Genomic DNA, 72,089 nt, shown 5'->3' with positions numbered 1-72,089 from the left:
AAAGAAAACCCGAGTACCCTTCAACTGGTCAAACAGGTCGTCAATACGAGGTAACGGGTATCTATTCTTCACTATCACCTTGTTAATCCCTCGGTAGTCGATGCACATCCTCATCGACCTATCTTTCTTCTTTACAAACAATACCGGTGCTCCCCAGGGTGATATGCTCAGTTTAATGAACCCCTTATTAAGAAGTTCCTGCAACTGCTTTTTCAATTCCTTTAGTTCTGCTGGAGCCATTTTGTACGGCACCTTGGAGATTGGTGTCGTCCCTGGTGCTAACTCAATAGCAAACTCCACTTCACGATCTGGAGGCAATCTTAATAAGTCCTCAGGAAACACATCTAGAAACTCTCGTATCACTGGAATATCCTCTAACTTTAGTCCCTCTTTTGGTACCACTTTCACACACGCCAGATACCCCTGGCAGTTGTCCAGGAGTAACCTTCTCGGTTGTATCGCTAATAGGATCTGTGGTGCAGATCGCACACACGACCCAACGAATTTAAACTCTTGCTCCCCTGGAGGTCTAAACACTACCTCCTTCTATTGGCAATCTATGCTCGCATAGCTGGATGATAACCAATTCATCCCTAAAATAATATCAAATCCCTGCATCTCTAGAACAATTAGACTAGCAGGCAACCTCTTCCCATCTCCACTGAGTGGTCTTTAACCACCTTATTGCATACAATAACCAACCCTATCGGCTTGACCACACCTAACTCGCCCCCTAACAACTGAGTTTCAACTCCACATACACAAGCAATTCCTCGAGATACAGACGAGTAGGTTGCACCTGAGTCAAATAACACAGTAGCATTATGTGACAAAACTAAAATCATATTTGTCACCACATTGCCGGCATTCTTTGCATTGCTCGACATCAATGAGTACACCTGCGCTTGCACGGTGCTCCCCTAGTGACCACCTCTGGGTGCCTGACTACTTCCACCATACTGCTGCTGTGAAGGCGCGAAGTTCAATACCATGTGATAATCCCGCACATGATGTCTCGCACCACCATACCGGTAGCAGCCTGTAAAACCAGTCCTACACCCACCCGCATGCTTTCTTTGGCATTTGGGACAGGTAAAGTGCTAATAATCCCCGTGAGGGGCTCGAGGTCCCGTCGTCTGTCACTGGCTCGATGAAGTACCAAGCCGCTTCCAGGAGCTCTGGCCGGTGTTGGACTGAAAACTCTGAGATAAAGATCTCTTCTTTTCATTTGCCTCTCTCTTTCCTTCTAGAATACTGGCCTCTGCCGCCATGACTCTATCCACCAGCTCAGTAAAGCTTTAGACCAATAATGTCGCCACCTATGCACGAATTGCCTACCTCAGCCATCTCTCAAACATTCGAGCCTTCTTCGGCTCATTCGAGACCATATATGGAGCGAATCGGGACAGTTCCACAAATCGGGCCGCATACTGCTGTACAGTCATAGACCCCTGAGTCAAACGCAAGAACTCCTCAGCCTTTACCTCTCGGGTGGCAATAGGGAAGTATCTGCTGAAGAAAATCTCACTAAAAGAGCTCCAGGTGATCGATACGTACCTTGGACGCTGCTTCTCCACTAACCTAGCCAATCTCCACCACCTCTTTGCCTACCCCCACCAGTTTGAAGGCGACAAACCAAACCTTCTACTCCTCAGTGCATTCCAGCACCCCCAGTAGTTTCTCCATCTCCTTAACTCAATCCTCTACTTCAATCGGGTTCGGGCCTCCAGAAAATGCTAGTGGATTCGTCCAGGTGAATTTCTAAAACGTGCAGCCCTTATCAGCCGCTGGCTGATCCCGCTCTCTAAAATCCCTCTGGGTTTCTTTCCTAACTTGTCGCACTATACTGTGCAACACCGCCGAAGCATCAGCATCGTCCTCGCTGGATGTGTCCATATGGTTATCTCCCCTAACATCCACATCCTTTCCCCTAGAGTCCATCCTGTAAATGGGATAGAAACCACATCAATATTCCATTCTTATCATGTGGAACAAAATCATTAAATAAAGAAATACCGTGACAACAAAATTCTCAATTTAACCGGGCAGGTCAAACAATCCTGACATAAACCGTCGACATATAGACCTCTATCCCTACTCTAGGACAATTACATACTCACTTTACTTAACGTTTTAACTTAGATTTCGAGTTTCAACCTCTCGACCCCAGAACGAAAACATCGATTAATTTACCATGGTTTTTTTGAAATCGTCATTTCAGGAAAAACACAGAAGACCGTTGACAGAGACCCGCCACCAAGTCTCCAGATTAAAACCTGCCTAACTTACTCTTATCCTCATCTCCTCTCAACCTATTCTTTGGTAATCCTTAACCGTCAAAGTCTGCAGAACCTAGCAAACCTAGGCTTTTATATTACTTGTAACGTATCGAACCCCTCACGGGCCCAGGTTGCTACTTTAGTGATGTTTATGTACCTGATACCATCTCATAATATAAAATATGCAACGGAATAATTGAAACATTCTCCACAGTCTATTACTAGAGTCTAAATATCAACATACATCAAGGTCTTTCCATTCTCATATTACATTTTAAACTAAAAAGTCAACTAACTCAATTCATACGACCATAATATAAGCCCTGAGGCATACAACAAAAACATCTCACATCTGAGTTCTTGCAAACACTCACAGAAAGAAACTATACTAGTCTCCACCCCCTAGTTCTGTTAAACTCGATCATGTGATTCTTTGAAAAGATATGTTGTATACAGGGTGAGACACCTCTCAGTAAGGAAGATTAAGTTAATGACAATGTGTGGTCAGCATATGTTTCAGTGCATATAAAATCATACATCTCTCATTTATTGAAAATAGTATGTATACTCCTCATTTCTCATAGCACAAAACAGTACTGAAAACAATTACATCATTTACATAAATATACTGATATGCATAAAAGACTCCCCCTAGAACTATACGCCATATATAAACCCCCGTGGTCAAGGTTGTGCTGCCCAAAGGCAGACTAAAACTTGGGGAATCAACCCAGACCAAGTCACTCCCTTCTAACTACGTCTGCAGGTTTCCGCAACTCGCTTGCTGGTCTGATTGCCCTACCACTTCCTGGTATGTACTTCCAGGGAAGGTAACACCTCTACTTGGGTCAATCGGCTAGGACCACCCAACACCACTCTCGCAGTACAATGTGGGCGTACACGGTCAAATGGTGAAACTCTCTCTAGCTATGGTATTGTGCTCATAACAACTGGGTTCTCAGGGTTCCTAGAGCATATCATGCAATTTAAGTAATTAAAACTGTACGTTGAAACTCATTTCACAGAAAATATGTCATTATATAAAACCCTAGCCTCGCGTCGTTTACTACAAACTTGGGCCTCGGCCCTCTTTTACAACTCGGCTCTCGGCCACTGAATAAAACTCCGGCCTTTTGGCTGTCTAGTAAAACTCAACCCTCACGACCATCATATAAATCCCTGCATTTCTCAAACAGTTCCAATATGTTTAGCAAATAGTTCAGTATTCACAAACAATCTCATTTTTGGTATTTCCATAACTCTCAAAATAATATTCACCTGTCACACAATTTTCCATATTTAAAACATAACCCGTAGGCAAACAATAAGAACACCGCATAAATGGTTTGTAGGATCAAACCGAACTTTTCACCGTTCATTTCTACTCAAAATATCATATCATATATCCCAAGTTTGAAAACGGGACTTTTGAACGCTTGGTTTTAGAAACCTCAACTGAAAACATAAATATAACTACTCTATAAATATTTTCATCGGTTCAAAATCATAAAAACGCTGCATTAACATAATCCCCTTATCTATATTTGAAAACAAATCCAAAACGGACAAAAAAATCGAAAGCCCTAGCTTTTCGAACCGGTGAAACTACAAGATCTTATGCGCTAAACGGTGAGGTAGTGATCCGGGAGCACTAGGGGGCCTGTAAAAACCTTTTGATGAAGAAATCCTGAAACCCTAGAAGAGCTCAAAAAGAAGGATTTTGAGATTTCCTAAAAAAATAAATTCACTTCTATTTATAGGTGAGCAAGCCTAGGAGAAAATTGGCGCCGATTTCCCCTGTTCCCACAAAATCGTTGCCGATTTTGTGGTTGACTCGTCCACTTGACCCAAAACCGGTGCCGATTTTCTTCCAACTTGCAAAACCGTTGCCGGTTTGGGCCTTGACTTGCCCAATTCCTTCTTTTTCTTTTATTTTCCTTTATCTCTCTCTTTTATATTCATTTTCCTTTATTTTTTGGATTCGGGTTCCTACATCATGCTTAAAATATATAGAGTTAATATCAATTCCCAGTATTTGAACTCAAAATCTTTATCTACATTTATACAAATTTAAATAAAAGGTCCAAATGACCAAACCAAGCCCCCTCAAGTAGACTTGGTAAAGCGGATCGAGCCAGATAATCTGTGGCAGATTTAGCAGATTATCAAGTGAAAAAATCATAATCCATATTCGACTCGAATAATTGGCGGATTGATGGTGGTTCAGGTCGGATAATTCATGGTAGATGACGTATAATTTATCATTCTCAAATATAATTTATTTTATTAATAATTTATTTTGTGTCATAATAATTGAAGTTGTATATGACAACTTGCAAGTAACTTGTATATTAACTTTTCTAGTAACTATATCAATCGTTTCTACTAATTAACAACTTCTGATTCATGTAAGTAAAATTGTAGGCATTGAAATATAAGAAATTAGTGAGAAACCTGATTATCTAAAGTTGAAAGAGTAAATTTGAAACCCTAACAGTTAACACTAACAGTGACTTTACTGATTTAGTTAACTGAATTTAAAATTATCAAATTGAAACTATAAGTAGGTTGGGCCAAGGGGGCTTGGGCTGACTGTTGAGCCACTGGCTAGGTGGGTTAGGGCCCGGGTTATTGAGTTTTAAGTTTTAACTTTTATCTTTTAAAAAATCTCGTACTTTTTTTAAGCGGGTTGACGAATATCTGCTAGATAAATTTGACTAGACCCATTTAAGGGGCAGATATAAAATTTAGTATCATATTTGACTCATTTAACAAGCAAGTCAATTAAAAAAAGTCAAATCCAGTTCAATTAACATATTTGTATCCATTTTATAAGGTCTACCCTCAAAGAACACCTCATGTCTTATGAACATATGTTGTCGTGTGTTCTTATCTTAATGTAGATATCACAACAGGGGCAATCTACTCTTGTCAATTGCATAGCTGATTTTCCCCGCTCTTTGGTTCATAGAAAGCCTACCAAGCTCACGATGGTGGGCAATCCATTTAGACCTGGCAAAGCGGATCGAGTCGGATAATCCATGACACATAAGACGGATTATCAAGTGAAAAAATCATAATCCATATTCAATTCATTTAAGTGGCGGATTAAACGGTTTCGAGACGGATAATTCATGGCGGATGGACGGATAATCCGCCATTCTCAAATATAATTTTATTAATAATTTACATTGTGTCATAATAATTTAAGTTGTATACAACAACTTGCAATTAGTTTGTATAATTAACTTTTCTAGTGACTATATCAATCATTCGTTTATACTAATTAACAACTCCTTATTTATATAAGTAAAACTATAAGCAATAAAACATAATAAATTAGTTTCAATCCAACTCAAAATAGAAACTCAAGGGTCAATTTTAATAGAAGAAAGGAGAGTTATGAGTGACTTAAAAGAGTTGTACCAATAGAAAATATTGTTATGTTCAATATATTAAACAATAATAATTGAAAAAGCTGATGGATACTATGAAAAGAAAATAAAATAATAAGAAAATAATTTTTTTCACTGTATTTTCTCTTTATATTAATACTATTAAAAATAAAGATTACTCAAATAAGATTAAAAACTAAGATAAAATTTAAAATGAGAAATTTGTTCAAAATTTTACTATATATTCCTCAAATTTCTCTTTGATTAAATACGAAAAAATAGTATCTTTCTTATTTTCTTTCATTTTTAAATTTTTTCCCTAGTTCAAAATAGAACCAAACTATACAGCTAATTACTCTTCTACACAGTATCATAACCAAACATAAAAAAGGTAAAATCTTTTGACTTTTCTTTTTTTGTCCAAATATTTTCCAATTTCAAAACATAATTTTACTATTTTTTTACAATAACGTAACAACACATGTTTGGAACCATAAAGTTCGGATGTCAAATTTATATTTTTAGTGTGAAATTATATTGAATACCATCTAACTACAAATCTCCAAATCAACTACCTCAAATACAGCTTGGTATTATTGTCAAAAATTACACAAACGAAACCAAAAATAAAAATTAAAAATCAAAAAATTAAAAATCAAAAAAACCAGAAACCAACAAACGACTCAAAAGTCAGAACTCAGAAGACAAATTTCCCCAAAAGAGAGAGAGTTGAACCTGGTTCTGTGGTTCGTGAAGCTGAAGCAGCGAGCAAGTGATGGGCGGTAGTCGGCGATGACAACGAAAGTGAATGAGAAGTGAGAGTGCAGAGAATGAGAGAAGATTCAGATTTCAGACTGTAGTGTTGTCTGTGCAGTGTAGCGTGTACACAGAGTAAGAGTGTCCACTGTAACGGCGAGTGACTCGAGTGAGAGAGCGATGGGTGAACAGCGAATTGACGAAGGTACGGCAACACCGCGAGGCGAGGCTTGTTACATACTCACAAGGCTCCGCGAGCAAGCGATGGGAGGCAATCGACAACGGCGACGAAAAATGAAAGTATGAAACCCTAAACGAAAGTGAATGGGAATGGGGAGTGAGAAAGTAGAGATTGAGAGAAGAGTCAAAAGATTCAAATGAGTGAGACGTAGTCACGTGAGTGTTGTGTGCTGTCTGTGGCCTGTGCTGAGAATTGGCCGTGGGTAAGCGGGTTTTTTTGAGGGGGGGGGGGTTATGAGTTAATCATTAATTGGCTTTTAAACGAGTTGGTGGATATCTGTGACATAAATCCGACCCGTTAGAAAAACGGATATAAAATGGAAAATCATATTCAACTCATTTAACAAACAATTCGATTATAATCGATTAAAGCGAATCGAATTTAATTCGGATTAACGGATTCATATCTATTTTTCCAGGTCTAAATCTATTCATGCCCTGGCCTAGCATATAATTAATTAATTAATTAAAAATTATTTAAAAAAATATAAACCAAGATAAAAATAAACAAAAGGAAGCAAAATTCAAAACTTAAACTCAAAATAAAACTTAAAAATAAATAAATAAATAAATAATAAAATAAAGCGTCTGCAGATGTTCCATCTATAGCAAGTAGCAGCAGCCAGTTCCAATTGAAGGTAAGCAACCAGAGTCTAAATTGCAATTTATTTAAACAAAGAATGGGAATATTTGCATAAATATGTTAAAATGGAGAATTGCAACATTAATATATTCATAAAGAATTACTTCAGCGAAGCTGACTTCAGAATTTGGTTCTTCTGTTATTACTGCTCTCCAGTGGACTGCGGTCCAGACGGACTGGTGCCCCCCCGGATCCGCTTCTGCAGATGCTCCAAGCTAGCCACCCGCTGCATGGAAGCAGTTCGGCTCATATTGCCCCCGGCAGCAGCCCCGGCTGAAGTATTTTGCTGCCCATTTTCAACCGAAGAAACATCTGATAGACCATTGTTAACCAGAGGGTCAAGACAGGGCATGGGATTATTAGAGGCAGGCTTATGATAATAATGCTGCTTGGGATCATCATGCACGGGAACAGTAGCATCAGCTGCTGAGTTGCAAGCGCTTCCATCGAACGAAGATGTGCTCACTGAAGAAATCTCAGACATTGCTTGGAACAGTGGATTCAATCCGGTAACTCCGGTAACTCTTTTCACAGTCTCTTCAGCCATTTTGACCTGAGAGCATAAAAACAACAACAACAACAAAATCAAGCCTTAGTCCTACTAAGCGGGGTCGGGTATATGAATCATTTTTCGCCAATGCATATACAAAATATAAATATAAATGAGTTAAGCATCAATTTACCAAATCATTGTGCACAATACTTCATGATTTTTTTTTTCACCCTCTCCAATCTCTCTTTCTTTTTTCAGATTTCGTTACATTTAAATTGGCACAGAAGATTTCAATGCTTCTTGCAACCAACATGAAAATCTTCCTCTAGTGCTGTGTCAGGGCTAGGTAGACACCCAATGCATCTTTGGGGAATGTCTAGCAGCCATGGCACGCCACCATAAATCAAGATGAGTCATTACCTTAGCTCTCAATGTTTCAACATCAGCTTTTAAAACTCTATTGTCAACAGCTGCTTCATTGTACTTTTGGGTCACATCAGTGAAGCGCTTTAATAAGGAAGAATTTTCGACTCTTAGTTGAGAAACCTATGCCGAACCATGAAGAAAGAAGAGTTATTTAGAAAATATAATTAAAGATTGAAAAAACAAAAAAAAAAAAAAGAAAGAAGAAAAGAAGCACTGGGCAATTCAAGGGACCAAACCTGTGTCTCAAGTTCAGTTAAATGAGCCTGTTTCCTCCTCCTTGATCGCCTGGCTGACTCTCTATTTGAAAGCATTCTGAGAAGCACTAGATAAAATCAATAATGTGGATTGGTTCTGATGCAGGAATCAATACGTAGTGGGCATAATGGCCTTTATATAGGCTTACAATGTTGGGAAGACGAGGAACTAATGTAACATATATTAACTATAGGCAATTTGGTACCACTTGTCAAAAATTACGGAAACAGAAAATGAAAACAAAAAAACCAGGGGCAAAAATGATAGACTAAAATCTAGCAACTTTTTGGTTAATATCCAAAACTAAAAGAATTTTAAATTTTGACTAAGCAACGCATTCAGTTTTGTTTTCTTTTAATGACGGGTGTATGAGTAGTTTATTTACTCTCTCTCTCCCCCCCTTCTTTCTTCCTCCTCCCCTGGGCCCACCTTCTTTTTCTTTCTTCTGCTTCTTCTCTTCTCCTTTCTCTTTCTCTCAATTAATTCTCACTGCCTCTGTTTCTGTACCTGTGCTAAAAAAACTAGGGAACATCAAGCGGCCAGCTGTGCAACTCTAGAAGTCTCAGGATGTCATAGTTCTATTTATTTTTTTTGGATTACGCACCGGGTATCCACGCGTCCGTTTTACGGTCCACGTGACTAATTCTGCGCCCCTTGAAGTTGATTCCACAACTCCAAAGGGAGGGTAAATTCAGGAGTCCAAGGGCGAAAACGAGCTTAAGAGGGTTTGAACACCTGACCTCGTGAAAGGCACTCCTACAACCCGAACTACCACCTGAACCACACCTTGGGAGTTCATAGTTCTGTTTATTGAATGCACCCAACTTGTACAAAAAAACCAAAGGATATGATAGGTAACTCAACCTCCTCAAGGCCGTGTCTGACAAGACCAATGCCAAGCAATGGACTCTATGGCCTTCCTTCCTTTTTATTCTCATTGGGAAAGCTGGTGACAAGTAAATTTCCCCCAAGTCAAGTTTCCTCATTCCTTCATATCAATATATATGGAGATATTTTGTCAACTGAAGGAACACAAATCCAGTCATTGTTAAACTTGTCAATTCCAGAGAGTTTATCTTGCGAGACTATGGTTTTTCCCACAAGCATATGCAACCTAAACAAAGATGGCTTCCTAGTTACTAAAACTATGTCACGTACACATTGTTGCAGGTTATAAATGGAACATGTTGTTCCCTAATTGAAAATCTATCAATTACTAAATGATATGGATATTTCCAGTGTATAAAATACAGCAAGCACACAAACACAGGAAAAAAAAAAAGCAACTTAAACAGCACAGACCATTGTTACCTCCTTACACGTTTGGCATCAGCAGGGTTCATGTTCCCAGTTGTTTCTGTTTCCCCTTCAAGTTCATCATCATCTGATTGTTCTCTCGATGACTCACTTGTGGTTTGCCTCACTTGAGCTCCAGACTTCTTCTGTGCGGCAGGTAAGGAAGGCGGTCCACCAATATCCTTATCTTGTGTCCTTGACAAATCGCACCCAGATCCTACATAGGTAATAGGAAAAAAGAAGATAATTTAGAACTGCAATACTCGCCATGCTTTATTTCAAAACTCAGCCTGCTCTGCAGAGAGAGTATGTCAAAGGGATGCACAGACGAGGCTCAACATATAATTATATTGGTTGATGGACGCAAACTTTTAACTTAAGATTCACAGAGCTTCTAATCAGATCACCATCATAATCATAATAATCATTGCAGTCCCTTATCAATTATAAATTTTGAGAGGCCAGGGGGGGAAAAAGTTCTTCACCCTTTTCAGTTCAGCACTATTGTACAGAGTCGATCTTTGAGGGCTAAATCTTCTAAGTCCAGACTGGCCCTCTTTAGCTTTCCAATCCACTCTTCAAAAAAACAGATGGAAATCTAAACAAATGTGCATATATATCATAACTGAAAAAGAAAAAAACAAAACAAAACAAAACAAAACAAAAACAAAGCAAAACAAACCATAGTTGTTAGAATCTTATGACTTGATTCAGTTCATATGATTCAAATCAGTTCACACCAAATTGATCGAATCTCACTAATGAATCTAAAAACAACTGAATCATTGCCAAATCTCCGATTCGCCTCGTGAATCTAACAAATCAATCTGAAACTATCGATTCACTCAATTCTATACGTATCATGTCTTAAAAAACTGCCGGTTTAAAACCCTATTTCTTTTTTTACTTTACACATTTATCTTCCATTCCTTGTCTACGTCTGTATTGCACTAAAAAATAGGGGAAAAATATAACTATAGTTCTTATGTTTCCTGGACAAAACCATTCTTCACTCTTAAGAGTATAGTGTCTTGCCATCAAGAAGGGGTAGAACACTTAACGGCTAAGGTGGTACTCATGTGTCATTATGTAGTTAAGATTCAAAAGTTAGTTTTTTTAGTAGTTTGTTCAATTATTATCATTTTTTCTTGGTTTTTTTTCTTCTTAACTGAAGTAAGAATATGCATAAAATATTATGTTTTTCAATTGTTGATAAACATCAAAAGTTCAATTCTTTATTGTTTTTTTCTTGATTCCTTCCTTAAACAGCATAAAGTTCATTGTTTTTATTAATATTTCTTGACTCCTCCCCCTACTTTTCATTTTTCTAGGGAAAGCTCACACATGAAATATGATTTTTTTTTTTGTCAAAAGAATATTGTACTATTTTACTTATTTTCCGTATATCAATATATGTATGTCATTCAGAATAAATTTTGGAAATTTGAACTGAATCTTATGATTTGATTAAATTTAAATCTTGATTCTCGATTCCCAAAATTGAAATTTCAATTCACAATTTGAATCTCAATTTGACAGCTACAAAACCAAAAAAAAAGCAAACAAACAAACAAACAGGATAAAAAGAATAAGCAGATCTAAACAAGTGGAGATGTGCACCTTTAGATGGGGCCTGGGGTCCTAAAGCTGAAGAGCTGGAAGCCTGCAATCCATTGTCAGCTAAAGCAGCAGAATTCTGATGTTTTCCAAGAGAACCCTATTGAAACAGAAGAACACATTTAACCGAAAATAACACAAATATATGAAGTCATGATCATAAATCATAAGATTTAAATAGTGATTCAACAAGTGTTATACCCCTGTAAAAAGGTTGGCTTCCCTGAGGTTTCAATAATTTCATAGGCCTCCCTTGAGATTTGTCAAAAGACACAAATATTCCCTTATATTTTACAAAAGAAAAGCCCTTTGAGCGATATAAATGTCCCAAGAATCAAATGTTAGAGAAAGTCTTTGGAATTTTTGAAATTTAATGGGAGGTTCATGAAATTTTTGAAAACTTAAGGGAGGTCAGTGTCTTTTTCTCAAACTTCAAGGGAAGTGAGCGTTTTTTGCCTTCTTATTTACATGTCTGTGTGTATGTGTGTGTGTGTGTGTGTGTGTGTGTGTGAGAGAGAGAGAGAGAGAGAGAGAGATGAAGCCATTAAATTCATGAAATTATTACAAACCGATAATATTATATTATGAAGCTATGATTGTTAGTTCCCTAAAATATTCATTAAAAATCTTAAAGGAATAGACTGGCCGGTCAGTATCTAAATGCAGTTCTCACAAACATTATATATATGAAGCTGACAAGAAATAGATGATCTTAATATAAAGAATAAATGGATATGAATCTTCTCTTTTCAATCAATAAAAGGATGTGTCGGAAATTCATTTTATATTACTTTCTATAACTTATTATCGCAAGAATTGTGGGATTTAGAAATAAAAAAATAAAAAAAAATTGTTCTGCATGTTTCATGATAAAATAATTCGTGAATTAAAAGTAGAACCCTTAAACTTGAAAAGTACCTACTCAAATCCGGCACTGATTGGGAAAAACAACTAAAATCGTTTAAATACAATAAAAAAAATTACTAAATCAATGAGCAAAATATAATAACAAGCTGAGAAAATGAATAATAGAAGACTTTTATATCTCATATTCTGCAACTTCATTTAACATTTCGGAAGTTAAAACAACAGTAAAAACAAAAAATAGGGACAGGCTATTCTTTCTTTCCGTTTCCCTTTTTTTTTCATTCGTTTTCCTCAGGTTTCTCAGTAACCAAACAGATTATTTAAAAAAAAATACCCTAGTAAAAGCCACAGCGGCGCATTCCAGATTGAGACGACTTTTGAGAAACGACTGGTATTCCTCCGAGTCTGCCGGAATGTTCGGCGGCGGGCAGCTAAGCAACGTCGTTGCTTGTCGATGGCCGTTGTTGATCTCGAAGACGTCATTTCCAGCCTTCGTCGAAGAACTAGCCGCAGCAGAAGGGGCGGCGGCGGCAGGTGGAGAACTCAGCTGTGAGGCCGAAGCCTCTTGAATGAACCGTTGGAAGGCCCATTCGGACTCGCTGCGGTTCATTTTGGATGATTCTTCCGTCGACGACGACGATAACTTCGAGGATGATGAGTGGATCCGCGGCGATGACCAGAACTGATCGGAAATTTCACCCATTGAGAACACCCTATCCATTCTCTCCCTCTCCCTCTCTCTCTCTCTCCCACTCTGCGTGTCATATAATTCCTTTAATGGGAAATGTTAAGGTGTTTCTAGCGGTATTATCCTCTTTGAATATAATATAGTTTTGTTTTCCCATTAAATAATCACGAATTTTATTTGTTGAAAAAGATTTTCATAAGTCAAATTTAATTCTACGATTATTATATGTTGAAGTTAATCTTATTTTTTATTTTTTGGCAAAAGATACTCCCCCCCCCCCCCTTTTCGGTTTGATAAAAAGACAGAAACATCCCTAAGGTTTTAAAAATCTTAAGAACCTTTCCGAAGATTTATCAAAAAAGACACAAATTTGTCCTAATGTTTCAAAAATATCACAAACTTTCTCTGAAATTCGCCAAAAAAACATACTTCCTTTTAAGAAATACATTTTTTCACAAAATATAAGAGGAAATTTGTGTATTTTTAACAAACTTTAGAATAAGTCCATGGGAGATCATTGTCTTTTTGTTGAACCTCAGGGGAGGTTAGTGTCTTTTGTCCTTTTATTTTTATATTTTTAGGTATGAAATCAAATTTTGTGAAATTTTTAGTTTCCATTTACACCGAATATTATATTTGATAAAGAGAAAAGCAAAATAAATGAAATTTTTTTTTAAGTATATTCGCTTTATATATCAAATACTATTCAAATAAAAACTTAGGACAAAAGACACAGATTTTTAATTTTTCATTGACCCATTAGATATTTACCTTTTTATAGTTGTTGATATTCAAGTATGAAAAATAATTTTTTTTTAAGAATAAAAGACACTGACCTCCCATAAGATTTTAAAAAAAAAAATAATGACATTTCCTAAGATTTCACAAATTCTAAAGACTTTTTTTAAGGTTTTAAGAATTTTAATGACCTCCCGATTTACCAAAAAGATACAAATTTCTCATAATATCTTGCAAAAAGATAAAAAAATTTTATGAAAGGTATGCATTTTTTTTGGCAAACCTTAATACTTTAATATCGTATTTAAACAAGGTATAAAAATGACACTATCATGACTTTGTGCTTAATACTTTTCCATATATGAAATGATTACATCTCTCATATAATTGTCATTTCATTTTGTTTCTTCCATTCAAATTACTTATAGAGATCCTTGTCACTTCAAAATTTATTGTAGATGATTTTTTATTCCTTAACAAAAAATACTTAAAAAAGAATGGCTCACGTAAAATTTAAAAATTTATTATTATTTTATATTAATATTTGGATCACTAAAATAACATGGAATCTACGCCCGCATCAAATTGTATAATGAAATTAGGATATTAGTTAATTTATTTAAAGATACCCCGTTTGTAAACACATTAAATTAATGCTCTACATATTCACCCGAAGCTTTTCAATAATGGCGTTATTAATAACAACCGGTGAATTCACAAAGAATGAGCTAATAATGAAAGACTTGTTAATGGGTTGACGGAAAATTAAAATATTGCTCATGGTTCGATTTAAAGTGATAAGAATACGGTGAGGATAAGTATTTCTCTTATCTTCTTCCCTTATAATCTTCATCTATTTTCATCATATTGATATTATTTATATCATTCTAGTAGCAAGCTTGCACACCTAATCTATTTTCTACAAGCTTGTTTTGAATCTACTCTGTAAAACTAATCATTCTTTTTTATTTTGTTCTGCTTCGTTAAGTAATTGAATACACTTGCTCGTATTGTTCAAGATTTTGTATGTGCACACAAACCCGAACCTGCTAAGTAATCCTGAAAATTATGTGCGCACGGTTACTATTTGTACCAATAATTGTTCTTTATAGGCACAAAATGTTTTAAAGACAATAGTCCTTCAACACCTCAATTTTGCTATAGTAATATTCTTACTATTTAAATATTTAATTATTTTCTTATTACATTGTATTTCTAAATAATCTTAAAACCGAATATGGTCGCCTTCGATCCTATACTAGAGAAACTATTAACTAACCTCACTCTTGTGGAATCCTTTGATAGGATAGATTAAAGGCATTGGAAAATAAAGAAATTTACTTTACCTTGAAAAACACTGTCAATGGTGTATGTTCTAGAGACTCTCTGACTATTACTGTAAGGAAACAATAATCATATTATACTAAAGTGGGAGAAAGATAACAAGCAGTGTAAAAATTACATTCTTAATATTTTATCGAATGAGTTCCACAATGCTTACTATAAGTATGACCCTGTCGAGAAAATATGAGAGCTTTTTTACAAGAACTAGATCACCCAAGATATTGGAACTAAGAAATGTGTTTTCAGCAAACTCTACACTATGAAATGAATAATGAAAAAATAGTAGATCTGCAAATTCAAGAACTTCAAAAATTACAGCAGAACATGTTGCATGAGGGAATAGAAGTGAATGATATGTTTCAAATAGCTTCCTTAGTCATAAATTGTCACCACCCTAGAATGGGACCAAGGGAATACTAATGCACAAGAGAAGGACATAGACTTAGAAGAAGTTATTATGCATTTAAGGATAAAAGAAGTTAATAAAGAAATAACAAAATGAAGAGAAAGTCAAACTTCATGGAAGATAAAAAGGCGAGATCCAACAAGAAGTTTAGAATTGAGAAATAAGCTAGTGGGATCTAAAACAATAGAAGGTTTAGCATTAGGAAAAACAACCAAACCAACAATCAACTAAACAATCAAAGTAAGAACCATTTTGACAACCAATTGAGGTACAATTGATCCAACATACACTACAAAAAAAAGGTTATTAGTGACTATTTCAAACTGTCACTAATAAGAGAAAATCGTCTCTAATACTTATTAGTGACGGTTTCGAATTGGCCACTAAAACAGCAGTGACAACTAATTATTAGTGATGGTTTTTAAATCGTCACTAATAATGGAATATTAGTGACGGTTTCATTCTATCACTAAAAGCTTAAGACTGTCACTATAACTTGCACATTTTCTCGGCTGAAAATCGTCCCTAAAAGTCCAACTATTAGTGACGATTTTCAAACTGTCACTAAAAGTTGTACTATGGTTTGTGAATTTGTCACTAATAGTCTAACTTTTAGTGACGGTTTCCAAACTATCACCAATAGTACCTCTTTTAGTGACTGTTTTCAAACCGTCACTAATACTCACTAGTGGTACTATTAGTGATAGTTGTAGAATCGTCACTAAAAGTTTAAAATAATTTTAAAAAAAATTAAAATCATTCATTAATTCCTGTAAAAACCTATAATTACATTTTTGCACACATAATATTGAACCAAAATGACTTAAAAATTCATAAATTGTTCAAAATTTATATACAAATTGTTTGGAAACATAAAAAATACAAGGAAAAAAAAAAAACTTGCATCCGACTGTAGTGGTCGATATCGTCCTTATTTTCTTGTGACAGCCCGCAGACCCTACAAAGTAATAATTATACAAAAAATTAGTCTACAATTTTTGAATATATAAGTGCATACTATAAGTAAAAATGATTTGATAGCAAAATGATTGGACATTGTTAAACAAAAAATGATACAATTTTAAATAGCTAAGTTTGATCAATCGAAATTTACTACACTCGGTGGCTACCTCGTATGCTCGAATTGGACACCTGAGTGCTTAAATCAATTAAATTTTCTAGGTTAGCTTATAAGTGCATAATTTTTAATCGGGGAGGAGTTTTTGGGTACCGTCAATTCCGACACGTCGAGATCAATGTCACGAACGTGTCGGGACTGATCCCACTAAGTTTGAAGCTCGTATGCCCGACTTGAATACTTGAGTGCTTAAATCCACTAAGTTTGCTAAGTTTATTTGTATTCTAACTTTACTTCTAGTGCGCAAAAAACTCCTAGGGAGGAGCTTTTGGGTATTATCAAGTCTGACACATGCAGCTCAATGTCACGAACATTTCAGGACGGACCCACTCGATTTAGAACTTTTATGCCTAACTTGGACACCTGAGTGCCAAAATCCACTAAGTTTGCTAAGTTTGTTTCTATTCTAACTTTGCTTCTAAGTGCGCAAAAAACTCTCAAGGAGGATCCTTTGGGTACCGTCAGCTCCGACACATCAAGCTCAATGTTAGGGACGTGTCAGGACTGATCTCACTTAGTTTGGACCTCATATGCCCAACTTGGACACCTAAGTGCCAAAATCCACTAATTTTACTAAGTTTGTTTGTATTTTAACTTTACTTCTAAGTACACAAAAAGCACCCGGGAGGAGTTTTTAGGCACCGTCAGCTCTAGCACATCGAGCTCAATGTCAAGGACATGTCAGGACTGGCCCCATTCAGTTTGTGCCCTGTATTCCCAACTTGGACACCTAAGTGCTAAAATCCACTAAGTTTGCTAAGTTTGTTTGTATTCTAACTTTACTTCTAAGTGCACAAAAAGCTCTCGGGGAAAAGTTTCTGGACACCATCAGCTCCAGCACATCGAGCTCAATATCAGGACATGTTGGGACTAACCCCACTCAATTTGGACCTTGTATGCCTGACTTGGATACCTGAGTGCTAAAATCCACTAAGTTTGCTAAGTTTTTTTGTATTCTAACTTTACTACTAAGTGCGTAAAAAACTCCTGGGAGCAAGTTTTTGGGCATCGTTAGTTCCGGCACGTCTGGCTCAATATGAAAAATGTATTGAGACTGACCCCACTCAGTTTGAAACTCGAATGCCTGAATTGGACACCTGAGTGCTTAAAATTAATTAAGTTTACTAAGTTAGCCTCTAAGCGCATAAATTTCAATCGGGGAGGATTTTTTAGGCACCGTCAGCTTTGGCATATCGAGCTCAATGTAAGGGACGTGTCAAGACTGACTCCACTTATTTTGGACCTCGTATGCCCAATTTAGACACCTAAGTGTTAAAATTCACTAAATTTGCTAAGTTTATTTATATTCTAATTTTACTTCTAAGTGTGCAAAAAACTCCCGAGGAGGATTTTTTGGGCACAATTAGCTCCGGCACGTTAGCTCAATGTCAAGGACATTTAGAGACTGATACCACTTAGTTTGGATTTCGTATGCCCGACTTAGACACCTGACTGCTAAAATACACTAAGTTTGCTAAGTTTGTTTGAATTCTAACTTTACTTCTTAGTGCGCAAAAAGCACCCGGGGAGGAGTTTTTTGGCACTATTAGCTTCGGCACACCTAGCTCAATGTGATGGATGTGTTGAGACTCAGCCCACTTTGTTTGGACTTCGTATGACTGAATTGGATACCTGAGTGTTTAAAATTAACTAAGTTTATTAAGTTCGCCTCTAAGTGCATAAATTTCAATTGAGGAGGATTTTTTGGGCACCGTCAACTCTGGCACATTGAGCTCAATGTTAGGGACATGTCAAGACTGCCCCACTTAGTTTGAACCTTATATACCTGACTTGGATACCTAAGTACTAAAATCCATTAAGTTTGTTAAGTTTCTTTGTATTCTAACTTTACTTCTAAGTGTGCAAAAAGCTCCTGAGAATGAGTTTTTGGGCATCATTAGCTCTGGCAAGTCTAGCTCAATGTGACAGACGTGTCGGGACTGACCCCACTCGATTTGGATCTCGTATGCCCGACTTGGACACCTGAGTGCTTAAATCAACTAATTTTGCAAAGTATGATTGTATTCTAACTTTGCTTCTAGTTGGTTTGTGAAAAAGAAAAATATGCATATTTCACGTTTTGGACACCTATAACCCCATTTTTGACTCCTAGCTATTTTCTTAGCTATCCACGTAGTCATTCCTACTCACTCTTGAACCTCCTTTTACATCTTAAGCTTTAATAAAAATTAAAGAAAAGGAACCTTCGAGAACTAACTATAGAAAACACTGCTACTATGGCTCTTAATAAGGCATCGTTCCCACTTTTATGATCACCTAAATTAACCACAGCTGCATCCAGTTTAAAAGCTTTTATTCTCCCTAACCTAGCCTTAATACCCCTCATATTTCCCTCCTCATCAACACCTCCTTTTTTCTTATCTATTTCTTCAAGAAGACGACTTCTCTTCCCAATATTACTGTCATTAACAACCTCAACTTCTTCTTCCTCCTCCTCTATCTTCCTCCTCCTCTCGTATAGTTCTTTGAAAATTAGGGCTTCTTTTAGCCTGGTTCTCTTCACTATTCGCAAGCTAGAATCCATCCCTACCTCCTTTCCATCTTTATCAATCTTTTTTTTATTTTTTCATTTTGTAAAAAGGGTTAGAAAGGAGAAGTTGCATGACCCAATCATGCGCTCATAAGATAAGACCATCTTATCATACATATAATATGGTCTTATCGTACATATAAAATGGTCTTATCTTACATATAAGATGGTCTTATCTTACATATAAGATGGTCCCATCTTACATATAAGATGGTCTTATCTTACATATAAGACAAACTTAACGTGCATATAAGACGATCTTATAGTACTTATAAGACGGTCTTATCTTACATAAAAGACGGTCTAGTCTTACATATAAGACGGTCTTAACATACATATAATATGGTCTTATCTTATATATAAGGTGATCTTATCTTACATATAAGACGGTCTCATCTTACATGTGATACGATCTTATGTTGCATATAAGATGGTCTTATCTTACATATTAGACAGTCTTATCTTACATCTAAGATGGTTTTATCCTATGAGCGCATGATTGGGTCATGCAATTTCTCCTTTCTAACCCTTTTTTACAAAATGAGAAAATACATAGAGATTGATAACGATGGAAAAGGAGGTAGGGATGGATTATACCTTGCCAATAAAGAATAGAACCAGGCTAAGAGAAGCCCTAATTTTCAAAGAACTGTATGGGAGGAGGAGGAGGAAGATAGAGGAGAAGGAGGAAGAAGAAGAAGCTAAGTTTGCTGATGACATAAATATTGGGAAGAGAATTTGTCTTCTTAAAGAAACTGATAAGAAAAGAGGAGGTGTTGATGAGGATGAAAATAGGAGGGGTACTAAGGCTAGGTTAAGGAGAATAAAAGTTTCTAAACTGAATGCAACTTTGTTTGATTTAGGTGACCATGAAAGTGGGAATGATGGCTCTATTGAGAGCAATCGTAGTAGCATTTTCTACAGTTGGTTCTCAAAGGTCCCTTGTCCTTAGCTTTTTCTAAAGCTTTAGATGTAAAAGGAGGTTCAGTAATGAGTAGGAATGACTACAAGGATAGCTAAGAAAATAGTTAGGAGTCAAAAATGGGGTTCTACGTGTCCAAAATGTGAAATATGCATATTTTTGTCCCAAACCAACTAGAAGAAAAGTTATAATACAATCATACTTTGCAAACTTAGTTTATTTAAGCACTTAGATGTCCAAGTCAGGCATATGAAGTCCAAACCGATTGGAGTCAGTCCCGCCACGTCCGCCACATTGAGCTCGACGTATCGGAGCTGACGATGCCCAAAAATTCCTCCTCGATTGAAATTTATGCTCTTAGAGGTAAACTTAGTAAACTTAGTTGATTCTAAGCACTCAAGTGTCCAATTCGGGCATACGAGCTCCAAACCGAGTGGGGACAGACCTGACATGTCCATCACATTGAGTTGGGTGTGCTGGAGCTGACGATGCCCAAAAAATCTTTTCGAGAGCTTTTACACACATATAGGTCCCACGCATGCTAGCAAGGCATGCATACCCATTAACAGACAAACAACGCACTCACTTACATAGTTATATATATTCATACTCAACCTCCATGAAGAAATTTAGAAATATTCATTCTTTATCTATTCCTTATTATAAACTCATAAAATATTCATTATGTGTATTCTCAAACATATCTAAGCTCTTGCGTTGACTCAAAATAAAGTAAAATTAATAAATAAATAAATAAATAAATAAATAAAAGAAGTACTTAATTTATCAGAATGTTCATTCATAATGTGTTGTTTAATAATATATAACATAGAAGCACAAAGTTCACCACAACATAGTAAGAAAAACGAAGAAGATATGGATTATACACAATAGTTGATTAGGAAAATACCATGTTAAGAGAAACACATACTTAATATGCTTTGGTGATCGTCAAGAAGAAGAAGAATGCATGTAAATGGTAATGACGTGGTACAAACCAGCAGTAGGGTCCTAGGGAAACAGGATGACTTTTACATGGTCCAAAAGTTGGGACTTTGATAACTACTAGTATTGCAAACATTTGGACACTCCAATCATATGCACAAACTCATCCAACATTAAACTTTTTCCTAAATATAACAATGGAGAAGATTAAAACCACCCTATTTACTTTTGGTTCAAATTCAAAACAATAATTAATAATGATAATCTTAAATTATTTCATTTAATAAAAAATATTTAAATGTTAATTAAAACTAAAATAATTAATAATGGAATTAGTAATTAGAAAATATTAATATTTAAACTTAAAATATATTTAAAAGTAATCATACATCACCCTATAATAAAAGTAAGTGTCCAAATATTACTTATTCTAAACACAACTAAATATCACTTGTAATTTTCAACACTTTTTTAGTTCAACACTTACTAAATTCAACACCGTTTTAAGTTATAAGTGTTACAAGCATTTTTTTTTTTTTTACTTATTCAATTCAACATTGTTTTAAGTTATAAGTGCTATAAGTATTTGTTTTTTAAGTGCTCCAAATGGGGGCTAATTGCTTGTTTGGTACTTAAGAATGGAATAAAATCAGAGGGAATCGAATCAAATTTATCACTTAATTTGGTCACATTTTCTATTTAATTTTTCATTCCACTTCTTTTCTACCACATTTCATTTTTCTAATCAAACATTACCTAACTCCTTTGTACTTTCCAAAACTATACTAAATCATAGTTTCATTATTTTTTTATTGACGAAACATGCTATCAAGACCAAAATACTTAGATAATTATCAATCTACAAGTGAATTTGTTTTCGCTTCAATTGGCGCTGCTATTTCTTGAAAATCTCAAAAGTAGACATGTATAACAAGATCTACTATAGAGGCAGAGTTTGTAGTTGTATTTAAAATAGTGAATGAGACCAATTGGTTAAACGATATTGTTGAGTAGTTGGAGCCAGCAGACGCGTGTGTGAGTTGGTGCCAGGTGCAAGCTGAATCCGCGTGCAAGCTGGTGCAAGCTAGAGCCACGTGCAAGCTGTGTTCGCCGATTTATTGTAATTCCTCCATCACCATTTAATGTAATTCCTCTAGCCATCTATAAATAGAGAGGTGTGTGCGAGTGAAAAATACACAGAGAAGAGAGGTAGAATGCATAAAAGAGAGTGAGGAAGAGTGCAGAGAGAGCTTCTTGAGAGTTTGTATTTTTCTCCCAATTTCATAGTGGATTGTGGTGTGCTGCGTGGATGTAGGTCAATCTAGACCAAAGCACTTAATTTCTGGTGTCATCTATCTTTTTGGTGTGTGTTTTTTTGCTCACAGATTCCTAACAAGTGGTATAAGAGCCTGGTTCGGAGCAGAAAAGCCAGATTGGAGAAATTCACCGAAAATAGAGTCATGTCCAGTGTCTCAAAATTGAATTTTGAGGCCATCATCACATTCATTTCGTCGAGACGAAGCCAACGGTGCAAACCGAAGTTTGAAAGGAGCCCAGATGGCACCACACGTGCCAACACGCACCACGCTGAAGTCGTTTTTGTCTTCACATGCCTTCACGCGCTGGTGACCTTCCGACCATGCGCCCGTACGCACTACACGTGTCTTCCTCACCCGACCGCTTTGACCCGACCTGGTAACCTGCTCCATACCCAAACCATACTCAACCTGGATCCATACCAGTTGATCCAAACTCAACCAACCGACACGCGGCATCCCTGTAACGACCCGGCCCTTTACACGGACTCAGGTGTCACTCACATACATCAAATACCTATACCTGTTCAAGATATGGAAACAACCCGCCCTAAACAGGGACATACGGGTGTAAAACATACATAATCATGATGTAAATGTCGCGAAAAAACATAAACATCCATTGGGATTACTACTAGCCTTATACCAGAGTTCACTAATACATCCATAATTTACATACATTCGGACTTAGAGTAATCGTCATATTACAACCCTCCAAAAAGGACTTTCATCAAGTTTAGTACAAAATTTAGATGCTTACGTAAGCTAACCAAAATAACCTCCCTAGTCCCTTTATCTACTAGGACGGACGCACGGATGGACCTGAAAATAAAGGTTGTAAGATAGGGTGAGACACCTCTCAATAAGGAAGAAGGAGTTATAACAGTGTATGACTGCATACGTGCATATTTTCATTCAACATCTGGAATATAAATCAAATATTTTCAATACAGTAATGCATCAGTTATATCATTATTCATATTACAAAATTCTCACATCTGTCTTTCGACCATTTAATGATTTATCAGATGACCAACAGTAAAATATCTCTATAACCAGTTTTACCCCGTGGTTTGGGTTGTGCACTGATACTCGTCCAATGCCCTGTTCGTGCAGGCACTGTCGAGTACCTACATACGATCCGACTGCCTCCATTGGCCCAATATCAGCCAATGGTTTCACCCTGCTAGCCGACCATCTTGGTACCCACATCGTTTAGTACGTGTGGTTGCACATGTACATCTAGCTACGATATCGTGCCGTATCATATAACAGTGGTTTCATTTCACCCTGCAAAGAAAGTATTTTTCAACCTTCCCGGGACTCTCAAGTTGTGGTTCCGTGTATCATAAATTCAATTTATACAAATATGATTTTATCTCCCATAATCTATATCAATAGTATAGAAATAATTCCAGTGGGTTCAAACCGGCGTTTTTCCACTCAGTTTACCCCTCTTTGTTTATTGATGCGGCTCGGTGTATCACAAGCCTCTGTTTATCACATTGTCAGTATAACAAATTGGAATTTCATTCCCATATTCTATATCAGTAGTATAGAAAATACATTCATTTCCATTTCAACATATATCACACAAGTTTAATACAAAAACCCGCTAAATGATAGAAATTCAATATACATAGTTTAACTGAATAAATAAAGGATTCGAGCCTCTCCTACTATAGTATAAACACAAATAAACAATATTTGTAAAATTTGGATATCACACATCGAAATCCTCGTTTTTACCAAAAATCGTAAAATCGTCAAACCGGCATCTCTATTAGGTAGAATTTCACAAATAAGCAGTTAAATCATAAATAATAACATAAATTAGCTTTTTAGCAGTTTAGTTTTCCAAATATGCTGTTGTAATCAAATTCTCCTTACCTTATATTCGAAATGAAACTTCGTACGAAAACGGTCCAAAACGACAACCCGAGATCCCGAAAACCTAAAACCACAGAACATAATCTTACTATGTTTTCTACTGCTATCCAAATATCCAATCAAAATTAGGATCAGATTCCTACCTCGATTCTTGGGAAAACCCGAAACTCTCCGAAACGACGATCCGATCCACTAAAAGTGTAGAGTTTCCTCTTCTGATCCACGCAGTACCCTCCGTTTTTGGAAACGGACGACGAACGGCGAAGGATCTTAGAGAGAGAGAGAGAGAGAGAATGAGAGAATGAGAGAGAATAAGAGAATTTATAGAATAAATCCTAACTTATCCCTTAAGTAATCTAAATAAATATCTCCTCCAAGATATTTATATATAAATATCTCAAAATATCTCTTTTCAAAATATCTTCTCCAAAAAATATATATATATATATATATATATTATCCGGGGTCGGGTTACTACAATCCCTTTCAGTCGCCACGTGGCAATCGCAGCAACTGACACGTCAACGCTACCACGTCACCTACCATGTTAGCAGATGACGTCTGTTAATGGCGTCAGTGACTCTATCAGGAATATTTCGTCAGTCAAAGGCATATTCCGTTAAGTTTGACTGTGTTTGACCGAGGGTTTGACGAGGTTTTTTGAAGCTGTTTTGGAGTTGTTTTTCGGAAGACTTAAACCATTTCAAAGGTTTTCGACCGTTCTAGATCCAACCGTACCGTCCATTTGAGCTAATTCCATCTCTAGATCAGCGAATCGAGATTTCAAACAAAAAGAGCTCAAAGATTGAGATGTTTAATGGCAATAATTTCGGTTTCTAGAAGATGCAGATTGAAGATTACTTGTTTAGGAAAGAGTTGCACTTACCACTAAAGGGAAAGCCAGGATCTATGAATGAGGACGAGTGGGAGTTACTTGAACGGAAAGATCTCTGAGCTATCAGAATGATGTTGCCAAAGTCTGTGGCATTTAATATCAAGCACATATCATCCACCAAGTTTCTAATGGATGCGTTTTCTAACAAGTACGAGCAGCCGTCAGTCGCTAATAAGGTACAGTTTATGAAAATGTTATTTACTATAACCATGTCTGCAGGTGAAAGTTTTAGCAGACATTTGAATAGTTTCAACGAGGTATCAAATCAACTCGCTTTAGTCGGGATAACATTTGATAGTGAGATTCGTGTCGTACTAATTCTTAGTCAGTTGCCCAAAAGTTGGAATGGTGTTGTTACTGCAATCAATAGCTCCGTAGGGAAATCAAAGCTAGTATATGATAAGGTCGTCATCATGATTTTTACGGAAGAAATCAAAATGCAATCAAACCATGGTTCCACTTCGAGTTTAGCCTTGAACATGGAAAGTCGAGGTAGAGGAAGCAGGCATAGACAATCAAGCAATCACAGCATATCTAAGTCTAGGCAGTCCAGATCCAGAAAACCCAGAGGTTCTCAGAACACAGGTTCCTAAGATACAAAGAATATTGAGTGCTGAAACTATGGAAAAATTGGTCATTACAGAAACCAGTGCAAAGGTCTAAAGAAAAAATATGAGACGAAGGTGAAAATAGAAGCAAATGTTGCTTCAGAAAATGATGATATGTTGATCTGCTCTTTGGAGAGCAAAAAGGAGTCTTGGGTATTAAACTCTGAAGCTTCATTTCATGCCACTTGCAGTAGAAATTGCCTAGAGAAGTATACACCAGGTGACTTCGGCAAAGTATACCTTGGCAATGATCAACCTTGCGACATTGCCGGCAAGGGGACAATGAAGATCAAGATGAATGGGTCAGTATGAAAGCTGAGAGATGTCAGATATATTCCAGACCTGAGGAAGAACTTGATCTTAGTTGGTCAAATGGCAGATGAAGGATATAACACAACTTTCATTAGTGATGAATGGAAGATTTCGAAGGGTGCATTGACGATTGCACGAGGTAAGAAAAGTGGAACTCTTTATGTAACCCCTAATGCATGCATGTCTATTACAGTTGCTACATGAAATGATGATAGCAACATTTGGCATCAACGACTCGGAGACTTGAGTGAGAAGGGACTCAGGGTGATGCACTCAAAAGGAAAGTTGAGAGATTTACAGTCAGTGAAGATTGACACATATGAGGATTGCATACTTGGGAAATAGAAGAGGGTCAATTTCCAGATGAACACTAGTACCCCAAAGAAGGAGAGACTTGAGCTAGTCCATTTAGATGTATGGAGACCAACGACCATTTCATCCACAACTAGGAAGCATTACCTTTTAACATTTATTGATGATCATTCTCGGAAGGTATGAGTTTACTTCCTGAAAAACAAATATGATGTATTTGATGCTTTTAAAATTTGGAAAGCAATGGTTGAAAATGAAACTAGTTGAAAATCAAGAAGTTGAGAACCGATAACAATGGTTAGTGTAATGACACCGGGTTCAAGAAATTCTACTATGAGCATGGTATCATAATAGAAAGATTTGTGTTAGGTACACCTCAGCACAACGGCGTAGCCAAACAGATGAACAAATCGTTGACAGAAAAATCCAGAAGCATGCGTATGTAGTCAGGCTTACCAAAGATGTTTTGGGCAGAAGCAATCAACACAGTGACTTACTTGATTAACAGGAGTCCATCAGTACCAATGGACTATAGAATACCAGAGGAAATATAGAGCGGTAAAGAGGTAAGACTTTCACATTTGAGAGTTTTTGGTTGTGTTGTATATTACATATCAATGATCATGTCAGGAATAAGTTTGATCCAAAATCCCGAAAATGCACCTTCGTCGGTTATGGTGGAGATGAATATGGGTATCGCATTTGGGATGATGAAAATAAAAAGGTGATCAAAAGCAGAGATGTGATTTTTGATAAAAATGTCATGTACAAAGATAGACACACAACAGAATATATGGAGTTTGAAACAACCTATGTAGATGTGGATGATGTCCTAGAAGTTGAAGGACACATCAGCGGAACACTGAAAATCCTCAGAAGAACACCGAGAATCCTCAGGTAGAGGAACCTGTGGAGCAGATTGTTGTACCACTACATCCTACTCCAACTTCAAAGCTTAGGAGATCTTCTCGGCAGCATGTACCAAATAGGAGGTATGTGAGTTTTTCACTTCTTACAGATGGAGGAGAACCTAAATGCAATGTTGAAGCATGTTAGGCAGGAGATTGGAGCAAGTGGGAGCTTGCAATGAAAGACAAGATTAAGTCTCTTACCTCCAACAAAACATGGGAACTAGCTAAGTTGCCCAAAGGTAAGAAGGCTCTTCACAACAAATGGACGTACAGGATCAAAGAAGAGCATGATGGATCCAAGAGGTATAAAATCCGGTTAGTAGTCAAAGGTTTCGAGTAGAAGGAAGGAATTGACTACACTGATATTTTTGCACCAGTTGTGAAGCTGACAACCATTAGATCTGTCTTGAGTATTGTTGCCTTAGAGGGCTTACATCTTGTGCAATTGGACGTGAAGACGACATTTCTTCACGGTGACGTTGATGAGGGAATTTATATGCAACAGCCAGAAGGTTACTCAGTTAATGGTAAAGAGAATATTGTGTGCATATTGAAGAAGGGCTTGTAAGGTCTCAAACAAGCTCCTAGGCAATGGTACAAGAAATTTGACAGCTGTATGCAGAGGAAAAATTTTCAGAAGTGCAATGCCAACCATTGTTGCTACTTTAAAATCGTACTAGCTATATTATCCTATTATTATATGTTGATGATATGCTAATCGCAGGATCAGATATAGAAGAGATCATAAAATTGAAGTAACAATTGTCAGAAGAGTTTGACATGAAAGACTTGGGTTCTACAAAGCATATTCTTGGGATGCAGATCTCTAGAGATAAGCAACAAGGTACGTTGTAGTTATCTCAGTCAGAGTACATTAGTCGTGTTTTACAGAGGTTTAACATGAGCAGTGCCTAAGCAGTAAATACACCATTGGTAGGTCACTTCCGTCTCTCTAAGGATCAGTCTCTCAAACATATGAAGAAAAAGATTTCATGGCTAAGGTACCATACACCTCGGTCGTTGGAAGTCTCATGTATGCTATGGTTGGTACCAGACCAGATATTGGCCAAACAGTGGGAGCTATCAGCAGGTATATGTCAAATCTAGGGAAGACTCACTGGGAAGCAGTGAAGTAGATTTTGAGATATCTACATAGCACTATTGATAAGTGCCTATGTTTCAGCAAAAGCGACTTGAAAATTCAAGGGTATGTAGATGCTAATTTTGCAAGTGCAATTGATCATCGCAGAAGCACCACCGAATATATATTCACTGTTGGCACAACAGCTGTTAGTTGGATGTCACAAATATAGAAGATTGTTGTTCTATCCACTACAGAAGCTAAGTACGTAATAGTGACAGAAGCAAGTAAAGAAATGATTTTGCTTCAAGGTTTGTTAACAGAGTTCGAAATAAAGCAGGAAAGAAATGTTTTGTACAACGACAGTCAGAGTGCGATACATCTGGCAAAGAACTCTGTATTTCATTCCAGAACCATACACATTGAATTACGTTATCATTTCGTCATATCTCTATTAGAGGATGAAGTGCTGACACTGGAAAAAATCCAAGGTAGTAGGAATCCGGCTGATATGTTGACAAAGGTGCTGACTACAGAGAAGCTGAAGTTGTGTTCAACATCAGTTGGTCTTCATGCCTAAAGACATATTTGAGCACATCATTTAATCATATACTGGTTGAGGAGGTGTCTTTGTCTCCTAGTGGGAGATTGTTGAGTAGCTGGAGCCAGGAGATGCGTGTGTGAGCTGGTGCCGTGTGCAAGCTGGAGCTGCGTTGGACTGTGTTCGCCAATTTATTGTAATTTCTCCATCACCATTTAATGTAATTCCTCCAGCCATCTGTAAATAGAGAGGTGTGTGCAAGTGAAAAATACACAGAGAAGAGAGGTAGAATGCAAAAAAGAGAGTGAGGAAGAGTGCAGAGAGCTACCTGAGAGTTTGTATTTTTCTCCCGGTTTCATAGTGGATTGTGGTGTGCTCCGTGGACGTAGGTCAATCTAGAACGAACCACGTAATTTTTGGTGTCATCTATTTTTCTAGTGTGTTTTTTTGCTCACAGATTCCTAACTATATTGGTCGATTTTCCTTTGTGGATAAGATTAGTACCACCTTTATTTATACACTATAATTTCTTAACAATAATACTTCGAGCAAATGACAAAACCAATAATTACAAGAGCAGTTAATAGGCCTAAAACAAAAAATAATAATAGGAAAATTAATTTTAATTTGGGTGATCACACTAAGTTATATAAGGTCACAGAGAAACTCAATGGATCCTCTAACAAAGTGGCTAGTCATAAAGCTAATAGAAGATACATCGAGTGGGTTGGATCTTATGATTAAGAATTAATAAATTAGGTTCAATGAATAACAATAAATTATTGAGTAGTTTGTTCAGCATTTATAGTTTGTCTTACTCATACCTATGGTATTAAAACAGTGCAACTGAAATGATAGTGAAATTGAGTAAATATCTTAATGAATCCATAACCTTTGTAAAGTGGTGTAGTTAGTTAAAACTATATGCTTGAGGGATTCACCTATATGACATTGGAAGTATCATAGCTTTCTATAAAAGTTCATTAAGTTAAAAACTTTTAGGACACTTATGAAAATTCAAGTACGGTGCATGACTTATTCATACCAACCTATAAGAGCCTTGTGTATAGAAATATCATGTGAGTTGTGTATTTATTTGTTGGTTCAAGAATTTAAAATTAACCTAGTTCCTATGAGATGGCAGATGGGTTATCTCCCATTGTTGATGAGCATCAATAAAAGGAATTATATTTATTTTATTTTTATAAAAAAAATTATTCAGAAAGATGTGAAGCAAAAATTATTTGACTCCTAATTTTTTTTTCTTCAGAGAACATCTGAATGAATTACCCTGATAAATATTTTGAAGTATTTTGAATATCAATAAAACATGTGCATTGCGTATGTATTTACTGAATTAAAATTAAACATGGGAACAAAATTTGATATTCTAGGATCAAATTTTCGCTAATATAAATAACATTATGAAATCAAGTCTATCAATTAAGCCGAACTACTTGAAATATCTATTTATTTATAAATTTGAGCAAAATTTTAACTCCTATATGAGCTTGTTTTAAACTTCAATTAGTTATGCAACTCAAATTTAATTAATCTTAATGGATCTCCCTCATGTTCATTTTTTACCATGTGTCGAACTTTTAGCTAAAAGTTCACAAAATAATTATAAATGGTAAAGCCTAAGTTTGAACCTTTACATTAACGTTGCGTTTGGAAACATAGATTTCGGACTTTAAATTTAGATTTATGAATTTGAACAAATTTTAGAACAATTTTATATTATATCTTATCCAAATCAAAGGACTCTTCAAACACAAGACAAAGCCTTTTTGAATAAGTTAATCCAAAGTCAATTTACTTAGTTGTGACTTTGACAAGAGGTGAAAAGAAAATAGGGAATAAAATTTGTTTTTTTTTTTTTGGTTTATTGCTTGTTGTCTAACTTGAATTTTATTCTTTCGATTAACTATGCTTGAGCATTATATTCATTATTTCTTAAGTAGCATTTAGGAGCACAGATTTAAGGGTTTGAATTTAGACTTGTATAGATTTGGATAATTTTATTATTTTTTATCTAAATTTATACAAAAAAAAAAAAGTCAAAGATTCCAATTCCACGTTGTCAAACGCAAAATTAGTATTTAATAATATATATATATATATATATATATATATATATAAGATCTCATTAATTATTTTTTACAAAATATATCCTTAAAATAATATATCCCATCATATATACTTTTAGCAGAGATAGAGTAGAAAAAGCTATCATTAAATGAATTAGATTAAAGATTTTATTTGAGGAAAGAAAAATAAGGAGAAATTCAATTTTCCTGATATTTTCCTTTTTTATTAAATATCATCAAAAATAAAAATTTATTTTAGTATGACTAAAAATTAAAAGAAACCAAATATTAATGATGTGTAAAAGCAAAATTTTGTTCGCAGATTTGATTTTTTTAATATATATTTTCTTTCTCACTTTATTTAATAACAAAACATGAAAATGTAAATTTCTTAATATTTTTATTTTTTTCCCTTAATATCTTTTGAATTCCAAACCAAACCTTTAGGCTCCATTTGGAATTTCAAAAATACTAAGCAAAAGAAAGGAAAGAAAAATATTAAAAAATTTGAATTTTCATATTTGGTTATCAAGAAAAATAAAAAAATAAAATAAAAAGTTCACCAAATTTATGAATAAAATTTTGATTCAACTCATCATTAATATTTAATTTTTTATTATTTTTAATTATATTAAAATAAATGAAAATATAAAGAAAAATGAGTTCCTCTTTTTTTTCCTTCCATTTTCTCAAGAAAATTATTTAATTCAAACCAACCCTAACGAAATTTAAATTTTATATGCGAGCGCGTGCGCGCGCGCGCGCACACACACATATATATATATATATATATATATATATATATATATATATATATATATATATATCATTCTTTCTTATCCGGTCTCTCCACATTGCTTGCTTTAATTTTTATTATTAGCATTAAAATCACAAGAAAATAATCAATTTTCTAGTCATATCATAAATACCTAATGGGCTGTTTGGATAGGAAGAAACGACCCTTCAACCACCAAAAGGAGCTTCTATTGGAAGACCCACCCGGGGGAGGCGGCGGTCCATAGCGGATAACGTTGAAACCGGGCCTCCTATTCGGGTGGGCCCCATAGCCTTTTCGCATTCAACGCAAAGCCGCGTTTGCCTGAGCAGATTTGGAAGTGGGGTATTATAGAAGGATAAAGGGAATTGGCCACTCACAGCCTTGCATTGAGATTTTTAAGGGACACGTCAGTCTTTCCATTACTAAGGGCCAATTTGTCTTCCACTATTTCTATAATATAATATAATATAATTTTGAATCCCACGAAATCAATATTATCCAAGATCCTCCACTTTTAAGAAAATTTAATTTTGTTTGACTCAAAAACTTTATTTGAAAAAGAAATGAAGAGGACATTCATTTATCATTTTATTTTTTCTCCATATTAAATATATATCTAAAATAATATTACGTCTTTAGGATATGAAAATTTAATTTTTTTTTTCAATCGGGACAACTAATCTTATTTTTCTGTCTCTTACAATTTTGAGAACTCCATATCATCTTATCCCCAATTAATTTTTAAATTTTTTTTTTTAAAAAAAGATTCCTTTCAATCTTTGTCATTTTTATAAACTTTTAACTTATGTTTAGGAGAGGTTTTCGATTTGAATTTGTGGATTTAAATAAGACGTAATACAAAATTATATTAAACATTATTCAAATTCATCCAAATTTAAATTCAAAACCTAAAATTTATGTTCTAAAACCCAGTAATAGAAATATCAAACTTTGGAATTTTTGGATTTACAAAAATATAGAAAAAATTAAGTTAAATTTTTTTTCAAATTCACATAAATTAAAATTAAAATTAAAATTAAAATTAAAATATCAAAATTTATGCTCTCCAACGTGCCTTTATGAATGTGTATTTACATTTTCTCCTAAAAGTCAAAACATATTTCCCCTTGATTGATGAACATTTAAATTTTTTATTTTTAATTTTTTTATTTGTGACCTCTGAACTCTTAAGTGCATAACTTATTCTTATCACTACTTTAATTTTTAATTGATATTGGTTAAGATTATAATTTTTAAAGAGGAAAAACTCTTGAAATGCTTTGCAAACATATAAAACCTAAATTAATATTTATAAGTGATGCATATCAATAGATACCATACTTTTTCCAGTAAGATTAAGATGCTAAAAAGTATTCTAATCGAAAGGATCAAATGAAATATATCAATGATTTCATTTTTTAAAAGTTATCTCATTCTTGGTTGGCAATTTTACCCTTGGAACTTAAAAATCTATGTTTTCAATTTCATTGTTCCCATCCTCTGAATTCACAACTTTGACCATAAATTTCATAACCAAAAAAACAATTTGGAAAGTAAGTGTTCTAATTGAGAAGGGGTTCAAGTATAATATAAAATTTGTTACGTGATTGTGACGACTTACATTTCTTTTTAAAGTTCGACTGGACATTCCATTTGACATTTTTATGGTCAATATTAGAAGAGAGACGTGCAAAGTATCATATCGTAATCATAATCAGTCGAAAGTGATTAGTTTAGTCGTTGTTTGTATTTTTAAAAGAACCAAATTTTTTGGCATTATTTTTAAAAAAAAAAAACATGTTAAAAAGAAAGAATAATTTGTGAAAGAAAATATTAATTTTTAACTTTTAAAAGTTTTAAATTTGTAACTTTTAAAAGCTTATCAAAAAAGTTAATAACTGATTTCTGAGAGGTGAAAAAGTTATTTACTAAACATGTGTGGTCCAGCTTTTCCTTTTTAAAAAGGAGAAGTTGAAGTGAAAAATGGAAGGACCAAACTCACCCTCAGTCATATACTTATAAACACAATTTCGCTATAAAAGAATATCAATATTTAAAAATCGATCTCAAGGATTTTGATATCAGATCAAGTACAAAAATATATAGAATTTGGCATGTGACTTGAGAATTATTTCACCATGTTCAGCAATCAAAAATTTGGAATGAAATTCTTGCAACCCAAAGCTCAAAAATGGGAATAGTGAAAACATGCTAGTCTTCCTCCATTTTCACAAAATTATTGAAATAATTATGAAAAATAAAATCCTGTTGCATTTGGCACAAGAGAAATCTAAGAGTGCGACAGCAAACCACAGAGAGGAAAGGTATGAAACACCCAATACAGTGATTTGCACAGAAGCAGCACCGTGACAGAGTCAACGCCTTCCAGATGCGACCGATTCAGCGGAGAAGAGGTGCTTCACTCGTGAAAGAATGGAGTCGTGAGCAGGATCATAAGGGTGGTCCTTTGAGGGGATCTCCAGAATTGCAGGAACTGGCTTATTGTAGCTATCAACTAAGAACCGTATCATGTTCGCAACCTGAAAAGGCAAAAAATGGAAAAACAACATTTACTTTTGACAGAGCAGAAGGAAGCCCTAAAAATGACCAGGGGAACAAAAAACTTCAGGGAAATTATGCAAGACAGACACAAGCAGGTGTGCGCTCAAAATCCATCACATTAATACATTTATGTAGTCCCCTATTCATTGGGCCGGTGGCTGGTTCGAGAAACAAGGCAAATTCAGGTGACAATGAAAAACTTGGGACTGAAAAGATTTATTACCCTAAAATATGTCAATTTTGGAGTTTTAACAGACAAGGATAAAGCAGTTCAATTCTTGCAGTGATCATTCACAAAACATTCAAAGAAAATATTTAAGGGAAGGAACAGAAATGTTGGGCCCAGAAAGAAGAAAAGAAAGAAGTCGATTATTCCTTCAGTAGTTGCACAATATCCTTCAACTAGGCACATTCAAGAAACAATCCAGTGGCAGAAAAGTCACCAGGCGCCTCCATCATGTCAAAAGCTCAACGATTCCTCTCTTTCCAAATAATCCACATAACCTTCCGATGCTTCTTCCTTTCGAGTTTTGAATACTCCAATTTACATGATTGGGTGGCTTCTTAATATTAAGTTTGTGGATGTCACCAACTCCAACACCACATCCGGCTGTAACAATTCATTTGCTAAGAGAAGAGAATCCAAAATGTAACAATTCATTTGCTAACAGAAGAGAATCCAAAATTCACCTACACCCCCCGCCCCCCAAAAATAAATAAATAAATAAATAAAATAAAGACGCTAAAAGCCTAAAACAAAAACCAGAGTAATACAAATTCCCTCTCCTAAACTGATTGACATGGGCTCCCTAATATTCTTGCACCAGCCATCTCAGGTTCACCCAGTTGGCCAATTTTGATAATGGCAAAAACATTCAATTTAAAGTGCTACCATGAAAAAGAGTACAATAAAACCATTCAATCCTGGAGCTACATCACAAAAACCTTAGGCAACTAAATATCAACAAGGTGCTCCCGGCCCAACATTTCCACAAACTATGGTAAAAAGCCAACTACACAAAACCTATCCCTCATCAGCCTCCAAATTGATACTACCCTCCACTTGATTTTCATAAATAGCACTATGCCTTTGGCAAGAGTTTGCAAGCTTATGAAGGGGCCTTTTATTTTTATCTCCTTTCAACCATGTAGGCTGGGATTTTTAGTACCAACTTCAGTCTTCCAGCTCCACCAACATTGCAAAATCCTCCCCCTGCTGATTTCTTATGTAAAAACCAGATTCCAACAAACCTTCTATGGCTTCTCTACTGTCCAAACCAAAATTTGAGCCAAAACTTACAATTTCTCACACTAATATCACCAAAAAGTGATTGATTATTTACTTGATTTTTGTTGTCCTACAAGCTTGGCTTTCACATTAACCATTTTTACTGTTCATATTTTATTTATATGTCACAAAGAGTCTTCTTTATGAGCTACCAATTTCATTAGAAAACTTTTATACAGTAACTTCATTATAGAGACATCAAACTGCTTAAAAAATATTGCAACTCACACCATTTAAGACAGTTATAATTTACTTTTACAGTGTCTGCCAAGGCTCTTAGGAATAGGTAGCAAGGTACACTGACTTATATAATAACAGATGCAAGAAACAACTCACATATTGGCTGATCAAGACAATAGCAATGTCGTCCTTCGTGGTGAATTCTTTGAATGCATCTTCAATTGCTTTTACCGTCGTTTCTAAGAGAGAAAATTATATATATAATTATATGCAAATCAAATAAAGCATAAATACATATTGTTTCAGAATTTAAAAAATAAATATAAGCATGCAAGTTTCTTATATTGACTAAATCTTCAGCAATCCAACTTCATGAAAAGAATGCAATAAAATAAGAAAAAATGCATTTAAAATGGAATCGCCTTCATTGTGCAAACTTCGCTGCAATATTTTCCTCTCTGATGCAGCATCCAAGAAAGATACAAAACCATTAGGAAAAGAAACGATAAAGAGCTTTAATTAGGTCTCGACTCCAGCACAAGAGACTAAATGAAAACAGAAAGAAGCTTACATTTAAAAAAACAAAAAGAAAAAGAAAAATACACTTACGTTCCCTCCAGGAATCTGCCCTTAATAGAGAAAACTAACCCCTACCTACTAAATAAATAACATAAAGCATTAAACAGTAATTTAATGAAATCGACAAGTCAATTAAGTTAAGATGCCCTTCTGTTACTTCCACAGGTAAACTTTTGGGATCAAAGCTGGTCTGCAGTTGCATCCATATCACAATTTAAGCATAGACCTTGATTTATGACCACTTTACTAGTTTGAGAGAGTTGCGGCATTTCGGGATTCTTTGTGATAATATGATGTATCAGTCACTTTTTGCAGCCACCAGAAGAAAAATATTTATTCACTACAGATGTCTTTCTGAAGAACCTTTCAGAGGCAAAGAGGCCTGTGTGATTTAAAAATTTGTATGAAACCCTGTTTCTCCTTTTAACCTCTTTTCACTTATGATAAACTACTGAGATTATCAATTTCACAATTTTTTAAATCTAATTTCCTTGGATTCTAACAAAAAAGAAAGTTAATGACATGCACCTCTTTTTGGATAGTCAATATATCCCCTTAAATTAACATTCCAATCATGACAAACCTCCAATGGATCAGGGGAAAAGTTGAAGCTGAAAAATCGTTGCGGGGGATGTTGCTGCTCAATCTCAGAGGGACTGGAGGGCATTATTGTAGGAAGCTGAATTGTAGAGGATGTATATCCTCCAACTACTGTACTTCTATTAAGCTTTTCCAACAGAATTTTTTGTTCTCAAAAATTCATTGGAGTTGCCAAAAATGCCATTAAACTCTCCAAAATTATGAACACACTCTCCCACACAATCTCCACTTGGCAAGATAATTCTTTGCGATAAGAAAATGATTGGTCACCACTCAAGTTCCAATAGATAATATCATTTTTAGCTAACTTTTTGCAGGCCCCAAATGTTTACTGTAGACCACTTAACCTCAGTGGATTATATATATATATATATAGTGTGTCATAAGAACATGATGAATGCAAGTATTTATGCAGCAGGTAATGAAAAATAAGTATTGAACACAATCCCAATTCCCATGTTCCCATTAAGGTTACCTCCAGTTTTCTGACTATCATCCAGCAGTATTAATCAGTTTATTCTACTGACATCTTTTAGTATACTCTATAATTAATTAGCAACACACAAAATTATCTCCAATAAATAAGAAATTTTTTGGTCAGCAAAAACTCCTATAAATAAGAATTGCAGTTAGTAATACACAAAATAAATTAAATAATAACTGCATGTTCATTTCATTTATGTTCCTTTAATGAAGATACAGCAGATGCTGTAGAGGTGTCACTCAGCCTAACAGAACTATCGGCCAGCAGTTGGACATCAAGAGTTGCTCATTGCCAAGGAGTGCATAGCTGAAGCATGCAGAATCACCCAACAAAGAACAATTGAGCATGTGTGACCCCGCCAACATCAACGGAGATGACATGATTTGAATATAATCAGGACAAGCCTGAACTGTCTCTAATAATTGATTAAACAGCCAAAGAATCAGGGGATTAGGTGGTTGGTTCAAAATGAATAAGCATAAATGAACTGCAGATAGGTATGGAATTCCTATAGCGAGTAAGCTGAGGATAGCTATAAATAGCTCCCCTGCAATGTTGTAAAGACCTTTTGCCAGATTCAGCATATAATACCTTTTTTTATATCAAAAGAAATATATTGAGAGAGAAAAAGAGAAATTACAAGCTAAAGAAGGAAGGACAAAGAGCCCTCAAAAAATAACCAATAAGCAAAAGCCAAAAAAAAAAGGGAAAAACCCTAACAAAAACCCTTTCCATCATAATTAAACTGTCCCTATATTTCTGCAAAGAGATGGAACCCTATAGTGAGTAAACAGAGGATGGCTATAAATAGCTCCCCTGCTATGTTGTAAAAGCCTTTTGCCAGATTCAGCATATAATAATTTCTTCTTCTTTTTCTTATGGAAAAAGAAATATATTAAGAGATAAAAATAGAAATTACAAGCTAAAGGGGGAAGGACAAAGAGCCCTCAAAAAGTAACCAAAAAACCAAAAACTAAAAATTAACAAAATAAATAAAAGAAAAAACCTACAAAAACACTTTCATCATAATCAATTGAACACAGCAAGTTTCCTAGCTCTTGCTGTCCCTTCTCCACCTCTCTTTCCATCATCTAAAGGAACTTCTTGACACCCAGGATCTGACAACCACAAACCCATCTTATCCAAAAATTGTTGAGCTTCTTCATCCTTCTCACTAATATTCTCCTCAGTAGAGAAAGGGGTAGGCAAAACCATCCCCAACCTACTGCTTATTAACCATGGCAAAATTTGGAATACCCTCTAAACCACTAAGCATAGTCACTGAAACAAGGGAAATATCACCGGCAGCCTCAGAAGATCTGAAGCATAACCAAATTATTCACGAAACTCATCCAACGGTAATCTGCCATCACAAGAAAATTCACTATCGAATTCACTTTCATTATCTGACATATCAACCCAATTTTTAATTTCCTTTCTCATCTTCCTTACTGCCCTTCATTACTGGACTATGCAATGAATCGTTCAAACCTTCCTCAATACAATAACCATCCATATTTCTATTTAAAAATACAAAACCCCACAAGGACGAAAATGTTAATGTGCTTCACAATCCTACCCAGCAACCAGAGACTCATCCTCTCCATTAACTTCCAAAACAAGAACATTGTTCCTTCTGCTCCACTCCTCCATGCTCCTTTCATCAACCATAGGCTTATCCTTTCCATTAACTTCCATATCAGCAGTCCTTACTTTCTGCTTTTCTCCTCGTTCAAACACTTTCCCCCTTGCACACACCGCTCATTCACAGAAATCAGCACTTCCTGATCTCTATGCGAAGTCCCAAAATAAGCAGCCTCTGACAGCCAAAATCTGGAAACTTCCACAGCATCAATGCTTTCTTTTTCCCTAGGAGCCATTTGACAGACCCTCAAGAGATCCCCTATCACAGTTCACTTTTGTTCGAGGAGAATGGTAAATCTAACTCCCAAATCTCTCCTCCTCAACCTGCACAATTTCCCTTCTAGCAAGACTCAAAGACCTACCTGCTTCAACATCCCTACACTGGATATGCTCTTCACTTCTCCATCACCCCCCCAGGCCCCACAGTCATTGCGATGAGTCCCATTCTACCTTTGAAAGAACACTTAAACTTGAATTGCTAAAAGTGGGCTCAGACACAAGTTTTGAAGAAGGGGCCTTACTGCTAATAGGAATCATGAGCAGACCCACAGTCTTAATGAGCTGATCTGCAGAGATATCAGACCTGCAACCTGTATTATTTAGTATATGGCTCAAACGCAAGGTAATATCAATAATTCGGGGCCCAGCACCCTCCCAACACACATCAATCTTGGGCTCTTTTACTCCTATCTTCATCCACAAACCCTAGCTGCCTCAAAACTCACAGAACAAATGTTTTAAAAGGCGAATGCTCAAGGCCCTTTTGAGAATTTTGTTTTTTTAGAAATATATATATATATTACATATATTTTTACAAATAAATGAAAATTTAATAAAGTTACAAATAAAATGTTTTTTAAAAAAATCAAATATAATTTGTAAACTACTAATGGCCATTCAAAAAATACTTACTTGAATTCATTAAGTGAATCATGCCAAGAGTTTGCCATAAGCCTACAACATTTCAAAGTTCCAATTATTTTCAAGATCAAAGATGCAGTTGTCAATTATTTTGGAAAGATTGAAGATCAAGAGTTTTATAAATCGACTCACATAGCAACAATCCTCTCATATAAACACGTATTTAACATTTTCCATCCAAATCTTACTTGAAATTCACATACAAAAATGTGTAAGCCTCAACTATGAAAGCGCGAAAAGGCATGCCTATCATACAAATGCATAAGCCTCAATGCTTATTGCATTTGCCTTCTTGGGCTTTGGTATTCTTTGACTGAGGCTCAAGGCATTTTAGCATGCCTCGTCTTGAGTTGATTGAGTCCTTTAAAACATTGTAAAAACCTTCAGCCACCACTCCTCCACCACACAGCAACCCTGAGCATCCACATTTGTCGCACTGCAGCTCATCCCTGTGAACTACAATCTCTGTACTTCCTGACATCACCCCCTTCCAACTCCATTGAGCAGCACAATCACACAATAGACCCACAATCCTATCAGAGGATTTACTCTCAAAGCATATCAATGACTGCAAAATCTCCATGTATCTTCACCAACTCATCCCATCCAAACCTCCAGCAATGAAAATGGAATACCCCTTACCAAATGATTGTAACCACAGCTCCAAGTACCTGCCATTCTTATTTGCCTTTATTGCGATCCAAAATTGAACCTTGCCAAATATTATTTATAGTTCTTTAAGTCTTTATTTAGCAATTAGTAAATGATAATTCTTTAGATTCCATTTTCTTCTATCTTCTTTAATCATTCGCTTCTGTCCTTCTTCTCCCCTCTTTCTTCTCTTCCCTCTGTCCATTATTCTTTCACTCTCCATCCTATTACTCTGTCTCCTTCTTTTCCTCAAAATCCTCTCTTTCTTCATTCTGCTTCATCCCCTATAATTGATCATCCACAAGCATAGTCTTGCCTGGCTTCTTGACAGGCATGGCCAGAGTTCCATTCATTGTTCTTGATCGATCATCTTCTAAATTTCAGTATTCAAAAGAGGTTTATTCATCATAAATGCAGTAGCATATACATTTAAGGGAAAATTATTTAGTGATTGTGCATTTAGCATAAGAAGCTGTCATTCATTTCCTCAAACATTGAAGCCAATTACATGTAGGCTATGACTGACTTCCATAAGCTGCACGAACCTGATTGTTACACAGATGCTCATTTCGCCATAGTTTCATCAAAGAACAATACACAAAAACAAATACATAGAGAAAGATGAAATCACACGTTTTTTCAGTTGATCAGTTGTGCTCTCCAAAGAGTTGAGGTTACAAGGTGGATCAATTAACAATGAAGCAGCATCATGTATAGCTACCAATAAAATGCTCCATCGAAGGACTAAAATAATTAGTTGATTATCATTCACAATAGAATGATGAAGAAAAACTGCCACTACATTTGTTTGATAACAATTTCAGCTCACAAGGGTTCCAATGAAGACAGAATCATATGATATTACAAGTTCACCATTTTGATATGATATAAAAAAAAAAACATTATAAATAAGAATAGGACATGAGAAAAGATTTTTTTGTGCTACATAAAGAAATTCACATATTACCTACAGAGAGACGCCATGCACACACATGCATGCAGAGGGAGGGGGGGGGGGGGGAACAAAACCAGCAGAATCAGGGCAGTTGTAAAGATAGAAGACCAACCCACGCACAGACACATTTCAAAAGGGCCTAGCTTTTGTAGGGAGGCAGAACCTTATATCCACACCGGCCAATGTCTGACCCAAAAAATAGTCCGCAACTAGGAGAGAGATCCATGGAAAGGTTGTAAGAATGGAGAAGGATCAGAATAGAAGCATGACCAATTAACCTCAGAGCAACTCCCAGGCAGTATTCAGACCAACCACTGAAACTTTAGCATTGACAGTTGCACACACTACTCACACGTAATACCTGAAGGCAAAAGGATTTAGCCAACTATTATGTTATTACATTGTGAGGATTGAATAATCATAAGGAAGCTAGCTTTGTCTTGGGCTTACCCTCCTTTTCCACCTTTTGTTAAGCATTTCCCAGATAAGTTTATCATAAGCTCTTGGAAAGAATTCAACAGTTTAGTGTACACTAGCTATTTAAAAAGCTAAATACAAATAAAGTAGCTCAAACTCAAAGCCTCAAACAACAATACAAATGCTTTAACCATAACAGCATTAAAAAAGAAACAGTAAACAAAGTGTGCACTTGGAAAAAAAAAAAACCCTATCATATATGCACTTCTATCTAAGAATTCGATAAACTCATGATGACTAATATTTGGGTACAAACAAGACTCATAAGCTTACTTGAATCAACAATAAGATAGTTCGTCTTTCTCCGCAAGTCAACATTACCCACACCAGCAAGCAAAAAGCCAGTCACAGTGTCCTGCAGAGCACAATAATTCATTAAATGTCCTAATCTATAAGACCAATATATTGCTCAAAGAACACCCAAAAAACAAGGGTAACTCATCATTCATAATGAATAAATCCTACAGAATCACTACAATGAAATAAAAATAAAAAATCAAGAGCCAAGCATTCAAGTTTGAGCCTCTGAAGCTATCAGTTCATTTTTAAAATACTAAAGGCTACTCAGATCTAAATCATTCCTCCCATGACCCAGTTTTTTTCTGCGCCCAGCAGAATTCATTATCCGAAATAACCATGACTCAATAAACACAATCACCTGATTTTTCCAACTTCACTGACCAAAATAATACTAGGAGAAATGAATGGACAGCCATCATCATTAGCTATACTTAGCAACACTGTCATAATCTTTTTAACTATGAATAAAGGTTGAACTTTCATTAAATTGGATGAACAGACTCCCAGATGGATAAAGTTAAACTTTGGTGCAGCATCCAGCAGCTGTAACTGATAACTAACAAGCTCTCATTGCAGAAACAATTGATGAAGTACAGGAACACATATTATGTAACTGCAACTCTAGCAGGAAACCAACCAACAACCTCCAAGAACTCGGGTTTCATTAAATAAGACCACATCTCAAAGATGGGAATATTAAAGGTTAATGATACATGGCAGCTATAGGCCAGCTATGCTTTATGGTTCAGAGTGTTGGGCAACTAAGAAACAACATCTACAAAAAGTATAAGTTGCCTAACTGTGAATGTTAAGGTAGATGAGTGATATAAGATCAAAAGATAAATTAAGAAATGAGCACATACGCAATAATCTAGGCATAGCACCAGTTGAAGATAAGATAGGGGAGAAGCAACTCAGATAGTTTGAGAATTTGAAACGCGGGCTTAGTAGCACATCTATGAGAAGTGAGTTAGTTATTGTTTATGGTAATGAAAAGGGATAGGGGTAAACCTAAAATAACTTGGAATGAGGTAGTGAGAAAGGATTTAATAACTCTTAATCTAGTAGAAGAAAATGCTCTTCTTGATTGGGTGAATTGGCAGATAAGGATTCATGCAACCGACCCCACCTAGTGCGACTTAAGGCTTGTTCTTGTTGTTGATGCATCTACATGTGATACAAACCAAGCAATCTTGAAGGAGCACCTAGAGATGGTACCGAGAAGATTATGTTATGGAGAACCACCAACGGAGAACTTTAGGGGTTTATATTGTAGCTAGGATTTTTATTTTAGTTTGGGAACATTTTGGGTTATTTTAGAAGTATAGTTAATTTTGGTTTATTTTGGGTATTTTAAGTGCTTTGGTGTTATTTTGTAATCACATGTTTTACCTGGGATTATTTTGTAATTTGCTTTAGTCGTAACGTTGGAGTATAAGTACTTAATTTGTAATGTATTCAACAGTCATCAGTTATCAGATTTGAATTCCAGAATGTCACTGTTTTCCCTCTCCCCCTCATCCAGTTTCTTCTTCCTTCTCCTCCTCTTTCCTTCTTCTTCTTCCTCTTTCACTGTTTTCTCTCTCTCTCTAAAGGAGGACCTTGAGATGGCATAGAGAAAATTTGATTCAGTCCCGGGATTCCTTGTTGCTGCTCTTCCATCACTTAGCAGCCACCATTGAACACCACAAGGCCATAACCATATTTGTCATCCTTTCAACTCACTTCCAATTTTTGCTCATATTGCTTCAAACAAGAGAAATTCAACAATGTACACAAAGAAATCAAGGAAATTTGAAGGCTTGAAAAACTGTTCATCATCTGCAACTTCCCAAAAAAACTACAATCATGCCCCTCAATTTAGAACACTCTTGTACAGGCATCATTTCACGAGATCACCTTCACCATCAGCAACAGGACCCCCACCCCCCCCCCGCGGGGGCACTGCACTAGGCCTTCCCCAGCAATTTCACCTTCATCAGACCAGGGGTGTACCCCGTGCACCACCAGAAAATCTCCAGAATCCTCACTCCTCGATTCACCATCAGCCAAAAGGACATTTCCAGAGGAGCCTTGCTGGCGGCACACGAACGCCTGCACCAGCAACACGTACAGGAGAAACTGCCACCCTTCTGCATTTTCCAGAATAGCGAGAAATTGAATTTAGCCACCAGAAAATCCCTCAGCTGACCAACCTTCAATACTCCACATCTCTAAATTATTTTGACGTGTCCATCATTAGTAGAATCCCCACCATCAACGCACCAGCAGCTGAAAAGCCATTTCAGGAGGGGTCTTGCTGGCAGCACAAGCGCCCCATGGACCAGTGGCACGAGCTAAGCTTGTTCAGGGCATTATGCTTGCCTGTGACCGCTTATCTCGTGTGCTTGGGATGGGTTTCCATCATGTAAATACTAGTGTAGGGTTATTTTCTACTAGTAGAGTCTTTGTAAGCCAAATAAGGCAGTATGACTCCTCGGTCACTTTGATGTTTCCTAGTGTCAGGATGATAATTACATAAAAACCTCTTTAGGGGAGGGTGAGTGTTCATCAGTCATTGTAAAACTCACTAGCAATTGTCAACGTGCTTAGCCTACTTGCCTCCCTCGCTAAGTACACCTTGTCAATGGAGGATTTGTTAATGAATTACGTTTGCTTCAATGTTTACTGCTTGCTTGCCACGGCTTTCATGAATTGATTACTGTTTCCGCTGCTATCTGAATAAATGTTAATGAAAATGCATCGTGGATGAATGTTGGTAAACGATAGGCTGACTAGTTAAAACAAGAGTGCTTTAACTAGCTCCGCACGGCCCTTCACAAGTGTGTGAGAATAGTCGGACCGTGACATTTGGTATCAGAGCCAAGTCGGTGACACTTGGTGAGAGCCCAAGGTTGAGTTGCTACGTAAATTCGATTACCTTCGTTGTTGGATTTGGAAAAGCTTTGGTAACTGACCATGGCACCAAACACTACTGAGAGGATCAGCGTGCTGGAAGCACAGGTTGAGACAACTAACACTATGGCCGCGGAGGTGGCCCAGACGAGAGAACTTGTTAATGAGGTGATGGGATCACAAAAACATCAAGCAGGTTTGATAGGTGACATGTCAGAGGACTTTCGCCACACAGTTAAAACTTTGCAGTCGCAGATAGCTGATCTGGATGCAAAGGTGAATTTGATGGTTCTTGCCATGGGAAACTCTAACACTCCGGGAGTTAGCAAGACCAAGGTGTCAGAACCCAGGACGTATGGGGGTGCCCAAGATGCCAAAGAGTTAGAGAACTTCTTGTTTGATGTGGAGTAGTACTTTTGAGTTGTGAGGATGGCCTCAAAACAGGCAAAGGTTGATACTGCGACCATGTACTTGGTTGGTGATGTCAAACTATGGTGGTGTACTAAGTACCAAGAGATTGAAATTGGACGCTGTGTAATCGATAATTGGGCAGACTTGAAGAGAGAGCTCAAGGCCCAATTCTTTACTGAAAACGTTGAGTATAATGCAAGGAGAAAACTGAGAGATCTCAAGCATACGGGGTCAATCAACGAATATGTAAAACAATTTTCTACTTTAATGTTGGATATTCAAGATATGTCGAAGAAGGACAAGTTGTTCTATTTTCTTGAGGGGATGAAACCGTGGGCAAGAACTGAACTTCATAGGCAAAGGGTTCAAGACTTGTCAACTGCACAAGTGGCTGCAGAACGCTTGACTGACTACGCTGGTGATGATACCGCTTCGTCCAAACGGTTTGGCGGAGAGGGAAACAGTGGAAAGTCTTTCAAGAATGTCAAACCCAAGAGTGGGGGAGCCGACTCTAAATCATCAACCTCAAAGGAAGCTTCGTCGTCTCAAGGGTTCAACACACCCAATGGAAAGGGGAAGAGTAAAATTTCATGCTACTTGTGTGGTGGATCTCACAAAATGAGTGAGTGTCAACACAAGAGATTACTCAATGCCTTACAAGCTTCTACTTCGGGAAAAGGGGTGGAAAGCGAGGAGGAAGAGGATGATGCCCCGAGGGTGGGTTCAGTGCAGTTGGTGAACGCATTGGAAAAGCAGGCAAAAACACCGAAAGTTACACGAGCAAAAGGGTTAATGTTTGTGAACTTGAGGATAAATGGGAAGAGTACTCGCGCTATGGTGGATACAGGGGTTACTCATAATTTTTTTTCGCAGTTGGAAGCGTGGAGACTCAACTTATCCTTAGAGAAGGATACAGGACGCATGAAAGCAGCTAACTCTGTGGCCCAGCCTACTATGGGAGTAGCCAAGCAAGTGGCTATAAAGCTTGGACAGTGGGAAGGTCATGCGAATTTCACAGCGGTGCCATTGGATGACTTTCCAGTCATTCTAGGAATGGAGTTCCTAAGGGGGATGAGGGCAGTGCTGATGCCTTCGGCTGGTTCCCTGTGTCTGATGAGAGATCACTCGTGCATGGTGCAAGTCGTTGCAACGAAAGGAGACGACGGGAAGCCCCCTTCAGCCATACAACTCAATGAGGGATTGGGTCAGGGTGAGCAGACACGTCTAGCCACGGTGGTGGTAGACAAAGAAGTAGGCCAAGAGCTAGAGCCTACGACCATCCAAGCGGTGTTGGATGAGTATAAGGAGGTGTTGCCAGATAAGCTGCCTCACAATTTGCCTTCACGACGGACTGTGGAGGGATGAGATCGAGTTGTTATCAGGAGTGAAACCACCTACTAAAGGGCCATGTCGGATGGCGCCTCAAGAGATAGTAGAGTTGGGGAAACAGCTTGATGAATTGGAAGCGGGATGTGTTCACCCTTCCAAAACGCCGTTGGGAGCATCGATGTTGTTTCAGAGGAAACATGAAGAGCATCTACGGAAGGTGTTCGACGGGCGGAGGGGAAACAGTCTGGATGTGAAGAAGGAGAATTTCTCTTTCGCTCGGCGAAGCAACAAATTCCTTGGTCAAGTGGTTGAACAAGGTCGTATCCGGAGGGATATGGAGAAGGTAAGGATGATTCAAGAACGAAAGATCCCCACGACAGTGAAGGAGTTACGTTCCTTTCTTGGCCTTACTAAATACTGCAGGAAGTTCATTGAGAGGTATTCGCGGAGAATGACTTCAATGACAGGACTACTGGGGAGGTATTATTGGCCGCACACGCGGGATGATGTGGTTGATTTGGTAACTTGTCTCACTTGCCAACAAGACAAGGGGAAGCGGAAGAAGTATGGTACTTTCATGGTCGCACCAAAGTACTGTTTGGCAAAGGAGACGACACAATTGTTCCTTGTGACTGTTGTGAAAAATTGGGGTGTTCCCCAAGTTATTATTTGTGACCAAGATTTAATGTTCACTGACAACTTCTTGACAGAGTTTTTCAGGATATTCAAGTCACATCTTGACATCTCTTCGAGTTATCACAAATAGATAGACGGACAAATGAAGAGATTCAGAGAGCTACTAGATGAGTACTTGTGCCATTTTTTCAATGACAACCAGAAGAATGGCATGCAACTACTTGATGTGGCTCCGTTCTATGGCAACGCCCAAAGGCGCTCAACAACCAACAAAAGCCCTTTTGAGCTTGTTACAGGCCAGCTGCCGCTGTTACCTCACACAATGGGCGAGCCGTACAGACGAAAGAGTCCCAAGGTGTGCATCTTCACCAGAGAATGGAGACTGAATGCAGAGTTTGCCCAAGCCTATCTGGAGAAAGCTTCTAAGCAAATGAAGAAGTGGGCAGATCATGAGAGAAGACCGCAGTTTCATGTCAACTGCCTCAAACCGTTCAACACCAACACCAATGACCTGAGCAGAAGTCAGTTCAACAGAGCAGAGTTGAAGATAGTGCAACCTGACAGACATGATGTTGAAGAGATCATTGCAGACAGAAAGTTCATATCCTCAAGGAAGAAGCGGCAGAAGTTCCTAGTGAAGTGGAAATGCCTTGATGACAAAGAAATCAGCTGGATTTCTGCGGAAGATATTCAACCGCTCGTGGACAAATTTGAAGTGTACCTACCACCAAAAGTCTACGAGGACGTCGACCGCATAAGTGGGGGAGAATGTCACGAGCTAAGCTTGTTCAGGGCATTATGCTTGCCTGTAACCGCTTATCTCGTGTGCTTAGGATGGGTTTCCATCATGTAAATACTAGTGTAGGGTTATTTTCTACTAGTAGAGTCTTTGTAAGCCAAATAAAGCAGTATGACTCCTCGGTCACTTTGATGTTTCCTAGTGCCAGGATGATAATTACATAAAAACCTCTTTAGGGGAGGGTGAGTGTTCATCAGTCATTGTAAAACTCACTAGCAATTGTCAACATGCTTAGCCTACTTGCCTCCCTCGCTAAGTACACCTTGTCAATGGAGGATTTGTTAATGAATTACGTTTGATTCAATGTTTACTGCTTGCTTGCCACGACTTTCATGAATTAATTACTGTTTCCGCTGCTATCTGAATGAATGTTAATGAAAGTGCGTCGTGGATGAATGTTGGTAAACAATAGGCTGGCTAGTTAAAACAAGAGTGCTTTAGCTAGCGCCGCACGGCCCTTCACAAGGGTGTGAAAATAGTCGGACCGTGACAACCAGCAATGCTTATGGGAGAAAATGCCAGACTCTTCTACATTTTCCCGACTCCCAAGAAATTGAGTTTAGCCATGATATTATGGATTTTTTTTTATTTTTTTTTTTTGGAGATATTTTGACAGGTTTTTGAGATATTTTGTTCTGCACAACAAGATCTTGGATTGTTAGTGCAAATTTCAGTATTTTGAAGGTTAGCCAGCATTCCAATTGAGGCCCAACCATGATGTTTTGAGATCTACTGCAACAAATTTGTTTTCCTTCATGAGATCTAGGCTTTAGTCTCAAGAAATCCATCTTCGATTGTTTGGTACATACTCTTGGAAGATAAATTCAGTGTGCCACCACCATTTTTTGAGTTTCTTAGTAGAGTTTTCTTGGAGCATCTGCAAAAAATTAAGATGAATTATTTGAAGAATCCCTTAAAACTACAAAGTCAGCACAAGGACCTTTGGGTAACATAGCATAAGCTTGCACTACTTCGATTCCTTAAAATTGATGTAATAGTACTTATCTAATGGGTACTTGTTTGAATCTGTATCAGTGCATCAGTCCATATTTTTTTATTTTGGTTTAAAAAAATATGATGAGACAATTCCACATATCTAATTCCCACTTAGTTGACTATTTTCAACAATTGGTAAAACACAAATGTCCTTTAGATTTCAATGGTTGTTCAAGCCTTAGTTTTCTTAGATTGGCTGGAGCAGATAATTTTTAATGGATTGAGTGACCACCAAAATATTGACTTAGCTAAATCAAACTTCTTGATTTTGCAAAGCAATATTGACGCAAGGTTCAAAGGGACAAAAACTATTGTGGAGAAGTTCCCATTACCACTTCATCTAAAATGTAACTGAGACATAATTTCAGAGAGAAATACATAAAACATTCTTATAGAAAGCAATTAGTGGACCAACTGTGAAGTCTTCGACAGCTTTCTTCTAGTATCAACACACCTTAAATTTAAAGACCTAGTTTATCTGTGTGCTCTTAGTGACGGACTTAGAGTGGTGATATGTTCAAAAAAGGGTTTAGAGATGAAAGAAGAAAGCATATTGTTTGCAAATTTGAAAGTGTACTACCACTCTATCTGAGGTTTACCACATGGCTTTGGAAGGTCAAATTTCTCCAATTGCCAACTCTTAGAACCATTTCTAATCTTAAAGAGCTTCTTCAGCCTAAGTCAATTTTTCAAAGGCCACTAGTTAGTCCAGGACCCACCCAAGTTGTTCAAGAGAAAACTCAAAGTGAATATCAAAAGTGCCCATGCAAATTGTTGCAAAATTGAGTATCATGAATATATAAATGATTTGCACATATTACTGCAATTTTTTGATTCTTCAGTGGATATGAGTCATGAATCTTCTCAAAATAAGGCCTTAGACATGTCTTTAGTGACCCACAGTACTGGTGGAACCCTAGAACAGAGATGGACCTTGAATTCTCACCAACCTTGGTTGTTGAGACTAGCAATGAGCTTTAAAATGAGTCGTCAACCACTAAGACAGATATGTTTGTCAACGACCTTACTCTTCAACCTCAATTTTCCAGTTCTAACCCAAGGAAGAGGAACAAGCGGTTGCTCTAGAGTAGTTGAAAATTCTTTAATCATGGAGCCTATTATTGAAAATCCCCTTGAGATTATTTCTCCCCCACTTAGTAAATTTGCATTTCCATCTCACATCTTATCCCTACACACCTTCTTTAACCAAATCTAGTGAAACATTATCCATCATTCTATAGTATGGACAGAATGAATATTTGCTTGAGCTACCAATAAATTTGGATACTAAATTGATTTCTCATTTGGAGAACTTGTTTCTATGCTACTAGCAGTTGAAGAATCTTTTAGCTACTCTCTAATGTTGATTGATGATGCAATGCAATTCGTACCACCTCTTGATTTTCCTATATGTTCAACTTTGTTCCCACTCATGAAGTTAAAGCTACCACAACATTTCAAAAGTTGAGGTTAAGTTTTCTCTAACAAAGAGAGTTTGATGGAGAACCACCAACGGAGACATTTAGGCATTCACCATTTTATATTGTAACTATGATTTTATTTTAGTTTGGGAATGTTTCTCGCTATTTAGTTCACTCATGTTTATTTCGTAAACTTTAAGTACTTTGGGGTTATTTTGTAGTTATATGTTTTAGTTGGGGTTATTTCGCAATTATTTGTTTTAGTCATAAGGTTGGAGTATAATAGTCTCTTTGTAATGTCTGATTTAAATTTCAAAATTCGACTGACTTCCCTCTCTCTCACTCTCTCTCTCATCCAGGTTCTCGTTACTTCTTCTTCTTCTTACTTTCTTCTTCTTTCTGATCCTTCTGTTCTGTCCCTATCTGGCCTCTCCTTTCTCCTCCCTTCTTCTGTTTTCTTCTCCCCTCTTCTTCTCTTCTTCACTCCCTATTTTCTCTCTTAATTCTCTCTCTATTTCTCTGCTTCTGATTTCTTTTTCTGTCCTACATCATTCTTAAAGTTTTGCAGTTCATTCTAGAAACTATCCAACCTCAAAATGAATTTGGACCTGAGACACATGGCATAGGATTTGAACACGTATAGTTTAACAGGGATGATGGAAATATAGCCCATTTGGTTCACTCCACTAATTTACCCACCCTTGAGCAAACTATTAATATACTAGAATGCAAAGAAAGATTTACTCCACTCTCATATGTGATTCTAAGACAGGTAAATCAAGCAAGTAGCAAACGCACTTTCCAAACACAGATTAAATAAAATCAAACATGGTTAGAATCACTATAATTCTCGATCATCAAAATCTTGGTAGTCGTCAATCCTGCCATACTAAGGAAAATATGATTCCTAAAATTACACTGTCAACAATAAAAGAATTAACTTCAAAAAATTTATTTTAAAAAAAAAAAAGCTTTAAGAATGTACATAGATTCAGAGATTGACAAAATGTCCCCAACCCCCAACACGCGCACACACACACATACATCCCCTAAACTCACCAATCAATAAATAAAAAACACATTTTTCAAACTTAAAATATGAAAAAAAAAAAAATTGAAAAATACAACAACAACAACAAAACCAAGCCTTAGTCCCACTGAGTGGGGTCGGCTATATGAATCCTTTTCCGCCAATTTATGCGATTATGGACCATTTCTTTTGATAGATTCAAGGATATTAAATCCTTACTCACTATATCCTCCTAAGTTAGTTTAGGTCTACCCCAACCCCTTCTACTGCCCCCCATAGTAACTAAGCATCTTCCTCACAGGTGCACTATAAGGTCTATGTTGCAAGTGTCCATACCATCTAAGTCGTCCTTCCCTTATCTTATCTTCCATAGGAGCTACACTTAACTTACCACGAATATGTTCATTTCTTAATTTATCTTTCAATGTTATACCACTCATCCATTTAAGCATTCTCATCTCAGCAACTTTTACTTTTTGGATATTATGTTTCTTCATCGCCCAACATTCCAATCCATATAGCATAGCTGGTCTTATAGCTGTCCTATAAAACTTCCCTTTCAATTTTAAGGGTATTCTACGATCACATAGCACACTTGAAGCACTTCTCCATTTTACTCAACCTGCTTTAACTCTATGTTTTCATCTTCAATTTCTCCTTCAGCTTGCATAATAGATCCAAGGTATCGAAATCTACAAGTGCTATTTATTTCTTCATCATCAAGTTTAACTTTGTCTCCAATATTCCTCCTATCATTACTAAAATTACATTTCATATATTATGTTTTACTTTTACTTATCCTAAAGTCTCTAGATTCCAAAGCTTCTCTCTATAATTCTAACTCAGCCTTTACTCCGTCCCTAGTTTCGTCAATTAATACAATATCATCTGCAAACAACATATACCATGGAACCTCCTTTTGAATACTCTTAGTCAATTGGTCTATCACTAAAGCAAAAGATAAGGACTCAAAACAGATCCTTGATGTACACCTAAGGTCATTGAAAATTCTCTAATTTCTCCATCTATAGTCCTTACATTAGTCATTACTCCATCGTACATATCCTTAATGACATTGGTATACCTACAACATACACCTTTTTTTTCTAAAACCCACCATAGAACTTCTTTAGGTATCCTATCATATGCTTTCTCAAGGTCAATAAATATCATATGCAAGTCCCTCTTCTTTTCCCTAAGCTTTTCCATTAATCTTCTTAAAAGATAAATAGCTTCTGTGGTAGATCTTCCAGGCATAAAACCAAATTGATTTTCTGAAATCTTCGTTTCTAACCTTAATCTTTGTTCAACTACTCTTTCTCATAGTTTCATCGTATGACTCATAAGTTTAATTCCACGATAGTTATTACAATTTTGAATATCTCCTTTATTTTTGTATATAGGTATTAAAGTGCTTTTCCTCCATTCATCTGGTATTTTCTTAGTTTTTACAATTGTATTAAATAAATTAGTTAACCATATAATTCCGTTATCACCCAAGCATCTCCAAACTTCAATAGGGATGTTATCTGATCGCATAGCTTTCCCATTTTTCATCTTTTTTAATGCAAACTTAACTTCGTTAGCTCTAATTTTGCAAATAAATCTTATATTTTTAGACTTTCCCTAATTAAAGGGATAAAATGAAAGATACATCTTTTACTTTTTGGATATTATATTTCTTCGTCGCCCAACATTCCGATTCATATAACATAACTGGTCTTATAGCTGTCCTATCCCTTTCAATTTTAAGGGTATTCTACGATGACATAGCACACTTGAAGCACTTTTCCATTTTACCCAACCTGCTTTAACTCTATACATTACATCATCTTCAATTTCTCCTTCAGCTTGCATAATAGATCTAAGGTATCAAAATCTACAAGTACTATTTATTTTTTCATCATCAAGTTTAACTTTGTCTCCAATATTCCTCCTATCATTACTAAAATTACATTTCATATATTCTGTTTTATTTCTACTTATCCTAAAGCCTCTAAATTCCAAAGTTTCTCTCCATAATTCTAACTCAACCTCTATTCCATCCCTAGTTTCGTCAATAAATACAATATCATCTGCAAACAACATACACCATGGAACCTCCTTTTGAATACTCTTAATCAATTGGTCCATCACTAAAGCAAAAAGATAAGGACTCAAAACAGATCCTTGATGTACACCTATGGTCATTGGAAATTCTCTAGTTTCTCTATCTATAGTCCTTACACTAGTTATTACTCCATCGTACATATCCTTAATGACATCGGCATACCTACAACATACACCTTTGTTTTTCTAAAACCCACCATAGAACTTCTCTAGGTATCCTATCATATACTTTCTCAAGGTCAATAAATATCATATGCAAGTCCCTCTTCTTTTCTCTAAACTTTTCCATTAATCTTCTTAAAAGATAAATAGCTTCTGTGGTAGATCTCTCAGGCATAAAACCAAATTGATTTTCTGAAATCTTCGATTCTAACCTTAATCTTTGTTCAACTACTCTTTCCCATAGTTTCATCATATGACTCATAAGTTTAATTCCACGATAGTTATTACAATTTTGAATATCTCCTTTATTTTTGTATATAGGTATATTAAAGTGCTTTTCCTCCATTCATCTAGCATTTTCTTAGTTTTTACAATTGTATTAAATAAATTAGTTAACCATATAATTCCGTTATCACCCACGCATCTCCAAATTCAATAGGGATGTTATCCGGTCGCATAGCTTTCCCATTTTTCATCTTTTTTAGTGCAAACTTAACTTCCTTAACTCTAATTTTGAGAATAAATCTTATATTTTTAGTATTTCCTCATTAAAGCGATAAGATGAAAGATACATCTTTTTTCTCTTATTTTTCTTTAGATTATTTTCATTCCAAAGAATAGAATGTGGATGACCCCACTGTGGGGGTTCATCAGAGTTATCATATCAAAAAAGCAAACATATGAATCTAGATCAAAAACATCACAATTCCTTGACAAAAAAGCTTAAAGCAAACATATGAATCTAGATCAAAAAAATTTGAAAGATACTATCCCCATGGAACTATCCAACTCTATCTTTCAATGTAAATAACAAATATCACACATTCACGCACACATCCATGAGCGCACACGCACACACACACGCACGCACAATGGTTGCTAATAGAGTCAAGGGCACATCATCCATACCTCATCAGCAATCATAGCAATGAGTGCTGAGCTGTTAGTGGGAATTTGAGCTCTACCAGCCATTTGCAGTTAAATAAATCAACTGCAACAAGGAAAATCAGACGTAATTGATCACATGTACAATACATTAATTAAGGATAATGATATCAGGATCAGTAAAGTTAAGCTAAGCCTCTTATCTTATGTGCAAGTTATACAAAGAGCAGGTTTTAAGTTGACTTCTTTTACCTCCACTAGAGTTTTATGTTTTTCATTTCTTTCCTTCTCCACTTGACTGCCATAAAGAAACACAGAAAAAGGAGGGAAATTCTTATGGGTTGTAGTTGTTGAAAACTGTTCTTATTTTCCATTTCCAATTTTTAGAATTATTACCAAATAACATCGTATTTTTTTCCACATAACCTTTTATAAAATTGGAAAATGAGGTGATATTTTTTGAAATTATTTGGAAAAATCGAAAAGAAAAATGAATACAATTTCCCATTACTAATTGCACCATCAATATTGCTCAAAAATAAGTTTTAACTTTTTGACCATTTCCCTTTCCCACATTTTCTCCTAGAAGCAGACAGATTCTTGACTGATGCCTTTGCTTCAAATATCAGAATAGGAAAAGACTTCATGTCATCCACAACAAATAGATGTCATATATAGCAGATAATTTAACTAATATCTGACCAAAACTGAAAGCAAATGGACAGGGCTACGCCAATTGTGGAACACCTGGATATAAATAGGGCGATGCACACAAACAAAAGAAAAATTCACGTAACTCAAAGAGAAATGATTATAAGTGCCGCAAGAAACAATCCCTCAAAAGAATGTTCCCTAAAATATCATTTTCATTAACAGTGAAGAAAAGGAAAGGAAAGAAATGAAAATATGTTCAAAGAAAAATTCTCAACTCAGCCAGCCCGAGCAGCATATAAGGTTTACAATCATTACTGTGCTTTCCAGTAACTGAGACAACAAAAATATCATTGCCATTTGTTTTATCCTCTTTTCCTCCAGTTTCTGAGCAAGCAAACAGATTATATAGGTTGTTCATCCAAGAGAAAGAAAAATCTCTGACCTAGTTTGCAAGCCATAATAACCTATTACACACAATTGTAGCAAAATTAATCCAATTTGTTGCAGTTGGGGAATCAAAAACAACAACTACATGAAAGGAGCCATCAAATATAGTAGTTTAGAATGCCAACTAGTACCTAAAATGACCTGAATTGGCCCATGGGTAACCATGATATTCAACAAAACTCATCCTGGAACCTTAATTATAAATAATTGAACAAACAAGAACTCTTTATCTTTGCTTAAAGGGCAAATCCCAATAAGATAACCATTAAAATTTTAATAAAGTTGGAGAATAATCTAAATTGGATCACTGAGATGACTGACATATGAAACATCAAAAACAGCTGAAGAAGATAATTAAGGTCCGCCGAAGATCTTGGGGAGATTGGGATCAGAGAATAGAGCATGTTACCTTGCACTCACGGCTTTTCGCCACGCAATCACAAGGTTCGGGATTGTGAGAGAAGAAGGCTTCAGTGACACAGAAAATTTTCTTTTCAACTCCAATTTCACAGTTAAATGGCAGCCAAATCGATAGAAATCAGAAAAACCTAATCCAAACTGCAAAATTTGTTAGAAAACATCTCTCCATCATGAAACAATGATGGGCGAAATCTGAGGGAAAACAAAGTTCACGCATTTACCCTGCGAATCAACCCAAAAGGATTGAATCAACAAAACCAGCCCACAATGATCTGGGTTGGCACCAACCCGAAAAGGCTTCGATTCTCAGAGGAAAATAAGAGAGAAAGGGGAAAAGAGAAGGGCGAGGCAGAGATACCTTATTTAACAGGTGAATTGGATTTGCTTGAATAACGTAGTATGCACTGTGCAGAATAGTAAGCCTTAAAAATCTTTCAAGTCGGATGAGAAGGGGAGAAGAAGACAGATCTCAGTGGAGTCGAAATAGGGAAGAGCAAAAAAAATAAAACCAAAAGCTCTGAAACAAGTGAATTGAAAGAACCCTTCCCCACGCCACCCCCCCCCCCCCCCCCTTTTTCTTTTTTTTTTCCTATTTTTGAGTGATAAATTAAGTCCAATGGCTAAATAAATAAAAATGACTAAGCTTACCCCAAACTCTATAAATATGACATATTAAGCTTAAAACATTTATGAACATTTCGATATTGTCATATCTTATGTTTATACTTTCTAATCTCTCAAAATCACTTTTATGCTTTAAACTTATTTTCATAGAAGTTTCAAGAATTCTAGTGTCATCACTTTGATTATTCTTTAAGAGTTCTCTTTTCAACTTCAAATTATAATTTTGTTTTTCCTGTATGAAGAATTTTTGTTACATTCAAAATCTCGTTATAAGTCGGTGACCTTGCCTCCATCAAAGCAAGGGATATAGTAAAATGTGTCCTGCGCGTCCAGTAAGAGATCTAGAAAACATTTAGGATGGTAAGAACTAAGATCCACGCGTGAAGGATTACGTTCCTTTCTTGGCCTTACTAAATCCTGCATGGGGGAGGTAAAAAAAAAAAAAAAAAAAAACCCACAAAAAAAAAAAAAAAAAAAAAAAAGAAAAAAAAAAAAAAAAGAAGCACAAACAAAAAAAAAGAAACAACAAAAAAAATGCAACAAAAAACACCACCACCCCCCCCCCCCCACCCCCCACCCCCCCCCACCCCCCCACAGTGCCCCTCACCCAAAGCAAAAACCACAAACACCCCCCACCCCCAACACACACCCCCCCCCCCCCCACCCCCCACCCAACCACACCAACACCCCAAACAACAACCCAACCCACACCCCCCCCCCCCCCGGTCACCCTGTCCTTTCATTGAGAGGTATTCGCGGAGAATGGACTTCAATGCAGGCTACTGGGGAGGTATTATTGGCCGCCCACTCGGGATGATGTGGTTGATAATTTGTAACTTGTCTCACTTGCCAACAATAACAGGGAACGGAAGAAGTAAAATGGTACTTTCATGTCCGCACAAAGTCTGTGTGGCAAAGAGACGACACACTTGTTTCCTTTGCCTTTGTGCAAAATTGGGGTGTTTCCCCAAGTTATTATTTGTGACCCAAGATTTAATGTTCACGACACCTTCTTGACAGAGTTTTCAGATATTCAAGTCACATCTTGACATCTCGTCGAGTTCCACAAATAGGATAAAGACGGACAAATGAAGAGATTCAGAGAGCTACTAGATGAGTACTTTGGTCCATTTTTTCAATGAACCCCTCAGATGGCATGCAACTACTTGATTGGCTCCGGTTCTATGGCAACGCCCAAGCGCTCAACAACCAACAAAATCCGCTTTGAGCTTTTTACAGGCCATCTGCCGCTGTTACCTCACAAATGGCGAGCCGGTACAGCCGAAGAGTCCCAGGTGTGCATCTTCACCAGAGAAAGGGCGACTGAATGCATTAGTTGCCCAAGCCTATCTGGAGAAAGCCTTTTCTAAGCAAATAAGCAGTGGTCCAATCATGAGAGAATACCGCAGTTCAAAAAAAAAGAAAGGAGGAGGAAAAAAGGTCATGTCAACTGCCTCAAACCGTTCAACACCACACCAATTACCTGAGCAGAAGTCAGTTTCACAAGCAGAGTTGAAGATAAGTGCAACCTGACAACATGATGTTGAATGAGATCATTGCAGACAGAAAGTTTCATATCCTCAAGGAAGAAGGGCAGAAGTTCCTAGTGAAGTGGAATGCCTGATGACAAAGAATCAGGCTGGATTTCTGCGAAGATATTCACCCGCTCGGTGACAAATTTGAGTGTACTACCACAAAAGTCTACGAGGACGTCGACCGCATACAGTGGGGGAGAATGTCACGACTAAGCTGTTCGGCATTATGCTTGCCTTAACCGCTTATCTCGTGTGCTTAGGATGGTTTCCATCATGTAAATACTATGTATGGTTATTTTTCTAATAGTAGAGTCTTTGTAAGCCAAATAAGCATTGACTCCTCGGTCACTTTGATTTTTCCTATTGCCAGGATGATAATTACATAAAAAACCTCTTTAGGGTGGGGAGTTGTGTCATCAGTCATTGTAAAACTCACTAGCACTTGTCAACATTCTTAGCTACTTTGCCTCCCTCCTAACGTAACCTTGTCATTGGAGATTTTTTATGAATTACGTTTGATTCAATGTTACTGCTTCTTGCCACGACTTTCATGATTAATTACTGTTTCCGCTTCTATCTGAATGAATGTTTAATGAAGTGCGTCGTGGATAATGTTGGTAAACAAGGGCTGGCTAGTTAAAACAATAGTTCTTTAGCTATCGCCTCAGCCTTCACAAGGGTGTGAAATAGCGGACCGTGGACAACCAGCAATGCTATGGGAGAAATGCCAGACTCTTCTCACATTTTCCGACTCCCAAAAGTGAGTTTAGCCTGATATGATGGATTTTTTTTTATTTTTTTTTTTTGGAGATATTTTGACGGTTTTTGAGATATTTTGTTCTGCACAACAAGATCTTGGATGTTAGTGCAATTTCAGTATTTGGAAGTTAGCCAGCATTCCAATGAGGCCACCAGATGTTTTGAGATCTACTGCAACAAATTTGTTTTCCTTCATAGATCTAGGCTTTAGTCCTCAGAAATCCAATCTTCGATTGTTTGTACATACTCTTGAAGATAAATCAGTGTGCCACCACCATTTTTTTGAGTTTCTTATAAAAGGTTTTTCTGAAGGCATCTGCAAAAAATTAAGATGAATTATTTGAAGAACTCCCTTAAAACCTACAAAGTCAGCACAAGGACCTTTGGGTAACATAGCATCACTTTGCACTTATTCGCTTCCTTAAAATTGATGTAATAGTACGTTATCTAATGGGTACTTGTTGAAATCTGTATCAGTGCATCAGTCCATATTTTTTTATTTTGTTTAAAAAAATATGATGAGAACAATGCCCAGAGATAATTCCCACTAGTTGACTATTTTCAACAATTTGTAAAACACAAATGTCCTTTAGATTTCAATGGTTGTTCAGCCTTAGTTTTCTTAGATTGGCTGAGCAGATAATTTTTAATGGATTGAGTGACCACCAAAATATTGACTTAGCTAAATCAAACTTCTTGATTTTGCAAAGCAATAATTACGCAAGGTTCAAAGGGACAAAAAACTATTGTGGAGAAGTTCCCATTTACCACTTCATCTAAAATTAACTGAGACATAATGTCAAGAGAAACTCAAAACATGCTTATAGAAAGCAATTACGTGGACCAACCTGGCAGTCTTCGACAGCTTTCTTTCTAGTATCAACACACCTTAAATTTAAAGACCTAGTTTATCTGGTGCTCTTATGACGGACTTAGAGTGGTGATATGTTCCAAAAAGGTTTGAGAGATGAAAGAAGAAAGCATATTGTTTGCAAATGTGAAAGTGTACTATCACTCTTCGAGGTTTTACCACATGGCTTTTGGAAGTTCAAATTTCTCCCAATTGCCACTCTTAGAACCCATTTCTTCTTAAAGACTTCTTCAGCCTAAGTCAATTTTTCAAAGGCCCACTAGTTAGTCCAGGACCCACCCAAAGTTGTTCAAGAGAAAACTCAAAGTGAATATCAAAAATGCCCATTCAATTGTGTTCAAAATTGAGTATCATGAATATATAAATGATTTGCACATATTACTGCAACTTTTTTTATTCTTCAGTGGATATGAGTCATGAATCTTCTCAAAATAAGGCCTTAGACATGTCTTTAGTGACCCACATACTGGTGTAACCCTAGAACACGAGATGGACCTTGAAGTCTCACCAACCTTGGTTTTTTGAGACTAGCAATGAGTCCTTTAAAATGAGCGTCAACCCCTAGACAGATATGTTTTGTCAACGACCCTTAAACTCTTCAACCTTAATTTTCCATTTCTAACCCCAGGAAGAGGAACAAGCGTTTGCGCTAGAGTAGTGAAAATGCTTAATCATTGACCTATTTGAAAATCCCCTTGCGATCTTTCTCCCCACTTAGGACATTTGCATTTCCATCTCACATCTTATCCCTACACACCTTCTTTAACCAAATCTAGTGAAACATTATCCATATTCTATAGTAGGACAAATGAAGATTTGATTGAGCTACCAATAAATTTTTTTTTTTGGTGGTTGTGTTGTTGGATGACTAAATTTATTTCTCATTTGGAGAACTTGTTTCTATGCTACTAGCAGTTGAAGAACATCTTTAAGCTCTCTCTATTTTGATTGAGATGCAATGCATTCGTACCACCTCTTGATTTCCTATATGGTTCAACTTTGTTCCCACTCATGGATTAAAGGCTACCACACATTTCAAAAGTGAGGTTAAGTTTTCTCTAACAAGAGATTTGATGGAGACACCAACGGAGACATTTAGCATTCACCATTTTATATGTAACTATATTTTATTTTAGTTTGGATGTTTCCGCTATTTCATTTCCTCATGTATATTCGTACTTTAAGTACTTTGGGTTATGTTAGTGTATATGTTTAGTTGGGGTTGTCGCAATATTTGTTTTAGCATAAGTTGGAGTATAAAAGTCTCTTTGTAATGTCTGTTTAAATTTCAATTCGACTGACTTCCCTCTCTCCCTCTCTCTCTCATCCAGTTCTCGTTACTTCTTCTTCTTCTTACTTTCTTCTTCTTTCTGATCCTTCTGTTCTGCCCTATTGGCCTCTCCTTTCTCTCCCTTCTTCTGTTTTCTTCTCCCCTCTTCTTCTCTCTTCACTCCCTATTTTTCTATCTTAATTCTCTCTCTATTTCTCTGCTTCTGATTTCTTTTTCTGTCCTACATCATTCTTAAAGTTTTGCAGTTCATTCTAGAAACTATCCAACCTCAAAACTGAATTGGACCTGAGACACATGGCATAGAATTTGAACACGTATCGTTTAACAGGGATATTGATATAGCCATTGGTGCACTCCACTAATTTACCCCCCTTGAGCAAACTATTAATATAGCTAGAAATGCAAAGAAAGATTTACTCCACTCTCATAGGTGAATTCTAAGACAGTAAATCAAGCCACGTAGCAAACGCACTTTCACAAACACAGATTTAAATAAAATCAACCATGGTTAGAATCCCTATAATCTCGATCATCAAAATCCTTGGTAGTCGTCAATCTGCCATACTAAGGAAATATGATTCCTAAAATTACACTGTCACAATAAAGATTACTTCAAAAATTGATTTAAAAAAAAAAAAGCTTTAAGAATGTACATAGATTCAGAGATTGACAAAATGTCCCCAACCCCCAACACGCGCACACACACACATACATCCCCTAAACTCACCAATCAATAAATAAAAAACACATTTTTCAAACTTAAAATATGAAAAAAAAAAAATTGAAAAATACAACAACAACAACAAAACCAAGCCTTAGTCCCACTGAGTGGGGTCGGCTATATGAATCCTTTTCCGCCAATTTATGCGATTATGGACCATTTCTTTTGATAGATTCAAGGATATTAAATCCTTACTCACTATATCCTCCTAAGTTAGTTTAGGGTCTACCCCAACCCCTTCTACTGCCCCCCATAGTAACTAAGCATCTTCCTCACAGTGCACTATAGGTCTATGTTGCAAGTGTCCATACCATCTAAGTCGTATTCGTCCTTCCCTTATCTTATCTTCCATAGGAGCTACACTTAACTTACCACGAATATGTTCATTTCTTAATTTATCTTTCAATGTTATACCACTCATCCATTTAAGCATTCTCATCTCAGCAAACTTTTACTTTTGGATATTATGTTTCTTCATCGCCCAACATTCCAATCCATATAGCATAGCTGGTCTTATAGCTGTCCTATAAAACTTCCCTTTCAATTTAAGGGTATTCTACGATCACATAGCACACTTGAAGCACTTCTCCATTTTACTCAACTCAACCTGCTTTAACTCTATGTTTTCATCTTCAATTTCTCCTTCAGCTTGCATATAGAATCCAAGTATCGAAATCTACAAGTGCTATTTATTTCTTCATCATCAAGTTTAACTTTGTCTCCAATATTCCTCCTATCATTACTAAAATTACATTTCATATATTATGTTTTTACTTTACTTGCCTAAAGTCTCTAGATTCCAAAGCTTCTCTCTATATCTAACTCAGCCTTACTCCGTCCCTAGTTTCGTCAATTAATACAATATCATATCTGCAAACAACATATACCGGAACCTCCTTTTGAATACTCTTAGTCAATTGGTCTATCACTAAAGCAAAAGATAAGGACTCAAAACAGATCCTTGATGTACACCTAAGGTCATTGAAAATTCTCTAATTTCTCCATCTATAGTCCTTACATTAGTCATTTACTCCATCGTACATATCCTTAATGACATTGGTATACCTACAACATACACCTTTTTTTCTAAAACCCACCATAGAACTTCTTAGGTATCCTATCATATGCTTTCTCAAGGTCAATAAATATCATATGCAAGTCCCTCTTCTTTTTCCCTAAGCTTTTCCATTAATCTTCTTAAAAGATAAATAGCTTCGTTGGTAGATCTTCCAGGCATAAAACCAAATTGATTTTCTGAAATCTTCGTTTCTAACCTTAATCTTTGTTCAACTACTCTTCTCATAGTTTCATCGTATGACTCATAAGTTTAATTCCACGATAGTTATTACAATTTTGAATATCTCCTTTATTTTTGTATATAGGTATTAAAGTGCTTTTCCTCCATTCATCTGGTATTTTCTTAGTTTTTACAATTGTATTAAATAAATTAGTTAACCATATAATTCCGTTATCACCAAGCATCTCCAAACTTCAATAGGGATGTTATCTGATCGCATAGCTTTCCCATTTTTCATCTTTTTATGCAAACTTAACTTCGTTAGCTCTAATTTGCAAATAAATCTTATATTTTAGACTTTCCCTAATTAAAGGGATAAAATGAAAGATACAATCTTTTACTTTTTGGATATTATATTTCTTCGTCGCCCAACATTCCGATTCATATAATATAACTGGTCTTATAGCTGTCCTATCCCTTTCAATTTTAAGGGTATTCTACGATGACATAGCACACTTGAAGCACTTTTCCATTTTACCCAACCTGCTTTAACTCTATACATTACATCATCTTCAATTTCTCCTTCAGCTTGCATAATAGATCTAAGGTATCGGAATCTACAAGTACTATTTATTTTTTCATCATCAAGTTTAACTTTGTCTCCAATATTCCTCCTATCATTACTAAAATTACATTTCATATATTCTGTTTTATTTCTACTTATCCTAAAGCCTCTAAATTCCAAAGTTTCTCTCCATAATTCTAACTCAACCTCTATTCCATCCCTAGTTTCGTCAATAAATACAATATCATCTGCAAACAACATACACCATGGAACCTCCTTTGAATACTCTTAATCAATTGGTCCATCACTAAAGCAAAAAGATAAGGACTCAAAACAGATCCTTGATGTACACCTATGGTCATTGGAAATTCTCTAGTTTCTCTATCTATAGTCCTTACACTAGTTATTACTCCATCGTACATATCCTTAATGACATCGGCATACCTACAACATACACCTTTGTTTTTCTAAAACCCACCATAGAACTTCTCTAGGTATCCTATCATATACTTTCTCAAGGTCAATAAATATCATATGCAAGTCCCTCTTCTTTTCTCTAAACTTTTCCATTAATCTTCTTAAAAGATAAATAGCTTCTGTGGTAGATCTCTCAGGCATAAAACCAAATTGATTTTCTGAAATCTTCGATTCTAACCTTAATCTTTGTTCAACTACTCTTTCCCATAGTTTCATCATATGACTCATAAGTTTAATTCCACGATAGTTATTACAATTTTGAATATCTCCTTTATTTTTGTATATAGGTATATTAAAGTGCTTTTCCTCCATTCATCTAGCATTTTCTTAGTTTTTACAATTGTATTAAATAAATTAGTTAACCATATAATTCCGTTATCACCCACGCATCTCCAAATTCAATAGGGATGTTATCCGGTCGCATAGCTTTCCCATTTTTCATCTTTTTTAGTGCAAACTTAACTTCCTTAACTCTAATTTTGAGAATAAATCTTATATTTTTAGTATTTTCCTCATTAAAGCGATAAGATGAAAGATACATCTTTTTTCTCTTATTTTTCTTTAGATTATTTTCATTCCAAAGAATAGAATGTGGATGACCCCACTGTGGGGGTTCATCAGAGTTATCATATCAAAAAAGCAAACATATGAATCTAGATCAAAAACATCACAATTCCTTGACAAAAAAGCTTAAAGCAAACATATGAATCTAGATCAAAAAAATTTGAAAGATACTATCCCCATGGAACTATCCAACTCTATCTTTCAATGTAAATAACAAATATCACACATTCACGCACACATCCATGAGCGCACACGCACACACACACGCACGCACAATGGTTGCTAATAGAGTCAAGGGCACATCATCCATACCTCATCAGCAATCATAGCAATGAGTGCTGAGCTGTTAGTGGGAATTTGAGCTCTACCAGCCATTTGCAGTTAAATAAATCAACTGCAACAAGGAAAATCAGACGTAATTGATCACATGTACAATACATTAATTAAGGATAATGATATCAGGATCAGTAAAGTTAAGCTAAGCCTCTTATCTTATGTGCAAGTTATACAAAGAGCAGGTTTTAAGTTGACTTCTTTTACCTCCACTAGAGTTTTATGTTTTTCATTTCTTTCCTTCTCCACTTGACTGCCATAAAGAAACACAGAAAAAGGAGGGAAATTCTTATGGGTTGTAGTTGTTGAAAACTGTTCTTATTTTCCATTTCCAATTTTTAGAATTATTACCAAATAACATCGTATTTTTTTCCACATAACCTTTTATAAAATTGGAAAATGAGGTGATATTTTTTGAAATTATTTGGAAAAATCGAAAAGAAAAATGAATACAATTTCCCATTACTAATTGCACCATCAATATTGCTCAAAAATAAGTTTTAACTTTTTGACCATTTCCCTTTCCCACATTTTCTCCTAGAAGCAGACAGATTCTTGACTGATGCCTTTGCTTCAAATATCAGAATAGGAAAAGACTTCATGTCATCCACAACAAATAGATGTCATATATAGCAGATAATTTAACTAATATCTGACCAAAACTGAAAGCAAATGGACAGGGCTACGCCAATTGTGGAACACCTGGATATAAATAGGGCGATGCACACAAACAAAAGAAAAATTCACGTAACTCAAAGAGAAATGATTATAAGTGCCGCAAGAAACAATCCCTCAAAAGAATGTTCCCTAAAATATCATTTTCATTAACAGTGAAGAAAAGGAAAGGAAAGAAATGAAAATATGTTCAAAGAAAAATTCTCAACTCAGCCAGCCCGAGCAGCATATAAGGTTTACAATCATTACTGTGCTTTCCAGTAACTGAGACAACAAAAATATCATTGCCATTTGTTTTATCCTCTTTTCCTCCAGTTTCTGAGCAAGCAAACAGATTATATAGGTTGTTCATCCAAGAGAAAGAAAAATCTCTGACCTAGTTTGCAAGCCATAATAACCTATTACACACAATTGTAGCAAAATTAATCCAATTTGTTGCAGTTGGGGAATCAAAAACAACAACTACATGAAAGGAGCCATCAAATATAGTAGTTTAGAATGCCAACTAGTACCTAAAATGACCTGAATTGGCCCATGGGTAACCATGATATTCAACAAAACTCATCCTGGAACCTTAATTATAAATAATTGAACAAACAAGAACTCTTTATCTTTGCTTAAAGGGCAAATCCCAATAAGATAACCATTAAAATTTTAATAAAGTTGGAGAATAATCTAAATTGGATCACTGAGATGACTGACATATGAAACATCAAAAACAGCTGAAGAAGATAATTAAGGTCCGCCGAAGATCTTGGGAGATTGGGATCAGAGAATAGAGCATGTTACCTTGCACTCACGGCTTTTCGCCACGCAATCACAAGGTTCGGGATTGTGAGAGAAGAAGGCTTCAGTGACACAGAAAATTTTCTTTTCAACTCCAATTTCACAGTTAAATGGCAGCCAAATCGATAGAAATCAGAAAAACCTAATCCAAACTGCAAAATTTGTTAGAAAACATCTCTCCATCATGAAACAATGATGGGCGAAATCTGAGGGAAAACAAAGTTCACGCATTTACCCTGCGAATCAACCCAAAAGGATTGAATCAACAAAACCAGCCCACAATGATCTGGGTTGGCACCAACCCGAAAAGGCTTCGATTCTCAGAGGAAAATTAAGAGAGAAAGGGGAAAAGAGAAGGGCGAGGCAGAGATACCTTATTTAACAGGTGAATTGGATTTGCTTGAATAACGTAGTATGCACTGTGCAGAATAGTAAGCCTTAAAAATCTTTCAAGTCGGATGAGAAGGGGAGAAGAAGACAGATCTCAGTGGAGTCGAAATAGGGAAGAGCAAAAAAAATAAAACCAAAAGCTCTGAAACAAGTGAATTGAAAGAACCCTTCCCCACGCCACCCCCCCCCCCCCCCCCCTTTTTCTTTTTTTTTTTCCTATTTTTTGAGTGATAAATTAAGTCCAATGGCTAAATAAATAAAAAATGACTAAGCTTACCCCAAACTCTATAAATATGACATATTAAGCTTAAAAACATTTATGAACATTTCGATATTGTCATATCTTATGTTTATACTTTCTAATCTCTCAAAATCACTTTTATGCTTTAAACTTATTTTTCATAGAAGTTTCAAGAATTCTAGTGTCATCACTTTGATTATTCTTTAAGAGTTCTCTTTTCAACTTCAAATTATAATTTTGTTTTTCCTGTATGAAGAATTTTTTGTTACATTCAAAATCTCGTTATAAGTCGGTGACCTTGCCTCCATCAAAGCAAGGGATATAGTAAAATTGTGTCCTTAGCGTCGTCAAAGTAAGAGATATAGTAAAACCTTTAGGTGGTTGATCTTAAGAGTGGACGTAAGCTAGATTATTGAACTATATAAACACATTTGAATTCCTTTTCTCTACTCTCCTTGATTTAAATTGTTTTATTAGTGTATTTTTTTTTAATTGCTTTAATTTATTTTAAATTCAAGAGTCAAGCACTTAATTTTCATTAAACTCAATTCATCCCCTCGCTTGAGTTGTCATTCATGTCAACAAGTATTCATTGAAACAAGCAGTAATAATGATACAATAAAAAATACAAATTGTTCCTTGTTTTTTATTTTCTTGTAATAATATTACATATTTTCTTAGTTTTTAACAAAAAAAAAAATCAATAACAGCAACAATACTAGCAACATTGATTGTCGCTTCTTATTTTTATTTTTGATTTTATGGTAAAATATCATAAGAAAAAATATTATTATATTAGATTTTCTCCTTAATTTTTTACTTTGAAAAAACGTTTTTCAAAGTAGAAAACCCAAAGCATAATAGAAATAAAAACTATTACTATTCATTTTTAATAAACATAATTAACAGTAAAAAACAAGTAATGATGGAAGTTAGAGAGAGAGAGAGAGAGAGAGAGCATTATGCATGCATATAGCCATTTGTTTGGCGCACATGGGATGGGTAACCATCATGTAAATATTATGGTAAGTTTTGTTCTTTAAGTAAGATAATGTTCTAGTAAATAATGAATATCACTTCTCAATATTTCTTAGTAAAAAAGTAAGAATGGAATAAAAGGTCTTTACTAGAGTTAGAATGTCCATTTATCACTGTAAAACTCACTAACTACTAATAAACGTATTTAGCCTACTTACCTCTCTCGTTGAACACATGTTGTCTACGGAAGTGTGAATCATGAATTGAATGTATTGCGTAATGATTTACTTATGACTCTTGTTTATTTTCATGATTGTTTACTATTTTTGTTTACTTTGTATTCAATGATTGTGAACTTATTTATCTAGTGAAACCAAGATTTACTTTCAATTGATTAGGTAAGTTTGTATTATAGCTGGCGCTAACACAACTTTCATAAGGTGTGAAGGATTTGACTCGTGACAATGAGGTTAATGATAATGATAGATATAATCAATTCATTGTCATTGTGGGGCTCTTATAGGAAAAAGGAAAGACACACAAAGAGGGAAATCAAAACCACTAGCATAAGGGCTGACAACAACTATTCTAGTGTTAGTTGTAGTGATCCAAAAAATCATATATTAATTAAGTAATTAATTAAATTAAATTAATAAGTATTAATAATATAATATTATAATATTATATATATATATATATATATATATGTTTATATCCTAAAGCTTCCCTTACAATTCCTGAGAAATAGAAACCCCCCCCCCCCCGCTTTATGGCCCTCTTTCTCTCTCTCTCTCCTCAAACTCTCATCTCTCTCTCTCTCTAACTTCTCAGCATTTCTTTGCCTAATCGAAAAACGAACACCATATTCGGGTCCTAACTCCCCTCCTAAATATTTTAACTGAAGTGGATTCGTCATTGGGATATCGTAGGCACCACTCTAGGGCTAAGGTAAGGGGAATAGATTATGTGAATTATTTTCAGAAATTTAACCTATTAAATTGTAGTATTTGATTACAAGAATAATATATATATATATATATATATATATATGATTTTCTGAGTATTCAGGCATATGGGAATGGAAATTTTGAATTATTATATGTATGTTTTGGGGAAAAACGTGGAATTTGAGTTAGAATAAACCCTATGGATGATTATACCATTATTTACAGCAGAATAATATAGTTTTTCCTAGGCAAATTATTATATTATTATTTTATGAAATATTTACTCAAATTGTGTGGCATGAGAAATGAATTTATTATTGCATAAATGAACTTGGTAGTATATTTCATGAGGATATACATCATAATATAGATTTATACATATCATGATATGATAGATTTATACAAATCATGATACGACAAATTTATATAGATCATGATATGATAGATTTATACAGATCATGATACGACAGTATTATTCAGAATTATGAATATGACATGTTTTGTATGGATTATGAATATCACCAAATTTATATGAAAATGTGAAAATGAAAACATGCTAATGTTTATGTTCTAAATAGTGCTATATGGTATAATACCCCTTACGGACCAATTACGTATAGAGCACGGTACCATAGCTATTATGTTCTATCAGTGCAACCACACTATAGCAAGAGTGTTGGTCAATGGATAGTCGATTAAGGCCAGAGGAGTGTAGAGTACCCCCCCTGGTAGTCCAGACCAGGCTGGGTAGGCCAATCGTACTTACAGACATGTATAGTTTAACTTAACTTGGTAGGTCAGCCAATGCTAAGTCTCACCTTCAAGTCGCACAATCCGATCAAGTGGGGTTATTACATGATGTTATATGGTGATCCATTTAGGAAATTCTCTTACCTATATATTTATATGATAATTTACGTACACAGAAATTTATTACGAGAGAGCATCCTTTGAGAAAAGTATGTATTCTTTAAATATATAGGTGTGAGTATAAATTTACATGATTTATCGGTTAAAGTTGATAAATTGATGGATATGTGTACTACATTAAAACTCATGTTGCCACACACTAATATTAATTTATTTCGTCTTGTTGAAAAGTGTCTCACTCCAATAACTTTAATATTTCAAGAAATCCAGAAAGCCAAGCTTAGTGAGCTTCGAGAGAGAGGAGGCTTAGATACTGTAAACAGGGTTATGCTTTGTGTATCTTGGGATATATTATGGATCATTGGGGGAATATGTATATATTTATGGGGATATTAGAACTCTGGTTTTGTATCTAGGGATTATGTATATTATGCTTCCACTGTTTGGTTTATAGTCTGGATTATGGATAGGTGTACCCGATAATCACAGTTGGGGACGGGTGGTTTTTGTTATGGTATGAGAGTATATTTATATAGTGAAAAATTTAAGGGTCATTACAATTGTAGTATTAGAGCCTAGGTTGCTAGGTTTTGTCGACTTCAGCGGATAATAATACTAGAGTATAGGAATGGATCTTGATGAGGGTAGGAAAAGGGTAGATTGGGATTCTAGTAAGACATTATTGGAGGATAAGATAGGAATTTGAGGTTTCGTCTCACAGCCTGGAGGCAAAAATTCCATGGTCGTTTTTGTGATTTTCTTGAAACGACAATTTTAAGAAAGTCATGGCAAACTATCGCCGGTTTTGTTTCTGAGCACCAAGACTGAATCTTAAATTGGGATCATGGACATTAAGTTGGTTGGTTGTATGAGGATATTTTACGGTTTCTTAGTTAGATAAATGCGTCGATCATGTTATGATATAGGATTTCAAGATTGTTTTCTGTCCTATTTTCAAGATGGGTCTTGGGAATAATAATGCAAATGTTGGAAGTAGTGGCAACGTGAGGGCTTCCAGCATGGGTGGCAGTGATTTTGATCAAATACTGCATAGTGTAGCTCAACAGGTCATGGTGGAGATTGCATGGAACTCTAGGGGGCAGGATTGCCCACCAACTAGTCAAGGCTGCACCATAGAGCAGTTTACTCGAATGAATCCCCCATCTTTCTCAGGAGGAGCCGATTCAACTATTGCAAAGAATTGGGTACAGGAGATTGAGAAGATACGGGCAGTGCTACGTTGCACTGATAAGCAAAAAGTCCTTTATGTCACATTTAAGTTGACGGGAGAGGCCGAGCAATGGTGGCTAGCTATGAAGCTACTTAAGGAGTAGCGGCCAGTACCCGCAGCACTGACCTAGAACCACTTCAAAGAGATCTTCTTCAATCGGTACTTCCCCGCTTCCACTAGGGATGCTAAAGTGGAAGAGTTTTTAAAGCTAACCTAGGGGCACTTGACTGTGCAGTAGTATGCAGCTATATTTGTTGAGCTGTCTCGCTTCGCCCCCATATATGATTCCTGATGAGTCCAAAAAGGCTTAGAGGTTTGAGAAGGGTCGGAGACAGGAGATTTACGAGTAGGTGGCGATCTTACAAGTGTGGAATTTCTTGAAACTGATGGATAAAGCCACTGTAGTAGAGATGAATCGACAGAGAA

The 72,089-nt window shown here is 36.1% G+C and overlaps 2 protein-coding genes across 11 annotated transcripts; both read right to left on the bottom strand.

Annotated features, from left to right (window-relative positions):
* Positions 1-7,302: 7,302 nt before the first annotated feature.
* LOC131152648 (light-inducible protein CPRF2-like) lies at positions 7,303-13,085 on the bottom strand. Its single transcript, XM_058104433.1, has 6 exons — positions 12,602-13,085; positions 11,404-11,500; positions 9,799-10,000; positions 8,469-8,544; positions 8,227-8,352; positions 7,303-7,866 (listed from the first exon to the last, which is right to left on the bottom strand). The coding sequence occupies exons 1-6, from the start codon at positions 12,986-12,988 to the stop codon at positions 7,456-7,458; spliced, it is 1,299 nt and encodes a 432-aa protein (XP_057960416.1). The 5' UTR covers positions 12,989-13,085; the 3' UTR covers positions 7,303-7,455.
* Positions 13,086-33,931: 20,846 nt separating this feature from the next.
* Positions 33,932-67,575, bottom strand: LOC131152646 (V-type proton ATPase subunit F). 10 transcript variants are annotated; one of them, XM_058104432.1, is made up of 6 exons: positions 67,242-67,575; positions 67,010-67,158; positions 55,072-55,153; positions 42,348-42,429; positions 35,920-36,002; positions 33,932-34,273 (listed from the first exon to the last, which is right to left on the bottom strand). In XM_058104432.1, exons 3-6 carry the CDS (start codon positions 55,132-55,134, stop codon positions 34,109-34,111), a joined length of 393 nt encoding a protein of 130 aa, XP_057960415.1. In that variant the 5' UTR covers positions 55,135-55,153; positions 67,010-67,158; positions 67,242-67,575; the 3' UTR covers positions 33,932-34,108. The 10 variants fall into 10 exon arrangements, with proteins under 10 accessions (XP_057960415.1, XP_057960412.1, XP_057960413.1 ...); XM_058104429.1 differs by lacking the exon at positions 55,072-55,153 and adding an exon at positions 65,525-65,606 and having other exon boundaries at positions 67,242-67,564; XM_058104430.1 differs by lacking the exon at positions 55,072-55,153 and adding an exon at positions 65,525-65,606 and having other exon boundaries at positions 67,010-67,148; positions 67,242-67,564.
* Positions 67,576-72,089: the final 4,514 nt, after the last annotated feature.

The sequence above is a fragment of the Malania oleifera genome, chromosome 4 (genome assembly GCF_029873635.1).
Source record: "Malania oleifera isolate guangnan ecotype guangnan chromosome 4, ASM2987363v1, whole genome shotgun sequence".
NCBI classification, from domain to species: domain Eukaryota; kingdom Viridiplantae; phylum Streptophyta; class Magnoliopsida; order Santalales; family Ximeniaceae; genus Malania; species Malania oleifera.
Note: the sequence above shows the minus strand (reverse complement) of the source record. Positions and strands in the feature narration are given on the sequence as shown.

Coding starts and splice junctions, on each gene's coding strand:
- LOC131152648 (XM_058104433.1), bottom strand. CDS start 12,988: ATGGATAGGGTGTTCTCAATGGGTGAAATTTCCGATCAGTTCTGGTCA. Junction 11,501..12,601: donor CCGCTGTGGCTTTTACTAGG/GTATTTTTTTTT, acceptor CTGTTTCAATAG/GGTTCTCTTGGAAAACATCA. Junction 8,545..9,798: donor GATGCCAAACGTGTAAGGAG/GTAACAATGGTC, acceptor AGTGCTTCTCAG/AATGCTTTCAAATAGAGAGT.
- LOC131152646 (XM_058104432.1), bottom strand. CDS start 55,134: ATGGCTGGTAGAGCTCAAATTCCCACTAACAGCTCAGCACTCATTGCT. Junction 42,430..55,071: donor TTGCTATGATTGCTGATGAG/GTATGGATGATG, acceptor TGTGCTCTGCAG/GACACTGTGACTGGCTTTTT. Junction 36,003..42,347: donor CTATCTTATTGTTGATTCAA/GTAAGCTTATGA, acceptor TTTCTCTCTTAG/AAACGACGGTAAAAGCAATT.